The sequence below is a fragment of the Colius striatus genome, chromosome Z (genome assembly GCF_028858725.1).
Source record: "Colius striatus isolate bColStr4 chromosome Z, bColStr4.1.hap1, whole genome shotgun sequence".
NCBI lineage: Eukaryota > Metazoa > Chordata > Aves > Coliiformes > Coliidae > Colius > Colius striatus.
Window position 1 is genome coordinate 34,584,629 of NC_084790.1, and position 67,884 is coordinate 34,652,512.

The window sequence follows — 67,884 nt, forward strand, 5'->3', positions numbered from 1 at the left end:
AGGAATCCGTTGCCTGTGTGTTGATTCCCGTATCGTCAGTGGGGAGGTCTGGGGTATTGGGTTGAAGGGTCCTTCCAGCTCATGATAAGGCTTAACTTTTCTTGCAGGTGTCCACCGAGGACCTGTGGGCAATAAAACACAAGCATACCCTTCCCCCACACCAACAGATCTACTGGACCTTTCCAGGCTGGATCTCCTTTGGAATCCTTATACAGAGCCCACGGTTTAGCTGTAAGGTCCATTGTAGTGCTGAAATGGCATTCCACTGCTGTCAAGGCAAAACGATTTCTATTTAAAAAATTAAGAGTATATAAAGATATTGCTAGCTGATTATGTGAGGTGTCCAGAGAATTCCCCCTTCTTTGTTTTAAAACCGGGGCTTTCAATATAGCATATGTGTGTTTGACTATTGCCTGTCCTGTGGGATTATACAGAATATCCATCTTATGTCAAATCCTCCATTGCTGTAAAAATAGTTGTATATTTTGAGCTGTGTAACTAGGGCTGTTATTGATTTTCATTTCTTTCAGCACCCCCATGTTCACAAAACACCTCAACGAGTGACTTGGTATACACACAACTGTGTCCCAGAGGCTGCAGTGGCATGTGTCATCCCAGAAAATGAATCAACTGTTGCGTGAATCCACCATAGGCAATTAAATGATTGTATATGTGTTATGTCTGTTTGTCAAATTTCATTGGCTTCCAGGCCTCTTGGATTCACCACACTGACAGCATGGGTACCCCTGGTCTGCTGACAGTCTGGGCAAGCTCAGATGATGTCTACTGTGCAAGGTACTAGTAATATGCCTCAACATTGCTGGCAGCAGAGTTAACCACTGCCACCAAGGATTCTGCGTGTTGAAGTCACTGTTGCCTTGTACTGCATGCCCTGCTGTCTCAGGATATGCTGCCTCTGTGCATGTGCCTGGGTCCAGGGTCAAGAGGCTGCAACCCTCATGAACTTTCAGGGACTTTCCAAGACCCTGCTGGACCCTCCAGAACTTTCTAGGACCCTCCAGAGACTGTACTGGGCATGCACCTGTAAGAGAAGTGTGTATAAGAGCAGGATGAGGGGAGACACTCTTCTCTTTTTTTCGCTTCACCCCACGGGAGCAGCGGAGCTTTCAGACAAATGGACTGCCAGGGGTGGTCCACCTGGTGGTGACTATTGTGCTTTCTCTCTCTCTCTTTCTCTCTCTCTCTCTCTCTCTCTCTCTCTCTCTCTCTCCTTTCTCTTTTCATTGTGGATTGTAGGTAAAATACAGTAGTTTAGCGCGTGACTCCATTTTGAGTCTTAATTCTGTTCCTGAGAATATACAAAACCTGATCATGATAACCTGTTTGATTGAACATTACTCAGGAGTTAAGCTCAGCTGCCCCCAAGCCACCCAGAATTGTCTGAGGTCAGTTGGAAAGCAAGGCGGTTTAACTTCAGCCAAATCAAACCCAACAGGGGATCATGATATGCTCACAGAAATGTCTGCTCCTGTGTCTATATAAGACCTTCAAAAATTCTGCCCTGAATTTCTGTTGTTCTCTTGAGGTTGGCAGACCAATGAAACATGTTGTTAAAAGATCTGAACATCCTTCAATGTAAAAGGCAGATTAATTAGTTACAGTTGAGGCTGAGTTAAATATTGTCATACTGATCTTGCAGAAATATATACAGTGTGTTTGTAGTACAGACTACAAAGCACAATTAGACAGCCTGTGATAAAAGAGGAAAACAGGAGTATCATTTTTCAGTAATATATACACTGTCTTTCCAGCTACTCCAGCTAATATTAGTTTGGGTTTGGTAACCTGATGTGGGGTAATTGTCCACACATTGGAGAGCCATGCCTTCATTTTTTTCAGACTGGACTTCAATTTGCTGTTGGGTTCATGATATCAGCAATATTGTTCCAGTACTGTCTCTTCTAGATCAGGCACAGGTGTTTGTGAAAGATATCTGAAATACAAGAACTTGAGAATCTGATATCATCAAAGCATGTAAAATAAGAGGAGCTGAGGTACAGAACCATATGGCATTCTCAGGGTTTACTGTATGAATCTTTGCATATAGACTAATGGGTTGCAGTCCCACCATGCAATCTGTAGGTGTAAATTATTTAATTTTCACTGTAGTTTTTGTGTATGCTGTGCTTTGTCAGCAAACCAGGCATCTTCTTTGTGCTATTCTGTTAACTTGTCATAAAGGAACGCCTTCTCCACAGGAGATACAAGGGTATCTCCAAGGGGGTGAGTTTCCCCTAGTGTGGGAATAAAAGTTCTACAATAAACATCCCAAAAAGGTCTGTAATTGTTCCACTGCAGTTTGTACAGGAAATTCACACACAAGCTGTAAAAAGGTGACGCTTATCTCCTTACACAATACCTCCGGGGTCCTCCAACTTCCTTGAAGGCAGAAACCTGTTCTGCGAGGGGCCAAGCGATATCTGAAGATCAAGGGTGAGAAAGCCTCAGGACTTATCAGCCTTCATCTCCCAAGGCCCTAAAGACCATCACCGACTATGACCTGGAGACATCACGCAAATGAAAGGAAGAAAAGACCTAATTTACATGCAAAAGAGGGGACAGGTTGTGTCTTTGTCTAGGCAGATAATGTCATCATATGATTTTGTAACTTTGCAACAAATATAAGTGAAGCAAGTTGCCGAGTCGGGTGCGCACGTTTGTGGTGGAGAGATCCCCCGTGCGGCCGGCGCCGAATAAACATAACTTCTTTGTAACTCTTTGAGTTATAGAGTCTGTTTCCGCAAGTCGTGCCAGTCCCATGGGACTAATTTATATCTGCTAGAGATTTCCTCCAATATACCTGCTGTAAATTGGCTCTGAAGCTCCTTCTCATTGATGCTTTTCCACAGCTCTTTAAAAACCACATATGGCGGGGACACATGTTGCAGCTGTTGGTAGGATCTTAAAATCACTGGAAATGCCACAGGGTCTTCATGATTTAATGCTTCCCTAAAACATATCTCTAAACCAGATCCTTTTCCCTGGACTTCTACCAGGATGCATCAGGATGGGGAATTTTGGAGGGAGGTGGGGGGCGCGCAAGGCGAGTCAAGCTGCAGGTGCTCAGCTTCACTGTACATATGCGGGGAGGTGGGTCTATATTTGTGGGGCCTTGGATTGTAATTCATTATCTTTATCCTTTGAAGTGTGGGAAATGTTAATGTTGTTTTTGCACGATGGGGCCAAGGGAATTAAGACAAAGACTTTCTCCCATAACTATTTCTTTGTATTGTTAATTAGATGCCCCATGAGTTTTGAATTTTAAATTTTTTACAAGATAAGATTATGGAGGTATGAGTGACAAGATAAGATCGTGACAAAGAATCAGACATCCCCTGCAGGGATTGTAGGCTCCTCGGGAAGTTGTAAACCTTGGAGTACCTAAGCAATGGGAAAACAAGGGAGGGAAGTTGTGGCTGGGCTAGGGAATAAAAAGCTGAATATTGTACCTATCAGGAGTGCCTACTAGCTAGGACACTGCTCTTGCAAGAACGCTTAATAAAAGTGCTTCACTGCAGAGTCTGACCTGAGTCTTTCATGAGAAAATTTGTTTTGTTTCTTACAGCACCCCAGCTTGTTTCTCTTGGGGGACACTATGTGTTACCTCTTTCTCTTCTTGACATGGTATCTCAAAGGGTTCTGTTACCTCTCCAGCCAGAGGTTGTAAAGCAATATAAATCAATTACCATGTAAACACAACAGAGGTCAGAACTGCAAGCCCCAGCTCCTTTTTAATTTTAAATTCTTGCCCCACTTTATACCATAATGCTAAATCTATGCTCCCTTCTGCTGGGAACCATGTACAATATCTCTGAATACAGAGCAACAACTCACGCAATTGATGATCTGTTACCGAAGAGTGAGTAGCCTGGAGTAACTGCTTTAGAACTTGCATACACAACTTTTGTTCCTTAGAAAGCCCGGATGCCATGATTTAAGAGAGGAGGGGCGGGGAGAGAGAGAGAGAGAGAGAGGGAGAGATTGAAATAGAGTGGTGGCACTGACAAACTATGTGCAACAAGGAGCCTGGCAAGGAGCCGCTGATGGGTGGGTGCTGAGAGCCTGGAGCGCTGGCTCCCCTGAAAGCCCAATGGGAGAAAGAGAGAAAAGAAAACCCTTTCTGAACTTATGTATGCCTATAGCTTCTTGTAGACAGGTGCTGGTGTCTGTTACTCACCAGAGGCAGAGGAAAAAGTTTTGGTCTGGATGTCGTTCCTCCTCGGCCTATGAGCACACCACTGATTACTTCACCTCACACAGTGCACCACCTGCCCCTCTCGGGCCAGCCAGGATCAGGGTAATATAGTGAAACATATCAAACCCACTCTGATTTGCTGAAGGGGAAGCATTGCCAAAAGCGAATGCTCCTCTGCTATGTGCAAACCCCCAGTTTATTGTCAAAGTTACAGAATATCTGTTTTTGCTTTTACATCCTGCTGACCCTCAGGCTTTGCCTGTTTTCCACTCTCATGCTGCTGCTTCTCACACAACTGGGAATTCTATAACATTACCTCATTCACCAGCAATCAGTCTCACACTCTGAAGGTCAGTTTACATTTTTTGCCAATTAACAGTTATTTATTCCCACACAGAACAATTTACTGAAGAGTTGCTGTGAGAGACTGAACCGTGGGACTTTTGTCTCAAAGATTGCCTGCCCAAGTGATTGTCATGGAAACAACCACCATTATCATCTCCTTATCAGAAATAGCATCCTAAGGAATGAGGCTACAAGGCTGAGGGGCATGAGACTTGCAAAGCTTCCTGCCATGCAGCAGTGGCCAGAACAGCCCATGAAGAGCAGGACCAGGGCTGAGATAAGATGCAAGCCTCATTGGTGAGAGATAAGAGCAGTACCAAAACTTCATTGCTGTATATACATCATTTGACCTTGTTTGCATCTTAATCTTGGTCTTGGGATTGTAAAAACCTTCCCGATATCGAATAGGGACAGTTGCTTTAGACTATAAGACTATGAATAGAACAGAAAGGAAATGGAGAAACGGAGAGGATATCCATCAGTACCTGAGTGAAAGAAAAAAAAAGCTATAAAATACAGAGTATTAAAAAAACCCCTGATAGAACCAAGATAGGCCTAAAAGCAAACAAGATGTATTATAAATGGATAATAGGAAATGTGCACATATGAATGACAGAAACCTCAAAGGCAGTTAAATCCTGTTCTGTAAGAGACAGCAGAAGGTAAGTTGCTGTTCCTGATCTATGGAGGGAAAGGTTGCGTTGTGAGTTCGTTAGATGCCAATAGCTCTCCATGAGCAGAGGGCACCTGAGATGCAGATCTTTAAGGAATTTGATTAGTTAACTCTGCTGTTTGAGAAACAGTCTGGTTTTTGTGGTTGTGCTTCCTCCAAAATTTAACATGTAAAGATCTGTCATTACTTATAATGATGTTATCTTTCCCAGCTATTTAATATGTATTACAGACAAGGCCAGATCCTGCAATAGGAACTTATTTCCTCATAGTGGCATAGCAGGACAAGGAATAAAAGTGAGTTGCTCACTTGCCAGCCACTGGATGGAGTTGGTCCAAGAGTATCTTTCTGATGGCATGGGACAAAGGGCAGACGGGTGGCTATTCCGCTGCTCTCAAAACTAGCTTCTGTGTTTTCAGTTTGAACCTGTTGAGGCCTGTGGGCTGCCTCTGAAGGCTTGAGGGACCTTAACTGAGAAAAGCAAGCCTGTTGCAGGAAGCTGAAACATTGTGTCCTCTGCCGACTGAGGAAGCTTGAAAGCTATAACTGAGTTTTCAAATGATGGACCAGACCAAAACCCAGGGGGATCGTTGCAAATCCTTCCTTAAGCCATACCAGGCTTCTGATCTATCTCCAACTGCTTAATTTAATTTACTGAACTACACAACTTTTGTGGCATAGTGTCAGTCCTCTTGGCCTTGGGGTACTCAGGAAGCCTTAGTCAGGCCTGCAAAAGTAGGAGTCTGTCTTAGCATGGATCTCCTTTACAAAGTAACAGTTGGAGGTTTTTGCTGCATGCCTCTTGGCTCAGAGTCTGTGGAGATCGTTTATATTACAGGTCTAATATTTGTACCCATGCTTCACGGAGAATATTAAAATCCAACCTGAGATTTCTGCTTAAAAATGTGACTCCAGGAGCTAAGACACTTGGGAAGTGGCAGAAAATAGTACAAGTGGTGCAATGAAGCTCTAGGCAAAGCGGAGGATAAACATTATCTGTCATGTCCCAGCACCGTAGTGTCAGTTACTAGTTTTTGTCTTAGGAGGAGCGTGGTAGCTCAGAGAGAAAGCAGAGGTCTGTGGTGCAATGTGTACAGTGGAGGTGGGCACTACTCCAAACAAGCTGCAGAAAGCAGAACTATGGAGGTAAGGGGGCAGAGCTATCATAGCATGGGTTACAAGCCGCCACAGAGGGCTGGATTTGGAGTGTTCCCTGGGAACCCCTGCCAGCCTCTCAGGAAAGCTGCAGGCACAACCCATGATATAGTAAGGCTGTGAGCTAAGTGCACAACGTTGACACAATTTATATCACCCAGGCATTTCAGTCGAGGCACATCAGGAGTTCCTGCTGCCTCCTCTGAGATTCTCCCTGTCTCTATTCTGCCAGGTAACCTTCTCCTTGCACCTCTGGGTCAGAAGCAGCAGTTACCCTGCCTTCCCATGTTTGCATATAAATACAAGTACACACAAAGAAGTATGTGGGTACCAGTGATATCTGTGTTAATACAAATGTGTTATACATACAGACATGTATGGTTCATGCACCTATAGGTAGATAAGCACAGGCTTTGCCAGCCCGGAGCCAGCACCTTTCTGAGCAAACACCTTCCACTGCAAACAACAAACCAAAAATCGCATGAGGGGCCCAGCCTCTGAAAGTCGGAGGACAGAATCGTTTCCCCACCGCCCAGCAGGGCCGTGCCGTGCCGGTGGCTGACGCGGTCCCCGGCGGTAGGCGTGCGTGTCAGGCCGTGTCAGGCGGGGAGCGTTCCCCCTGCGGGAGCCGAGGCTTTTTTTTTTTTCCTTTTTCTGACAGCGTCGGCTGAAGTAAAGGCGCTGTTGTGAAAAAACTGATACATAACCCCCATCTATAGAAACGCGGGGGCAGGCCGGGACGGATTGACTTTTTCTGGGGGGGGCGAGGTGAGGTCTCACAGGGAGTATGGAACTTGCGAGAAGACCAGCCGAGCAGTATGGAACCCAATTGCGCAGTGGGGCAGTTTTGCGCACTTCAGGTCTTTGAGCACCCCGAAAAGCGCCGACAACCACCGCCCCCGCCCCGGCTGGCAGCGCGGTGGGCGGAGGGAAGCGAGAATGAGCGCCGCCCGGCACCTCCCTCCGCCCACCCTCGCCTCACTCAGCACAGCAACTCGGCGCACAAACTGAAAGTAAAATCAACAAAACCAACCAAACAAAAAAGCCCACCCCAAACCCCCTCAGACCCAACCAGAGGGAAAGGACGGCGGCGGTCAGATGGTAGCGGCTTTGACGGGTGAGTAGAGCGGTGGGCGCCCGGGCGGAGGATTCTCGGCCCTGCGGCGGGGAGCGGGCCCGAGCCGCGTGCCGGGCTGAAACTGGGGGGCGGAGGTCGGGTAAGGGGAGAAAGCATAGCAGGACAGCGAGGCCGGGCTGGAAAGAGAGGCAGCAGGGAGACCTGGTGTGAAGTTGGGGGAATTTCTGTGAGGTGGTGATTTATCCATCTTCCTTTAAGTCCGCGTGCAGACTGGCCCGCCGAGCACAGGTACCGAGTGCTGGGTGCTGCGAGTGTGAGAAGGAAGCCGTGGCCCACTTATGTCATCCAGGGGCAACTCGTACAGCACACCTGTGAGGCGCGCAGTTCGCCCTGTAAAAGAATCCCTAGAAAGGGATTACTACTCTTTCACCAGGGCAGGGGGTAGGGAATGTTCAGTGGGTCATCAAAGTCTTACTTTATACCATAAAAAGAGTAAGACGTGTGTGATTAAAGACACTGTTCTGCTCCAGGATGTGCCTTGAGTAGATATTCACCAACATAGTTGTGGACAGACTGTGTCCCCTTCCTGTCTTAGTACCCAGTTTTGGCTATAATGCAGGAGGCATAGAAGATGCAGAGGCTTTATGAAAGATACTACCTGATTTAAGAAGTGTTCAGAACTGACAGCTGTGCACTTTTGTGCCTACACAAAACATTCAAAAGCAGATATCATTTTCAGAGTAGAATTAACACAGCATGGTTTCATATGAGGTTTCATGTGAAGGGGCTTTTCTGATTCTTGAAGGGAAAGGATGAACTCATGTGGCAGTAGGATTATTTTTTTTGTTTCTAGCTGCTAGCACCACACAGGTAGTACTACAGCAGACAGTTTTGAGATTTATCTGTCATTGTCAGCTTTTCAGAACTTTCTAAGTGGGATTAGAATGGGGGGAAAGCTGGTAGATGAATGCACATGGAGATAATACAATTCCATACACCGTATTTTCATGAAAACTAATGTGAATTACAGGAGGCTCATCATTGAAAGAGATGAGTTTTAAAATAGCAGATTATTAAACATTTGTGCCTCTGTGTGTTTCTGATTACTGAGCTTTCAGAATACCATTTTCAAACTTTACTCCTCTGTGTTTAGTCATCTCTTTCTTCTCTTCCCCCTCCCCCCCCCCCTTTTTTTTTAAGAATAGTTTGGAATTTTCACCTACTCCTGTTGTCAGGAGTTGGATTTTTTCATACAGTAACATCCAGCATGCAGCAAAATAGTTTGACTCTGTGAAACCTAAAAAAAAATTGTCAGGGAAGACATTCATAGAAACATAGAAACATAGAATATTTTGAGTTGGAAGGAACTTTAAAGATCATATAGTTCCTATACTCTTGCCATGTGCATAGGGACACTGTCCACTGAATCAGGTTGCTCAAAGCTCCATCCAACCTGTCCTTGAACACTTCCAGGGATGGGATCCCCACAACCTCTCTGGGCAATCTGCAGTGTCTCACCACCCTCACAGTGAAGAAATTCCTAGTATGTAATCTGAATCTACCCTCTTTCAGTTGCTGTTTCCACTTGTCCTCTTTTCCATTAGATGACCTTGTAAAAAGCCACTCTCCAACTTTCTTGTAGGTCCCTTTAGGTACTGGAATACTGCAGTAGGGTCTCTCCAGAACATTCACTTCTCCAGGCTGAACAAACCCAACTGAACCTGTCACTTATCTGAGGGGAGGCAAACCAGCAGAGATGTAGATTACAGGGAAAGGGGAGCTTGTTAAATTCAGATGTTTTCAGGTGGTGGAGAGTGTTTGTGTGTGTGCTGTATGGTAACTTTTCCTATGCATTGCACTGGATATGCTGGTGAACACGTGTCCCAAAAGACTGCCAAATAGTAAGTTCCAAGGCCAGATAGTTTTGTGTCTCCTCCAGGAGAATTAGAAGTCTTTTATCTCTCACTTGTTTATGAGGGCTGAAAAGCAGCATAGTTTGCCATCTGAAACTCAGGAAAATGGCGGCCCTTTCCACACAGAACTGAACAAGGTTCATCAACGTCTCTCTGTGCTGACTGTAAGGATGAAAGGGTGTGTGACCATGCTTACCGACAATGCCCAAGTCCAAGAGAATAGATGCCTGGAGCTATGCATGAGAGTGATGTTTTTTGCAGGCTGCTTTCTGAATGCCTGGCTCAAAATGTGGTTCTGTCACCTACAGAAAGCTATGGGTAGACATTGGGCTAATCACTGAGCTTGAGGAGTGGTCTTTATTGATGCTGTATCCTTTTTCAACAGTGGTCACTGTGAAGAAGAAGAAGGATGGAGTAGGAAATCCCTGCAGCAAAGGCTGAAGACTTTAGACAAGCTGCCCTTCCTGATGCCTAACTCTTAACTGCTCTGGCAGGCCTAGCAGTGCAGCATGATTAAGATGAGGAGGAAGAAACTATGGGCATCTTGCTTCTGTTTTGCAGCTGCCTTTTTCCTTGTGGTGACACTCCAGGTACAGGGGCAAGATGGGGGAATGTGCATGAGATCACTCTCAAAAGTAGGCCTCAGTTTTCACAGATGAGGATGTTTTCCATACAGGTCTTTGCTTTAACAGCAGTGTTTAAAGAAACTGTCAGTAGCGTTGTCCTGGTTGTAATAGCTGACTCCAGAAATGGCATTACACAGAGAATACTTTCCTCCATAGTTCCTTGTCTCCTGGAGGAGTTTTGTAGGAGTGGCTTACCATGCCATGCCAAGCCTCAGCACATCATGCCATGTTATGCTGCCTTCATCCAGTGTTATGTTGTCTGTTCATGTGTTTGGACTCATTAGGCAGGACCCATTTCATACTAATAGATCAGGGAAACCCAAGCACATCAGTAAATGGTGATGAAAATGTATCCATCAGTCCTCATGCAAACTCCATTCTTAGCGTTGGGAAGTCCAGCAGCTGATCAGTGAAAAAATGTATGTGAGAGAAATTAATGTGGAGGCCTATTAATTTGTAGCTGATACATGTTACCCTAGATTTTTGTTAGAACAGAACAGCTTTTAGATTAATTCAGTCAGTCTTGGTTGGCAGTCATAGGACTTTAGGAGACTTCAGTCATGAAGGGCCAGGATCCATCCCAAAGATATCTTTCTGCTTGGTCTGTACTCAGTGGAGTCAGCAGGAGGACCTCTGAAGCTCTCCCAGGCCAGCTGCCTACTCCAAACTGGAGCTATTTCTTGAGGGCACTTACATTCAACAATCACTTTCAGTTCTGTTCTGCTGAACAAGACATCCATAGGTGATACAGCTGCCCTAGCATAGGAGCAATGCTAGCAAGCATTTAGGACCTTTATTGTGAGGATTTGTGACTCTACTGCACCTCCACAGCTGTGCAGGTTTGGAGCTGATGAGAGTTTCTCTGCGCCCAGCTGGGATTTTTATCTGTAGGTGTTCACTCATCAGTGACAGTTGGTACTCTGGTGCTGGAACTGCTGTAGCATATGAGCTGTTGATAAGTATATCAACCCAGGAGTTCAGAGGCAGCTACTAGAAAATCTGCTCAGGGATGGAGATGCCTTCAATTTTGCCAGGGTAAAGTCCAGAAAAAAAGAAGGAGCATATTCCTGGAGAAACCTGGACATGAGGTAGTTACAGACTTATTTCAATTACATTGCCACAGTTGTGGTTCATCAAACTATTGGATATGACTCTTTTCCCCAGCTGGTACACTCACCAGTGCAGGAGTATGTTCTGTATTTTTCTGTAGAGCTGCACTTTGCACCGCCTCCTGTGTGTGCCCTCCCAATATCCTGTGTTACACAGAGCCCATTAGTCTAACTACATTTTTTGCTACACAGTGAGAGCAAATGACACAGCAAACAGCAAAATTAATGCATGCTGTAAAGCTATAGGGGAAGAGAAATCTTTTCAAACAACTTAATACACTCTCCTGCTTTCCAGTATCCTCCTTCAGAGCAGTCTGACAATTGAAGGTGCTGTGAAAAAAACTGTCTGCTGGGTTTGAAATCCCATCATCCTTGCAGCTGCCCCTGGCATGGTTTTGTGCACTACCTGTGAAGATGTGTGCACAAAAAGCTGTTTGCATGGTAGCAGGAAGGTCTTTGCCCCTGTGAAGAGCAGGAGCTGTGTGTCCTGTGGCAATATCTGCTTGCATTTTGCTCAGCAGACTGCCCCAGGACACTTTTATGGCAGGTACTACCTGTACAAAAGACTGGTGGCTTCACAGGCATCTTTCTGGAGACTTCTGTCTCATGGCTGATGGAGAGAATACTCGATGGATTGGGAACACAAGTAGTGTTCTCCTCCATCCCTATCTTGGCAGGGAGGAATACTAAACAAATAAGGAAGCACAGCTGATTAACAAGTGGCTCAGAGACTGGTGCCACCAATACAACTTTGGGTTTTTTTATCATGGTGAAATTTTCATGATACTAGGTCTGGTGTCAGGTGGAGTTCATCTGTCTCAAAGGGAGAGAAGGATCCTTGCAAATGAGCTGCTAGGGCTCATAGAAAGGGCTTTAAACTCATTTTAAAGTGGGTAGGGGATAACATCAGGCCTGCTATGGTTGAGCCTATGGGTGGCAAGCCAATGCTGGGGGTTAATCCTACACGATCATCTTACTGGGACAGGGTATTAGAGGATAAAGGGGCCCAGGATAGTTGGTCTCTATTCAAAGATCACTTTTTCCAGGCTAAGGATCAGAGCATCCCAGCAGGTAAGAAATTAAGAAAGGGAGGCAGGAGACCCACATGGTTAAATAGGAAACTGTTGGGAACACTCAAGTGGAAGACGAGAGTCTATAGATCATGGAAGGAAGGGATGGCCATTTGGGATGAATATAAGACTCTTGTTAGAGGATGTAGGGAGGCAACTAGGAAAGCTAAAGCCTCATTGGAGTTGTATCTTGCAAGGGAGGTCAAGGACAAGAAGGGCTTCTTCAAATACATTGCAGATAAAACTAACACTAGAGGCAATGTAGGCCCACTGTTGAATGAGGCAGGTGCCCTGGTGACAGATACAGAGAAGGCAGAGTTACTGAATGCCTTCTTTGCTTCTGTCTATACTGCTGGAGACTGTCCTCAGGAGCCCCAGACTCCAGGGGAAGACAGGTTAAAGGAGGAATTTTGTTTGGTTGATGAGGACTGGGTTAAGGATCAGTTGAGCAATCTAGATGTACATAAATCCACAGACCCTGATGGGATGCACCCACGGGTGCTGAGGGAGCTGGTGGAACTCATTGCTAAACCAATCTCCATCATCTTTAGTAAGTCGTGGAGAACAAGAGAGATGCCTGAGGACTAGAGGAAAGCAAATGTCAATCCAGTCTTCAAAAAGGGCAAGAAGGAGGAGCCAGGGAACTACAGACCAGTCAGCCTCACCTCCATCCCTGGAAAGATGACGGAGTTACTTATCCTGGGTGCTATCTGCAGTTATGTAAAGGTCAAGAAGGTCGTTAGGAGCAGTCAACATGGCTTTACCAAGGGGAAGTCATGTTTGACCAACCTGATAGCCTTTGATGAAGATGTAACCAGGTGGCTAGATGGTGATAGTGTACAGGATGTGGTTTCTCTTGATTTCAGTAAAGCATTTGACACCATCTCCTGCAGCATCCTCGCAGCAAAACTGAGACTGTATGGGCTGGATGATCAGGTAGTGAGATGGATTGTTAAGTGGTTGAAGGGAAGAAGGCAGAGAGTTGTGATCAATAGGGCAGTATCTAGCTGGAGACCTGTATCTAGTGTAGTCCCTCAGGAGTCAGTGCTGGGACCAGTACTGTTCAATATTGTCCTGGTTTTGGCTAGGATAGAGTTAACTTTGATGAGGAAGTAGGAAGGGGCACAGCATGGGCAGCTGACCTGGGCTGGCCAACAGGTATTCCATACCATACTGACATCATGCCCAGTACCTAGAGGCAGGGAGCTAGTCGGGGGCGGGGCTTCGGGAGCACAGGCGGGGCTGCCGGTCGGAAGGGGTCGCGTCGGGTCCCGGGTGGTGAGCAGCCACAGCACACACCATTCCTTTTGTATATCCCCTCATTTACTGTTAAAACTGTTCCTTTTTCCCCCTGAACCTGTTTCTTCTTCTTGTTGTTCTATTAAACCGTTTATTTCAACCTACGCGGGTTTTCCCCCTTTTTCTCTGGTTCCCCTTCCCACTCCACCGGGAGGGGAGGAGTGAGCGAGCCCCCTTGTGGCTCTTTGTTCCCGGCTGGGCAAAACCACGACAAATATATTCATTAATGACCTTGATGAGGGAACAGAGAGCGCTGTCAGCAAGTTTGCTGACCATACTAAATTGGGACGAGTAGCTGACACAGCAGAAGGCTGTGCTGCCATTCAATGAGACTTAGACAGGCTGGGGAGTTGGGCAGAGAGAAATCTCATGAAATTCAACAAGGGCAAGTGTAGAGTCTTGCATCTGGGAAAGAATAATCCCATGTACCAGTACAGGCTGGGGAATTAAACTGTTAGAGAGTAGTGTAGGGGAAAGGGACCTGGGGGTCTTGGTGGACAGCAAAATGAGCATGAGCCAGCAATGTGCCCTCATGGCCAAGAAGGCCAATGGCATTATGGGGTATACTAGAAGGGCTGTGGGGAGTAGGTCGAGAGAAGTTCTCCTCCCTCTCTACTGTGCCCTCATGAGACTGCATCTGGAATATTGTGTCCAGTTGTGGGCCCCTCAGTTCAAGAAAGACAGGGAGCTGCTGGAGAGTTCAGCGCAGGGCCACCTAGGTGATGGAGTGGAGCATCTCCCTTATAATGAAAGACTGAGGGAGCTGGGGCTCATTAACTTGGAGAAGAGGAGACTCAGGGGTGACCTCATTAATGTTTACAAATATGTAGAGGGTGGGTGTCAGGAGGATGGAGCCAGGCTGTTCTCAGTGATGTCCAGTGACAGGACAAGGGCCAATGGGTACAAGCTGGAACATAAGAGGTTCCAAAGAAATACAAGGAAGAATTTCTTCACTGTGAGGGTGATGGAGCCCTGACACAGGCTTCTCAGATGGGCTGTGGAGTCTCCTTCTCTGGAGACATTCAAAACCCACCCGGCTGAGTTCCTTTGTGACCTACTCTAGGTGGTCCTGCTCTGGTGGGGGTTTGATTTGGTGGGGGTAGATGATTTTTCGAGGTCTGTTCCAACCCTTAAGATTCTGTGATTCTGTGACCAGTGTTAGAGGCTTCTGAGGTGGGCAGCTTTTAAGTCTCCTCACAGGGTTTCAGATATGTAAATGATGGTTCATACTGTTAGGTCTTTTACTTCTCTGCATACAGATGTGATTTTTGTCTTCTACATAGCCATGAAGTTGCCTTCAAGACCTGTATGCACCTGGTTTATTCAGTCAGAGGTTTAAAAAGTAGCAGACGTGGCCACACAGAGACATGAAAACTTCATGAGTATTTTTACATCTAGTCTTCCAGAGGAAACCTGGCTGCTCAGCCACAATACTGTCTTACGTTTTTTCCAGGGAGAAAGCAGAAGCTGTGATGTTAAATTATGTATGATATGGACATATCTCCAACCGCCAGGATAGTGACTGCAGTCAGTGAAATTCATCCACTTTGTCAGAAGCTTCATATGCAGATTTAGTGCTTTAGTGATTAAGTTCTGATTTGTCGAGCAGATGTCCTGGCTAATGTGGTATGTATGTTTATTTTCCTGAAGGTTATCACTGAACTGGGTAATTCAGAGAATAAGGTTGCAGTTACCTCCAGTTTACGCAGTGACCTGTTGAAGCCTATGGAAAGAGATGCTTTTCAATTTAAGAGGCAGAATCTTCACAGCAGCTTCAAGACAGAGTCTGATGTAAATTACTATCCCGTCCTACTCTGGTGGTCTCCAGTGACTAGAGAGACGGGGAGTTGGAGTCAGTGTGGAGAGGATGTTTGCTTGTTTACTGTCAACAAGACCTACCAGCACAGTCGGATGACAAGAGCATTTCTGTTCTATGGTAAGGATGTTTCTTTTTGAAGGGCTAACCTTCCCTCTTTTCCTTTTCCTACCCTGTTATTTTCCTTTAGGGGTTAAATATTCTAGGTAGTAATCACTGAAAACAAGAAACTTTTGTGGCTCATTGTGATTAATTTTACATTGTGCTGAATACTATCATTAGAGATCCAGAGATGCGTGTTCTCTGTAGAAGTACTCTGAAAAGTGATTGTACATGTCTTTGGGATGACTGTTGCTTTGTCTTCTGCTGCTTTCCAATTGTATGTGCTCACTGTTTATTTATTATTATTTATTATTTCCTGTACTTGCCAAGTCATGAAAAGATAACCTGAGATCAAGTCAGCTTTTTCCAGTCTTCTGTCTTGTCACCCCTAGCAAAGGTTCTGCAAGGCCTTTGTTGCACTTGTGCAAGTCTTTTGTCTTAAAATAATGCCCTCACTGTGCAATTCCTCAGCTTCATGGGCTGAGAGACTGCCAACAGACTGTAAATGCAAAAGGAGTGAAAGAAACCTAATGATTCCACACAGGGAGCAGCAGCTAGTGTAGTCTTCTGAGCTACTTCGGCTCTGCTGCCTCAGAAACTTCCCACTAAATGTCCTGTAAAGAGAGTCTGCAAAAAAGATAAATTATGCATCTTTTAAAAATAGGCCTTATTTTGTTAGTTTTCTTCTTCTCCATATGGTTGCTTTTCAGAGAAAAAGTGAATTTTAGGTGCACATTTTCCATCACTGGTAGGTTCAACTCCTTTGTAAAAAAAATAAGTTGTAGTCCTGAATCTCATTCACTTAGGATAAAGGTGAGCTGGAAATGCAAAGGGCCTTTTTCTTGGTTGTTGACAGTAAACCAGAAACTTGTGACTGGTCTTTTCAGTGCTCCAAGTAGGTCAGCCTTGTCAGTGGATAATGTATGGGTCAGGCATGTGAATAAAAGTATAACAGCAAAGGAATGAGACACTGACCCATTAAAGGCAAGGAAAGCTCAGTTTATGTCATGTAAAAGCTGTCAAGTCTGGTGCTTTTGGTCTGTGGAAGTAATTCTGTTTGTTTCAGCATTCAAAGGACTATTACTGTTCATTTGTAGCAGGCTTATTTATTTTTAAAGGACTGTTTATACCGGACAAAAGACTCTCCCTGTAGGTTTTTTTTTCTTCTTCTAGTGGTACTAGTTATGAACTGTGTAGAGATAAGTGTCAAAATATGCAAATATTGTTATATGCCTTATGCCCTGTCCCCAACTCAGTGAGCTAGTCAAGAAATGAGTGATCCAAAGCTTAGAAAAAATGTTATTCAAAAATATATGTGACAGATGTTTCTAGCAGAACTGCTTCACTAGGAACAGCTTATTTTCTGCAGATTATCTTCACTTACTATCCTGGTCAATGGAAACCCCTAGGTGTAGGCAGTGACTTTGTCAACTGTCATCATCTCCCAGTTGGAAGTGAGATGTGGCATCTACTTACTGGATTTTGTCTTTGCTTTGGGAGAGATTCCCAGCTCCACCTTTGAAGTGTCACATACTTCACAAGAGTTTTGTGTGTAGCGTGAGCTACCAATGCAACTGAGTCAGCATAAGCTGGATCTGGTGCCGTGCTCTCAGAGCCTCAGGGATGTTATTGCTAATGGAGGAGTTACGTCCAGCTTTTCTGTGCTGGAGTCCTGAGCCTTTGGAATATGAATACTGAATGAAAGATAGCTCCTAAGATGCAGAACTTCTCCTGACAGCCTCTGTTGTTCTTTTCTGCAGTTTGCCATGCACATAAGAGTTCATAATTAATAGTTTGAAAGTTGAAATTGCTCATAATTGTACTTTCTTTATCCACCCACCATAAGGTCCTTTATCTCCCCCGTCTCACAGGCTAGGGAACATTTAACTTGAACCCTTGAAAGCTTTTTTTCTTCTTGCTGGACTGAGAGTGATTGTTATGTTAGAATCAGTCATTCTGATGTGCTCTGAACTATAGTGCATTTTTCTTTTTGCCTAATTCTCTCCTTGTTTTGTAGGTTTTACATTTTGCATTTTTGTGTCTCTATCATCCCTTCCCGTGTCTCAATCTTTCCTCTATTTTCCTTCCCTTGCCCCTGCAATACTACCTTAAGGAGAGAGCACTCTTGTGAGAGACAGAGTTGAAATGCTGTACTTCCAATCCACAGCATTTAATTCTTTTCTGTACGCACAGCTGCTTCTCTGCTGGGCATTGCTTGGAGCAAAGTGTTTTCAAAACCAAATAGCCCCTATAGGCTTCCCTGTGAGAATGTGATTCACTTTCAGATTTCATCACCTTTTTGTCTAACCATGACACATCATAAACAGAGGCAGGAAATAGTGATTTTCGGTGAATGGCATGGCCCTTCGTCCTTTCAGTATTGAGGGCTTAGGACCACCTTTCCATTAAAACAGAAGATTATATACTTGGTGGACCTAAAAAAGCCCAGCTGACCTCTTGAAGGATCTTGCTCTATCGGAAGCTTTTATGTTAGTGGCAGCTAACATCTATTTTCACTGCAGCGGTGAAGTCTGACGTCGGTTTTATAAGGTAATCCTTGGAGCTATCTTGGTAGGTCCGTGCAGCCCCAAAGACCACTAGGCATTTTTTTTTCCTGCTTTATATGTTATTTTACAGACCAAAATCCTGTGTTAGGCTTTTGCTACCTCTCTCTTTTTTCCCCCATCAGTGTTTTGAGGTCAAGGGTAGAACAGCAATGGAAAAGTTTGAAATATGACTGAGATGGTAGAATAGCTGGTCTGAAGAAAAGTGATTTATGGTGATTTCTAAACTAGCTGTTCATGGTTTGTTTCAGTTTATGAACCTCTCTTGCTTCACGATACCAGTTACAAGTTTTGTATATTTGGTGCTTGTACTTAAGTAAAAAGACAATGAGGAAGTATCTTGTCAGAGATTTATCAGCTCTGCATTTAATCTGCACTAGAGCTAGTCATGCAAGTGAAGTACAGTGGTACTGAAGGGAGAGCAAAGGTCAGATTCATGAGGTGGAATTTTGAATTTAGTTTAGCATAGACCAGTCTTTGAGAAACAGCTTCTGGATTTGTCCTAAAGTTTCTATCACCTCTTTTTCCTGGAGGTGCAAGTGGCAGCAATGGTCTGTTTTTAGAGTTTAAACATGGTTTGTCTTCTACTATTTGAGGATCTGTTTTCTACTAAGAGCTACTTCATGAATCTGATAGGCAGCTATGGTACATCTTTTCTTATTTCTCTCTTTGATAAGTCCTTACAGTACAATGTCTTTCCAAGACTTGAAGTATTTGTTGTAATTTAAAATTCTTATTGAGCCTTAGAAATGAGAAGACTTCAGACTGATGTAACCTGAAAGGAAACCATTTCTAATGCAAACTACTGATCCTAATTCTCTGGATTCTTGTGCCACCAAATTAAGTTTTCTCTGTCAGAACACTTCTCTGTCTTTGCATGAATTGCCATCTTTGCAATACTGTCTTATAGTGTCATAAGTGTGATGGCTGTAGAGCTAATATGCCATTAGAACTTGACTTCCATGTCACTGTAGTTAGTAAAAGTGTTGCCTGATAGACAGGGGCAGGCTAAACACTTCTGCTTTTGTCTAGGTACTGACTTCAGTATAGACAGCCTACCCCTCCCTCGTAAAGACTATCATGATTGGGCCCTTTTCCATGAGGAGTCACCAAAAAACAACTACAAACTCTTCCACAAACCGACCATCACTTTATTCAACCACACTGCAACTTTCAGCCGCCATTCCCACCTACCGCTGACCACTCAGTACCTTGAGGATATAGAGGTCCTGAAGTCATTGAGGTACATGATTCCACTGCAAATGAAGAACAGCCTGAGGAAGAGGCTTGCACCGCTTGTATATGTGCAGTCTGATTGCAACTCTCCCTCTGATCGGGACAGCTACGTGCGTGAACTGATGTGCCACATCGAAGTAGACTCTTATGGAGAATGTCTGCACAACAGACACCTTCCTCCACATCTCAGAAATCCAACTGCCATGGATGATGAGGAATTCCATAAAATACTGGCACAGTACAAGTTCATTCTTGCTTTTGAAAATGCCGTCTGTGAAGATTATATCACTGAAAAACTCTGGCGGCCACTGAAGTTGGGAGTGGTACCAGTGTACTTTGGGTCTCCCACCATTGTAGACTGGCTTCCTAGTAACAAGAGTGCAATCCTGGTATCCAGTTTTTCACATCCTCAGGAGCTGGCACACTATATCAAAACTCTGGATACAAACGATCAAGAATATGAATCCTACCTGCAATGGAAATTGAGAGGGGACATTTCCAACCCAAGGCTGCTTACAGTGATGAAGGAACGCAAGTGGGGAGTACAGGATATCACCCAAGACAATTACATCGACACCTTTGAGTGCATGGTGTGTAACAGAGTGTGGGAAAACATCAGAAGGAGAGAAAAGGTATGTGTAACTTTGTCCTTGTGTCTCAGAGAGGCTTTAAAATGGCACTAGGGTCAGATTTGTCCCAGGAAGTTTGGTTACCAGATTTTTGGTCAGCCTAAAACCACTAGTATTGCAATGTGTTTGGGTTGTCCTTACGTCAAAAGGTGTTGGCAGGTGTGCGTGTGTGAACAGAGCATGTGTTCTTCACACTGCTCTAGCTCTGGAGCTCATAGGTATTGACAGTGGAGCTGGTGGTCATTTCAGCAGAAGGTGTGAATTGTTCAGGAAGTTTTTATCAGGACACAGAGAGTAGCCTAATTCGTTGACTTGCTTTAGATGACTTGAAACATTTGAAAACAGGTTGCCCAGAGAGGTTGTGGGATCTGTATCCTCGGAGGTGTTTTTAAGACTCAAGTCAATGCTGCCCTAGGCAGTTAGATATGATTAGACCTGTTTGGAAAAGGGAACTGGACTAGATGATCACTGGAAGACCCTCCTATTTAAATACTTTGGGACTGTCAGGGTCTAAGTGTGTGTGGGTACATTCAAGCCTGTAATGACAACATGCCATTGTCTCTGGCCATATTTTGCAATTAAACATTGAAACATGGATGTTTAAGCCAGATTGTGTGTTTGTGAGAGAACTGGATCTGTTCTTCCCAGCTGAACCCTCTTGAAATGATGCTGACAGAGATGCTCTAGAAATGGCTCTATTACCAGGAAGCCAACACTCAGGGCCCAGCAGTCGTGCAAGTGTGCCAGCCTGGACACCAGAAGGCCATTTCAGAGCCACAGTGAGCTGTTCAGTCTCCTGACAATACCAGCTATGGTGGATTTGGCTGGTATAAGCAGAGCTTTACTTGTAATTAGAGTGAAGCTAAAAGCTCTCCCTACGTATGTTTCTGAGTTAGTAGGTTTCTAGGTTTAAGTACTAAGAGTCAGTGGCCATTTTTTAAACTCTCCACAAGCTCAGTTATTGACATGAATGAAAAAAACACTTTATGTGTCCAGTAATGGAACTGGACAATAGCTCTATTATCCTAAAGCTATCCTATATCCGTTACACCATATTTTAGCTGGTCATCTCTGATCAGTATGCTATTTGGTCAAACAATAGAAGGGAGAGGAAGAAAGCATTTGAAGCTACTAAAGTGAGTTGATGAGACAGGAGCACAAACTGGAAAGCATTATATGTAATCAGACTGTTTTTGTTTGGATCTAGTGCAAAGCTAGACGATGTCTGCTCTTTGAATGAGGAATACAACCATGGAAAGGTATAGAACGTGCTAGATGCAGATATTCCTTCCCCATGCTTTTGTGGCTCTGTAAGTCAAGAAGATTACGGAGACCAGTTTGTGCTCCTAGTCAGATTCATAGCTTGTTTTTTCTCCTTAAAAAAACCCTTAATTAAGTGTGTGCATATTTAAGATGTAAACAGAATATAATGACAGAATTATAAATCCCTCGTATAGAATTTCAGATTGGGTGGGCTGGTGCTGCTCATTGGCAGCCAGACCTGATCTGAGACTCAGGCTGTTGTCAGCATGACTGCCTTGTCCTGGATACTGTGGGGAGAGCTTTCCCTCTGACTGCCACAGGAGAGGGCTAGAACCTGTAGTGGGAAGTAAAATGTCCCTAACATGCTTTGATAGTTTACTTGATGGCATAGCACCTTTCTCCTCTATTTGCCAGGGTCTCTGAATAACCCCCTTTATTTCTCTCCATTGACAGGGATTGCTGCCTCAGAGATGGGAGGCTCAGGTTAACCATCTGAGCTGCCCCAAACCAGAGGCATTCCAGTTCTCATCTTCAAATTCTGACTGGACTTCTCTCCAAGAAATGTGGATACCAACCTTCGAGCAATCCAAGAAAGAAGCCTGGGCTCTGAGGCACCTGGTGGAAAGGAACAGGAATTTCACAGCTCAGGAATTTTGGATGCTTGTATTCCAAGAATAAACACAATGATCTATAAAACTGAGTGAGCTCCTCAGAGGAGTCTGTGGAATTTTCTTTTGTAAGTTGACCTTACCATACAGAGCACTGGAACGGGATGCCCATATGGGTTGTGGAGTCTCCTCTGCAGACATTCAAAACCCACCTGAACAAGTTTCTATATGACCTACTCTAGGTGGTCCTGCTCTGGCAGGGGGTTTGGACTGGGTGATTTTTTGAGATTACTTCCAACCCTTAAGATTCTGTGGTTGGTAGTCACAGGAAGTAGACCCAGGAGACTGGACTGAGTATGTTCAGTGCTGAAGGGCTACTAAAGAGTGCTAAACAATAGAATCACCCTGCCAGGTGACACATGTACATATATATATTTATATATATAAGTTTAGAATGATTCTTTGTAATTGTCATTAGTTCAGATGTTTGAGCATTAAGGCACAAATTGTCAGGGTTCTCAAACCCCAGTTTTAAGCACATTGCTAATTCTCATGAAGCAGATGGATCTGCCTCCATCTTTAGATACATACCTGTATTTGTGGCCTCAAGACACCCTTTTCCCCAGTCCAGGACCCTCTTTTGCTGCATTGGTAGCCACAAGCTGAAGGGCAGCTGATGGCACTGCACTGGTACAGTTTGCTTTGGAGGTAGAGAGAAAACTTGGGATGATGTCTGTGACTAGATGTTTATTATAAATTTTCTTGGCATCAGCAGATTTAGCAGGGACTTGGCAGACTTTGTGTCCTGATAGCGAGTGCCAATGTAAAGTGCATTAGTGCTTGGCATGAGGAAACACCATCTGTTAGTGTCCAGGGAGAGACTGAATAAAAAATATGCTGGCTCAGATTTACCCATGATCTTTGCTAAAAATAAGCAGAGCACATGAATATCTCCACTCCCCAGAAACAGAGCTGGCCTCAAGCTGACTTACCTTCTTGCCTTTTTGATGATGAGCTAGTATTTTTATGTCATTGTATAAACATGGAATTGTGTGCTTGAAAGGAGAGGGATAAAACCAAGAGTCCATTGGTGCTGAACAATAGGCACAAGGAAAGGTAGGCAAGCAGTCTCTCTTCTTTTAACACAGAAACCTGCTAATTACTTTATCTGCACAAATAAAACTTGGTGGTCTTGGTCATATCTTGTCAAAGGACACACCTTTGTGTGGTATAGAGACTGTTGCAGTTTTCTTTCTAAGTTCTTCCAGGCTGAGTCTACAGGGGAGCCAACTTGCACAGGACGAGCAAAATGGCATTATCTGGGTGGAGCCATTCAGATGAGGAACAGTCATTCATATACATGCCCATGTATGATGACAAAGGCAAATGTAAGCACTAACATAGTTATTTACATTGTCTCCTTGCTGATCTGATGATTTCTATGCAGTTTTTCCTTGTAGCAGTTTATTTTAAGATTGCTGTCAAGCATTTGGCTTCCTTATGATTGCCAAGCCACAAGTAGGGATCTGAACAGCATTTAGACTGGGAAATTCAACTGCAACATTTACTTTCCTTGGAAGAAGTTTCCTCACCAGTAATTTCCTCGCCAATCAGCTGGTGATCTTTAAATTCCTTTTAAATCTAGTAAGAGAAAGAGCCCTTTTGTGGCCACAAACCTAGAGTATCGGTCATTTTTCTGTGAGCGTATACATAGTGTTATAATGCAAAACAGTCCCACTGAAATCTCTCACCACCAGTGTTTTGCCAGTGGCACAGAGCATCTGTCAGACACATCTTCGTCCCTTTCCCCAGTTGTCTACAGTGCAAATGGTAACTAAGCTCCACAGATGAAGTCCTTTGGGAAAGTGGAATTAATACCAAGCTTAGAAACTTTCCTAAGTCAGGATTGAGTGCTGGACATAAGCCCCACGATGTTTGCAATGGAACCTGCAAATAGAATACACCCTTTGCCATGAATCTCTGTTTTTCCTCCCAGGATGGCACAAAATATCTGCAGCATGAAGGTTGGTTTTTTGGTTTTTTTTTTTTTTTTTGTATGCTGTTCTGCTGACTCCTTTGGCAAAAATCTCAAGCCATGTTGTTTAAAGACCTCTGGGGTTCCACAACTGAAAATTTTTTTTTCCTTTATTGCTGTAGGAAGATTTGTCAGATCCTGAGCTTCCTGAGCAATCTAGTGGGTAGATATTACTCAAAGATAGGACGCATTTTTAGCTGAGTTTGTGGTGTGTTATTACCCCTTGTTTTACATTGGTGGAGAAAGAACAAAAGGAAGACTGAAGTAACTGGTTTACAAGCTACGTTTGGAAATTTAAAGTGGTAATCAACATGTGTTTTAGAAGTAATGTTTTCATCCACTGCTGTACAGAATAGAAAGGTGAGTGTACTGGGCAGTTGTCTGAAGGTGTGCTGTGGTATAATTGTCACTCAGCCTCACAAGAACCTCTCACAATGCAACCTTTCTAGAGTGTAAGCATTAAGCTATTGGCTCCCACAGGCTAGTTCAGAACAGCCTAAATTTGGCCTCTTGAGAGGCTTGGGAGACTTATGGCAAGGATTTGCCCAGGCTAATTGAGTGTAAGAAACACTGACCATCATAAATTTAAAGTTGATCTCTTTTCTCCCCCTACTGCTCTGAGGAGGAATAAGCAGGAGCAGCTGAGTGGTCTCTGTCTGTCCTTGGTTTTTTTGGTTTTTTGTGGTGGTTTTTTGTTTGTTTGGTTTGTTTTTTTGTGTTTAGTTGATTTTTTTTTTTTTAATTTTGGTTTAAGCTGATTTGCTATCTTTGTGCCATTTACAGGTTTGTAATTCTAGCTGACAGATAAATCCAATTTGTTTGAAGGGCTTTTGTACAACCTAGATGGCTCAGACCTTTCCTTTTTGGTTTCTTTTTGCATTAGAAAGGTGACAGCAAAACAGCTAAGAAAAGCTCTGTATTTTCAAGAAGAAGAGCCGATTCAGTCTTGTGTAGTGGTCGAGCTGTCCTGATATCCTCTGTTGCAGAATATGACACAAGGTTTCTTCTGGGCTTGCATTTATTCTGCAGAACCCATACCCATCAGCTTCCCCAGGAGTTCCCCAGGAATACACTAATGGTCTCTGAGCCTTCGATGGCATTTGCATCTGAAAGACAAAACCTGAGGACTGGACTGCCTCTTCAGAAGAAGCTTGCATTCAGCTTGGATTTAGAGAAAGAGGTGAACACAGTCCTCATTCTCCCTGTCCCCAAAGATCAGGACTGGGGCATGGACAAATGGGAGAAGGGATTGCATTTACCCCTCTTACTACACACTTCTGGCCTCTCCACTTTCAGCCTCCACCTTTCACCAGCTCCCTTGATGTATTTGTGTCCCATGTGCCTCCTGTCCTTTGTGGGATCTGGCCATGTAGCAGTGATACCTGGGATCAGACTGCAGGGAAACAGCTAAGGTATGTGTGAGAAGGAGCTGGGAGAAGCCTCATCTAGGGCATCCTCTCTCATGGCCTCAAATCCCCATCTGGCCTGTGCGGAGCCATGGTGCTGACCATGACCAGTGTTCCAGACTTCTGTCTCAATCTTGATCTGAGTTGTCGCTGTGGACCTGCTGGGTCGCCATTGGGCTGTGGCTGAGCCTGCCCTTCATCACCACCGATGCCCTGCAGGCCCTGCCTGTGGTGTAGCATCCCTGCCACCCTGGCAGGGTTGCTGCCTGATCAGCTCCAGTCTTGGTGGATTTTTTGTGCCCCAGACAGGGGCCCTTCCAGACACTGTTGCTGCTGGGAAAAGGCCCTGTCAAAAACTGGGCCTGCTATCATGAGGCTTCCTCCAACTGTCTAAGAGTTGCTTCATCTCTTGGTGAGCTGGTCCACAGCAGATGCCTGTTGGTTCATCCCCTAACTGTTACTACAGGCCTGCAACAGCCTCATCCTGCCCCAGGTCAGACTACTGTGTAGTTGGGCCTGTCCTTTGCCTACTGTGCTCTACCTCCTCTTTGCCTTACCTCAGGACTCCACTGATGGGGGCTCTCCTGCCACACTACTTTGATCCCAAATATGCACAGACTTCAGGTTTGGTTTCCAGGCTTTTGGTTTGGTTTTGGCTCTTTGTTTGCTTTTCAAAAATCTTAACTTTGGGTCTAGCCAACACACTTGTCTCATTTCCTTTGGGAGGGCCTGGTGGGGTGGGGGTGTTAACACAGGTGGGAGCATATCATATGAAATCACTGTGCTGGGCATTTATTAGAGGAACAATGGAGAAAATGAACAGCAAGCCAATGACTGGGAAAGAAATTAGAGAAAAGAAATATAAGGAGGACTTTGACTGTCATTTCATGGCAAGACAAGCCTCAATCCTCTGCTGTGCCTTGTGGGTTTCAGAGGTCAAATCCAAGCTTTCTTCCCTCATTCAGCATTGTACAAAGAAATAAAGCCACGTGCTTTATTGTGGCAGGTATTAAAGCACACAAAAGATCTCCATGCGGGCAATGCACATTTGCAAAGCATGTGATGCTATGTTTTGTCATCAGCCTGGTGTTAGCCTCATGTGAAATAGAATGAGGGTGACTGTGTGCTTCAGCAGAAAGGCGTGTTGCTACTGTGTATGCATGAGGTGAAGGGTGGGGAGCTTTCCTACAGCCAACATATGGTAGGGCTACGTTCTGTACAGCTCTATGGAGACCGTTCAAAAACCAGACTGAGGTTAACGCCAAGATCTGTCTGTGTAATTAGTGGAAAGAGAGAGCTCTTCTGAATTACCATTGACTGGGCCACTCTCTCCAGCAGCAGGAAGAATGAACAGAAAGGTAGTGTGGGATGGTGTGGATGTGTAGCTGTGTCCTGTTGGCCGACATGCCCCCCTAAGTGTCTTTAAACCACTGTTATTGAACTCTCTTTTGCAGACCTTTTGTGTGTCTTCTAAATTCAAGGTTAATGAATTAATTATTAAAAACCTGCAGCCATTTGCTGATCTCTTAACTCTCTGGCCTTGGAAAAAGATATGGCGTAGAGACAGCTATTTTGCATCTAAGCAATCAAATGTCTCAAAAGCAGTCTTGTCAAATATATACACATGTATTCTTACCAGAAGACTGCTAAGGTTGCAAATTAAAACAGAATGAAGTATACTTTTTAAAAACAGGGATTTTACCCTGAAATATTATGAGAAGTTAGGGCACCACTGAGCCCATAATGCCCAGTTCATTTAGCACCCCAAACACCAGTCCTTTCCCAAAACCTCACACACACATGGATTAGTTATCTTCTCCTCCCACTTCCTTTCAGTTACTATCCACCCTGAATCTGGAGTGAGGTAAAAATCTGGGAAAAGCACCAGTAAAAGAGACTTATCCAGAGGCTTTATGCTTCTGTCCAGGTGCAAGGGAAACAAATGCCTACCGTGTGGGCATTTGACTTGCCAGTCTGGTAATCTTCTATATACAAAAAAACCCCACTAAATGGGAAAAGGCTGCGTGTTGCTTTCTGATGGCTTCAGGCAGAAAGCAACCTTCCTGGGCTCTGGGTCCCTTGAGTATGCCAGTCTGTGGTCCCATGGCTCCCCAGGCTAGGAGGAGTAAGCAGGGCAGTAGGCTCTGCACACAGCAGATTTGGGGAAGCCTAAGTGAAGCCACCTCTGCTTGATAAGCTTTGACGCAGGCTACAAAGCTGCTCGGTAGCTTCATCAGTCACCCTTTCAATGCTGTGTGTTGCATGCAGAGAAGCCATTTCCTTTTGGCCCACCAGCACGTCTTCTGTCTGGATGGTGGGGTGTCCTTGGGCTGCTGGTGGACACTGGCTGCTGCAGTCCTCAAGGAAGGGCAGGATTTGAGGCAGTTTGAAGTGCAGCAGCTGCAACCTGGAGATGGAAGTGACAGTATGTCACTAATAATCCAGCAAACCTTCTAGGTTCATGAAGCTTGGAAGGTACTTGTATTTTTTTTCCCCCTTTGGTGTCAAGCTTTCTGAATGTTTTGGTGTATGCACTTTGCAGTTTTGGGTATTTCTTGAACATGGGTAGAATACCTCTTTATAGCTATGAGGAAATGCTTTCATACTGCACCATGCTGTCCCAGCTATTGGTGCATTGACAAAAACATGGCACAAACAGTTTACAGCAAGACCTGTAATGAAACCAAGAGACTTATCCACCAGGATATGGTTCCCCTGGAGGAGTCACAGGCTCACTACAGATCTATTTTCCCCAGGATCATGTGTGCCTCTGTAACTGTGTCACAAAACTCTCACTTTGCATAAATTAAACTTTAGATGAAGTGTAAATTATTAATGCACTAAAATGTGCTGCTAACAGTTCTTTACATTTAAAGCTATTATTCACTGTTCCTGACTGATGCATTTGGTTGTTTGCCATTTTCCCAGAGTCAGCAAAAACGCATCCTTTTTTAATCCGTTCCCTGTGTTTTGTGCAAAGGCCACAGAAACCCAAGAGGATACATTCCAAGGCTGGGAGCAGTACATGCACAAAAACCCATAATAATGGAAGCAGGTTCAAATTCTGATCAGAAAATATGCCTTTTTTGCCTAAACAGACTTAATATTGGAATTAAAGAAAAGCTCTTTGTCTTATGTCTGGGAGGTCAGAATTGGACTGTCTGGCCTGATGACCAGAGTCAAAGCCTACAGCCAAAATGTGACCAGGAATCCAGGCAGCAGGCAGTGGCCACAGGGACAATATCTTGACGCTCACTGCAGAAGCTTGGTATGACAGAGAGATTGTACTCTTGATTTGGTTGGAAAGGCTTGCTCTGGCTTCAAAATAATCTCTGCCACAGAGAAGCTAGTCCCAGATCCTTAGGCTGCTGAGGCATGCGGAACAGGCTTCTTGCCTGCTGGGCTCTGCTCTTTCAACATGATGTGAAGGCTTGAAATATTATCTGGGGCAGCTGGATCAAGTCCAAAGGAGAGGGAGACTCAGTTTCCTTGCTATGACATTCTAGTTTGATACTGCTCTCCTTCCCAGCCCCTCCTCAGACTTCTGGCTTGTGGCTGGAGTACTGAAAGACAGACCTCTTGTGGCCTGCACAAGAAGGTCACTGAGAGTTATTAAGGTCATAACTGCTGTTAAATGCATCACCTAGAGCTATGTTTATAGCATGAAGGAAACAAACAGATACAGGCACTCTTGAGCAAGAACTCACCTTTTTGGGTACTACCTTACATGAAGATGATGGAAGGTGATGTCCACACAATTTGTTATCATTATTAAATTTTTAAGAATCCATGCTGCTACTATTCCAGCATCCCCTCTCCCACGCGTTCTAAAAGGTAGCATGCCTGACACCAGGGCTCTGGTTGAGTGAAAAATTAGTTTCTTGGGCACCCTGAGGTCCTGATGAGGACAAAAGGGAGATGTTCAGAGCTCTGTAGGAGCAGCAAAGGTGATTTGGGCACTATGGAAAGCTATAAGGCTACAGATATGTTCACACTTATGGGGAAGATACAGATACAGCAGATACAGCTGCTTTCAAGTCAGCCTGAAGTCTATGTATGACTCCTTATCTGCTCACTCTTTTAGGCACTATTTTACCTTTAAAGTCCATTCCAGTATCAGCAGAGAGAAGCCAGAGACTGTACTGCATCTGTTTACACCTCTTCATGAGCTGCTATGTGAAGCTACTCATACTCAAGAGAAAAGCCACTGAAAGAGGATTCTCATTTGCATAGAAGGGGGTCAGCCTCCTGAGGGCATTTCCCCTGTCCATGGCCAAAGCTACTACTAAGGTGCCAGGGGAGATTATCCTTGACAGCACTTCCTTCCTGGCTCTCTGTAGACTCAAGCAGATATCCTGTTGGAGTATCCCTTGCTAGAGACATCTTTGGAACAGGGATGAATTCAGCACCTGAAATGGAAACATCTAAATACTATACCACTTTGAAAGTCTGATATTGAGACCTTGAATTGCTTTGTAAGGGGATCAAATAGTAAATTTCCTGCATATGATTTTTTTTGTTGCTGTTGTTTTTTCTCTTTTTTTTTTTCTTGGTCCAGATATGTCGGTGCTTCACAGGATCAAAGGTGTTACAGCATTTCCTCAGAGGGAGTTGCTGGCAGCATCGGGGTCAAATGTCAGCCCTCTGACAATTAATTCTCTTTTATCTCTGTCACCTGTGGCTCTGTGCAGAAGTGAATCAGACTGTCACAGCACATGTAGGATTTTGCAGCATTTTTCCTGTGGAATGTAAGTGTTGAGTCTACCAAGGGGAAGAACAGATGAATCAGGAGCAAGTGCCAGGCTGCTAATGGAGAGAAAAGGAGAGGCACAAATAAGTCTTCCCCAAAAGCCACTGAGCCCATGATCATGGGCAATGCTCCCTATCTCCCCAGGCACCACTTTCTGCTGGAGGCCTTGGAGACTTGACCCACTACCCACTCACTTCAAATGCTTTGATTCAGGGACATGTCTCACAAGATTGCAGCTTGCTTGGCCTCCTTGCTCCAGGTGTGAGCTCTGTTTGGTGAAAACCTTGATTTGCTCACTGGCATCACAGCTCCTGAGTGTCAGAGAGGCTCAGGCACCACACAATGAGCAATAGTGGTGTGATGGAGCAGGGCCACACTCTCTGCTGCAGGATGGGGACAGATGTGTCCCCTGGGATGTGACAGAGAGACCTCCTGTCCTCTGAAGAGTCCCTGTGATCTGCCCTGATGTGGTCTGGGAGAGCAGCTGTAGTATGTGAAGGTTGTCCGAAGTGCATGGGTGGAGGTAGACTTAATTTTGGGAGATATGGGGTCTGTCCTTTCGTCTGCCACAGGCGGTGGGGGTCACTGTGGGTACCCAAAATACTGTTCTCTCCGTGGGCATCCCAGTGACCTAGACAGTAGTGGGACTGGCTGTGAGGTTGTCCCAGATAATCATTAACAGATGAGGCAACATAACCTTGAGAGATGAGGTGATTGACTCAGCCCGGCAAATGCATTTATCAGTCAATACATCCTGTGTCGATTTGCCTAAATTCACATCCATGATGCCTCAGTCAGCCGCATCCTCAGAAATGGGATCGATATTTAACTCCCATCTGTACCCACCCCACCTCAACCCGCCTCTTTGAGCAGCTGACAAAACCCCTCCGGGGAGCTCACCAGGCCAGCTACTGCGGAGTGGCGGCGGGACCACCCGCTCTGCGGCTGTCATCTCCCACCGGGCCACTGGCTGCCACTGCAAGGCAGGGCACGGTTGCCCCGCCGCCACTCGCCCGCCTGCACGCGGCTTGTTTTTTCCCTGTGGCATCGATTGTTTTGGCATCTCACATCCCTCTTGGAAGGAGTGAATCTGCCCTAGAACAGGGTGTGAGCCCTGCATCTTGTTCTGTGGTAAAGAGAGGGGAACTAGGCTCTGACTTGGGTAGTACCTCGGGTGAGCACTTGGGCAGGAAAACCAACACACAGGTCCCTCGTGTGAGGAACAGCTTACAACATGACCACTTGTGGTACCTGCTCTGGCAGTCCTTTGTACCAGGATGTCCTTCCTGCCATGAAGCACAAGTATTCTTGAGTATACTTTGAAGGAGGTACTCAAGCCTCTGTTTTCAATTTTTCCATGACATGTAGTCATGGGAATGATGTGCTCAAATATTTAGGGGGATGAGAAGTCAATTAAGTGTTCAGAGTTCTGGGCTGCAGAGGTTGAACTTCAGAGATATCCCATTGGCAAAGAGCCCAGGTAAATGTGGGCACGAGTTAGAGGCTATTATTGTGCTGTGCTTATAGACTGCTCTCTCTTCAAGACAGTTTTTGTACTACAAAGCAGAAAATGCTGTGGTATCAGATTCAAGAAACCCTGCATTGTTATCACATGAATAGTTTCATATTTTATTTAAAAACTCACACCAAAGAGCATGCTATTTTAATATTATTATAAAAGCAGGATACGAAGAATGCTGTTCCCCAACATTGCTCCTGGAGCTGACCTCAGTCAAGATAGGGCTTCCATGACAGGAGCCTTACTTTGCCTTGGGTGCCTCTGGTGCATCCTTGCAACACAGCCAGACTTGACACCAATCTTTAGACTGGGTTCAGAAGATGGTTTTTGCTTCAGGACACATTTGTGGAAAGGTACTGGTGTTCCTTCTGTTGTGCTTTGTGCAATGGAATGTAATCTGTTTTTAGGACCACTCAAAGCTATAATTTCTCTTGCATCCAGGACACCAGCTTGTGGCTGTATAACCAGCCTGTGCCTTATTAGGTTTCAAAGGCTTTTTGAGCCATATGGAGTGTATGTGGTATCCTATCTGTGACAGAATTCTGCTCTGCATTGCCTGACACAACAGGGCAATTTCAGGCAATGCTGGTAGCAGCCAAGATCCCATAAACATGGCCCTCCCCTTATCATCCTTTAAAAAGCACTCTGCTCCAAGAAATAGCAAATAATGATAATAGCCACTTCCACTCCACTACAGGTTCTTTGAGATGCCTGCACAGTAAGCTATCTGCAAAATTACAATGTCAGTGACAGCAGGAAAGCACAAAAGGAGGAAAAGGAAAAGGTCAATTCCACACAGTGCTATTAATACATGTCCTTGTGAGAAGGGATGGAAGGATGACCCAGGAAATTACAGGCCCGTCAGTTTGACTTCAGTGCCCAGGAAACTGATGGAGAAGATCATCCTAAGTTCTATTATGCAGCACATATAGGACAATCAGGTGATCAGGCCCAGTCAGCATGGGTTTATGAAGGGCATGTCCTGTTTAACAAACCTCCGTCTGTGACAGGGTGACTTGCTTGTTGAATGAAGGCAAGACTGTGGATGTTGTCTGCCTTGACATTAGTAAGGCATTTGATACTGTTTCCTACAGCGTTCTCTTAGAGAAATTGATTGTTCTTGCCTTGGATGGGCATACACTTTCCTGGGTGAAAAACTGGTTAGATGGTTGGGTCCAAAGACTCATTGTCAATGGAGTTAAATACAGTTGGCAGCTGGTTACGAGTGGTGTCCCCCAGTGCTCAATACTGGGGCCACTCCTGTGTAACATCTTTATTAATGATCTGGATGAGGGGATAGAGTGCACCCTTATTAAGTTTGCAGATGACACCAAGCTGGGTGAAAGTGTTGATTTACTGTAGGGAAGTTCTACAGAGAGAACTAGATAGACTGGATTAATGGGCCAAAGCCAATGCTATCAGTTTCAATAAGGCCAAGTGCCGGCTACTCACTTGGGCCACAACAACTCCAGCAGCACTACAGACTTGGGGAGCAGTGGCTGGAAAGCTGTCAGGCAGAGAGAGACCTGGGAGTGTTAATTGATAGCAGCTCAACATGAGCCAGCAGTGTGCCAGGTGGCCAAGAACGCCAATGGCATCCCGGCCTGGACCAGGAACAGTGTTAGCAGGAGGAGGGAGGTGATCATTCCCCTGTACTTGGCTTTGATGAGGCCACATCTCTAATACTATGTTCAGTTTTGGGCCCTTCTCTACAAGAAGGACATTGAGGTACTGGAGAGGATACAGAGGTGGACTACCAAGCTAGTAAAGGATTTGGAGCACATCTCATAATGAGGAATGGCTGAGGGATCTGGGGCTGTTTACCCTGGGAAAAAGAAGGCTCAAGGGAGACCTTATCGCTGTCTACAACTACCTGAAAGGAAGCTGTAGCAAGGCACGGTTTGGTCTGTTCTCCCTAGTGATAAGCAATGGAACAAAAGGAAATGGTCTCAAGTTGAGACAGGGGAGGTTCAGGCTGGGTATTAGGAGGAATTTCTTTACTGAAAGAGTTGTCAGGCAATGGAACAGGCTGCCCAGGAAGGTGGTGGAGTTACTGTCCCTGGAGATGTTTAAGAGACGGGTGGATGTTACACTTAGGGAAGTGGTCTAGTGGTTGATAGGGCTGGGACAAAGGCTGGGCTCGATGATCTTAAAAGTCTCTTCCAGCTGAAATGATTCCATGATTCTATTGCATCAGTATCACAGAATCACAGAATGGTAGGGGTTGGAAGGGACCTCTAGAGATCATTCAGTCCAACTCCCCTACTAAAGCAGGTTCACCTAGACAAGGTCACACAGGGAAGTGTCCAGGCAGGTTTGGAAACCTCCAGATGAGACACCACACTCTCCCTGGGCAGCTTTTCCTCATAAGAAAGATGCTCCAGTCTCCTGATCATCTTGGTGGCCCTGCACTGGACTGTCTCTAGAAGTTCCCTGTCCCTCTTGAGGTGGGGAGTCCAGAACTGGACAGTCACATTTATACATAATGACCTTATTGTTGACAAAACTCCCAGTTTTGCCTTCCCACACTCAATTCAGCCATTGGATGCTGAGATTGCTTGTCTGTCACTGTCATCTGCATGCTTCTGCCTAGCAATTACACTTCTGCCTCTCTGGTATGTCAACACCACATGTGACAAAAATGCCTGCTATGTATAACAGCTTCCTCATTTGAATTTTTTTATTTGTTACGTAAAAGAGGTAAAAACCCAGTACAGTGATCCCTCAGCAAAAAAAAAAAAAGGAAACACAAGAAGTTGCATGACAAAATGCTACTAACAGGTGGGCAATTAGAACAGTAAAAACTTAGAGAGTTTGCCTCCTCATTTGTTTGCTGACAAGCAAACATAAAATCATTCAAAGAGAATTACCAAAGGTGACTGAAGCACTCTTAATGAGGTTGACAATGCCTAGAATAAACCAGAATCAGAGGTGGGGAAGAGCTTTCTGTAATGGCCTCTCATGGACTTGGGTAATATAGCACTAAGGTTTGGCGACCCACATGTCAAAAACATGTGGGCATGGGACTGCGTTTGCAGCCATCCTCTCTTCTGCAGAAGGTTAGGATTTGTTGCTGCCATGCAGATGGACCTGGGTCCCCAGTTGGGATAGTTGTGTGGTACTGTGTTCTCTGTGCTTGGGCTTTGTCATGCCAAAAATCAGGCAGGAGGTCAAGAAAAGCATGGCTGCTGGAGAAAGCAAATCTGCCTGCTCCTAGTGTTCCATAAACTGGCAGAGCACCTGCTCTGGGTGTGCAAAGTAGTGATGACATGAGTGGAGAAGTGGCTGTCCCCTCCTCCTGCAGCAGAGACCTGCTGGGTAACACTGGGAGGACAGGAGGCTGCAGAGAAAACCTGCCATAAACGTCATGGCTGGCTTGGGCAGGTAGACTGAATCTCGTTTGGCCTGACCACCACAAAACAATCACCAGAAATGTAATGCTAAGTGGAAGGGAGACTTCACATGGACACAGATCCTGAAAAAAAGAGGCAAACTATGACTTTGAACTGTGTTTTCTTAATATACATCTTTAACACGTTCTCCAGGCAATCTCTGTTATGTTTAACATGATTTTAGCTGCAGGTGATGTTCCTCATGACAAAGAAGTTGAGTATCTGTGACAAAACCAGAATCAATGCAAGAAAACTGAATTAGATGAAAAAAGAAGGAAGGGGAAGCTGGATTAAACTTCTTTTTTTCCCCCTCCAGAAGATCTGTGTTGACTAATAGATGAGCCTTTCTGCCTGAGAACTTGAATGTGTCAGTTTAGTAAAGGGTAGTCCTGGCAAGAGGGGAAATTAATTTATGATGACGATTTAAAACATCACGTTTAATCATGATTTAAATAAAACACCAGGGATATTCAATTTAAATTACTGCTTTCATTTTTCTATGTGTGGGCTTTCAGGGTTTTTTTGTCCTCAAAGAAAATCTGATTCTTATTTGCAGACAAAATCCACTTTTTTTTGTTTGTTTGTTTGAGCTGGGGATACACTCAAGACTCACAGCTATTCTTCACTTAATCACACGGTTTAAAATGTTTATCCGAATGAACAATTTTCACTTTATTTATGATGCTGAAGGCTTATGAAGACTCATTTGTGTTTCCTAGTTCTTTCTTGTGATCTCAGTTAAACAGCTTCTGAGGGAGAACTGGGAATCAGTTAGCCACTAAACAGCATTTCAGCTAGGGTTTTGTATGTGTGGAGTGAGGTGTCTAATTTCTTTTTTCCTTCATAATTACATAGCAGTACTATATGCATGCTGCAAAAGAAAAGGTTTATGAAAATTTGTCCAACCTTTAAAACTGAGCGATTTATTAAACACAAGTAATGTGATCCTAAGCCAGTGATTTGAATTTAGCTCCTGGTCATATTGTCTCTCAAGACTTTTTCTGGTAATCAATCACATTTCACATCTTGTTTATATTTGTGGATTAGAAGAGGAAAAATAAACTTTTCGTCGCTCCTTTTACCTTCCAGTTCTCAGCTCTGAGTGGTGAAATAAGTGCTCCAGAATGAGTAAAATATTCTCTCTGCACCTTTAATTACTTTCCCAGTCTGACTGCACATTTTCAAAACACCCTCTGCCTCTGGGCTCAGGTAAGGATTTCCACTGGTTTAGATTTTCACTTCCTCTTCAAACAAAAGTGCTGTTTTGTTTTGGTTTTTTTTAACTAGACCCATCTAATTTTATTTAAGCCATTTTTAATACATTTAAGTTAGTAAAGAAAAATTAGTTACATTTTCATGTACATAAATGAAGAAAAAGGTAAGCAGACAATTTGCTTTCTATCTGCTGGTGCAAAGATTGGTGTTCCCTCTAACTGATCTCTGCCAGAGAGGAGGATATGTTTTTCCTTCAAGTTGTTGAGAGACCTAAGCACGTTCAGACTGATGTGGCCTAAAAGCCTGATTTTTTAATTAACATTTGATATGTCTAAGAAAGGATCAGTAGAGAAATGGAAAATACAACCCAGAAAATAAGAGTACCTGCAATTCTGTCTGGTTGGCATGTGCCAGGAGACAGCATGGGCAAAATGTGCCAGCCTGCATTCAATGCTAGCAGTTTGAAAGCCTAGAAGTGTCTGGCTCTGTGGTTAATAAGATGTCAACAAGTTCCCATGACCACATGACATTCAGCAGGAACTCTGGTGTGAACCTGCAGTTCTGCTGCCTGAAAAGTTCATAATCCATCTTGCAAACAGCAAAAGTGTCACATCGCTGCTGAAACTACCAACTAGTCTGTCACTTATGTTCCTGAGAAGATGACAAAAGTCTACAATCAAGAGTATGGTCACAGAGCGAAACCCAATGTATTGAGAAATTATAAATTTGGTTTTGTAAAACTGTGTATTGCCCTATTTGACTCATGGGGCTTAGCAGAACATCCTACAGAGACATGTCCATGAACAGACAGTGACGGTCTTGTCCCTCTTGTCTCCAAGAAAGACATGTTGTATGAAGAGAACAGAAAGAAAACGGCAATTAAAATGATTATGGAGAAGCTACTCTCAAGAACACTAAAAAAGCTGAGTTTTTTAGTGTGAGTCTGGGCTCAAGGTTATGAGACAGGAATCTACAAAATTAGTGAAGTGGAGGACAAGCTTAAATCATCTAATCCTGCAACACTGCAGCTGAGAGGATAGGTTTTAAACAGAAAAGAAACTGTTTCCATACAGAGGGAAAGCAAATTTTTGGAACTTGCTGGTGTGGGAGGTTGTGACAGCAGACTGACTCACAGAGGAATTGGGCAAACTGATTGTTCTGGTTTAGCAAGGAGCAGCTTTTGCTTGGTAACACGGGGAGCAGGCTGCAGTGAAGACCCAGTAAAGAGTTGTGGACTCTCCCCTGGCTCGTCGGCTCCTGGGTTCAGACCCACCTCCGGCCCGGCTGGGGCAATCTGGCGCCTCTGTGATCACTATTTAGAGGACAGGAATTTGAAGTGCTGGCGGGAGGTGTAAGAGTGATACAAGATGAAGGTGACCACGTGGACCCTTCAGCCAGAGAAGGAGGAGGGAAGGAGAAGCAATAGACCCGAGACCCCTCTGCAAGCCGTAGCGACAATGCAGGCTGTGCCCCTGCAACCTATGGAGACCCATGGCAGGACTGAGAGCCACCAGCAGCTCTGTGTGAGTGAGCCTGGACGGGCGAGGGACTGTGTGGGGCTGTGCTGGAGAGCTTGTGCGCCGCAGAGCAGCCCCACACGAGAGGCAGAGAGGAGCTGCAGCCTTTGGGATAAATGCACATCGGAGCAGCCCGTGCAGGGCTGCCCTGTGTGTGAGTTACCCCACGGACTTGCAGGGAGGACTGGTGCAGAGCCCACCTGTCCTGAGGAGGGACAAAAGCTATCAGGGAAAAGACTGACTGAAACCCCCACTCCCTGCCCTCCCGAGCCGTTCTTGGGGGGAGGGGGTAAAAACCCCGGGATCAGGGCTCTGAGCCCGAGAGGAGGGATGTGGCAAGAAGGTGTTCTTAAAAGGGCTGGTCGGACTCTTCATTGTGGTACTACTCTGAGTTGTTTTATCTTGGTTATGTTTTGGGTTTTGGGGTTATGTTTTAGTTGATGTTGCATTAAATGATGTTCTGTTTTCTTCCCCAAGCCGAGTGGCCTGGTCTGTTTTGTCCTGAACCTTAAGCGGCAATTAAGCTCTCCCTGCCCTTAGGCAATTCTCAGCCTTTTCAGTACTTGAGGCTAATCGTGGTCTTTTGTTCCCTGATGGGCCTAAACCACAACACTGATGTAAGCACATGAGCTTGTTTCTTCTCTGTAAGCAGCATTTTCTACTGCCACTGCTGAGAACAGCATACTGGCCAAGAGAACTGCTATGCATCAGTGGCAGAGCATTTCTTATGCTGTTGTATCCAAGTCTGCCCCCTCTAGCTTTCACATTTACCTCTAATGTCCTTACTCCTCCTCTAGCAGGCAACCTCCTCCTTTTAGCAACCATGTGATGGACAGCATAAGATGGGATGGAGAAAGATCACATGTGACACGTCTTTTGGAGAAGATCCTGTATGGTGCTTAGCTGGATGGGGTCTCTCCTGTCTGTCCTGTAGCTCTTCCAGCCCCAGCTTGGTGTCTGACACTGCAGGCGTCTCAGATCATGTGCACCACAAATAGATGCAGAGATGGAGCAAGGCCTGCAGAAAAGTGCAAATGAGTAGGAGCTGGTTGGTCCCACTCAGCCTAGGAGGCAATGAAGGTCCACTTTACTCCCAGACTTTTCTTAAATAAATCCTTTTGACTACAGGGCTGACCCAGACAAAGGGTTGAGTTATTAAGAAAAAAAGTAAGTGAGGATGAAACAAAACAGAGGAGAAAAGGAGGCTCTGGTCTCAAATGCGTGAGATGTCTACCTCATAAATTCAGCATCAGCTTCCTTTGGTCTCCAAACCAAGTCTGCTCTAATGCTATTTGCAGATATAGATTACTGTCTTTTTCATTACTGTTATCAAATGATGCATTTGTGGTGCTGCTCCAGAGCCCTCTCTGCCCTGGTAAGTGGATTATACATCCTGGTGCCAGCACTACTTGAGTTATACTTTTAACACTAAAAATAAAAATTAAATAATTAAATAACTCACAGACTTCTAGATCTTTTCCCTCTCTCTTTTTCAAAGATCTAATTAAGATATTTATATCCCAATAGTCAGAAGGGACCTGACCCCTGCTTTGTTAGCAAAATGTGACAAAAGGCACTTTGCTAAGCACTGGCAATCACTGCTGTTACCAGCTAAACTTCTGGGAAATTGTGTCGCTGTTTCTTCCTGCTGCTCAAGGCTGAGCCAAAGCCCATCTAGATGAACATCCCCTGGGGTGAGCCAGCTGGCTGCCTCATGTTACCGCAGTGTTTTGCATTCCCCCATACCAGCACAGTGTATGAAGAATTTCTTCTCTCAGCTGTGTGGCTGCTGGAGTGGAAATGAGAGGGTCGTTTGTACCTCTCCCTGGTGCACATCCAGCTGCAGATCTCCTGTGTTTCCAAGCACAGGTGGCATGTTTTATGCCCGTATTTGGCAAGCCCACCGTGCTGGCAGCTGTGATGCTCAGAGATGCCTCAAGAAGTGATGCATTTCTTTCAGAGTTCTGGAGCAATGTCTTCTATTTTGCTTGGTACAAGCTGGCTTTAGCAAACCTGATTAGGGCTTCTAAAGGAACATTTCTCTCACTCTAAGGTTAACCTCACCATTGCCTGGTAGTGGGCTGACATGGGTAGTGGTTTGAATGCTCTTGAGCCTTCAAATATGTTGAGTAACATATGTTTTTCTCTACCAGAAAAGTACCAGAAGGACCTCAGGTATTTCTGAGGTGCTTTATCACAGCTGAATCTGTCAGTTTATTCCCCCTCTTACTGCTTAAACTCTAAGGATTTGGAAATAAGCTGCTTCGTTCTGAATTTATGCAGTATCATCTGGAATGAGAGAGCACCTTGGCCATAACCTCAGGTGCAATCATGAGCACAAGCCACTACAGAACTCCCCAGGTTCATTCCGACAGTATCTCTTCAAACAGCACAGGTGATCTTCAGCTGCTGGGGCTATGGGAGCTGCAAGAAAGAAATTTAACTTGCCTGCTCTCTGTCTGAAGTTCTGAAAACAGTCTTGAGCTGTGGCCTCTTCACCCACCTGTGCTTACTCTGCTCTAGTTAGGCACATGTCCAAGGTGACACTAGCATCATGTGCATTGCAGCCTTAGTTAAAATGTTACTAACCACCAGTGGAGCAAAGATGAAAAGGTTTAGAGAGATCAGAGGTGGTATATAAAAATAACACCAGAAGAAAAAAGCAGGCTCTGCAATGTGCTCTTACAATAACAGAAGTATTAACCTCAAGGAATTAAATAAAAGGTGGAAACATGAGCTACAATTGATTTTTGGTTTTTTAACATTAAAAAGAGAAAGAGAATAAAATGCTTGACAGCTGCTGAGTCAGGTCTATTGCACCCAGCATATCAGATTTGTACTAAAGAGATAATGTGTGAGAAGTCAAGCAATTCTCTGGGTGCTGCATAAAGACCTGCAGGAGTGATTGGTCTGGGAACAACTCAGCACCATGGTAATGAAACCTTCCCAGTCAGTGAAAAACTATCTTGACTTAAGATGGTTTTGGATCGGTCCCTATCACTGCACTGAAGGAGTTGATCCACTTCATTTGCTACACATTAAATGTGAAATCTACAAAACTGTCAAGACATTTTTCTGTCTTGCTCCTATTAATGTTGATGTGGGCTCATGACCCAATGTTCTTCAGCAGGCTTTAAAATCTTGGCCTTCTTGATCCTTACAGAGATTGAGGAGAAGGCAGAGGAGAGAGAATGCTCCAGATTCAGTAGGTAAAAACCCATGTTGCCTAACTGAAGTCAATGGAGTGTACCATTCAAGCTTTGGTCCATGAAGCATGCAATAAATGGCTTGATGGACTGCCAAAACTTTACAGTCACTGAAAAGGATCTTCAGGTCAGAAAATGCAGAGCACAGAAATATTTGTGTCGTATTAACAGGCCTGACTTGCTCCTGGGGTGTCACCTCAAGTTTTTTGTCATTTAACATGTTGATCTGGTGGCCAGGGTGAATGTGGAAACATAAAATCAAATGTAACACATTAAAGATCAGTCAGAAATAACAACAGGCACATATATGTACCCTGAGAAGACATTGGGAAATATGAGAACAGATTGCCTTTGATTTTAAGAGCTGGGAACTCTGTTTATTTGGGGGGAAGAATGACATCATTGTCTAGCTATGTCAGTGAGAAATGTTTTATGTGAAGGGACATCATTACAGCAAAAGTCAGCTGCCTACCCCACAATGGTTAGAAAGACACAGTGTCAGCTTGTCTTTGCTGAGACCAGGAGTTAAGCGTACTTGGAGAGTAGTCAAGTTGGATCTCTTTTGCTCGTGCAGCTCAGGTGTGGGTTGACTGGTAAAGCTCTGGGTCTGCCAGCCAGCCAACATTCTGAGGCAAAGGCTCCATGCAGAAAGGAGCTGAAGATCGTGGCTTAGCTCACCCTGTAGCTCATGTTTCTCCAGGAGCAATGTGAATACTATGTGCTCTTTCTACAACCAACGAAGGTCTACAATGACTGAGAGAAAAGACCAATTTGTTTGGGAAGAACCTGGCCACAATTTCAACCTTTTTCAGAGGTTTCTGCTTCTGTTTAGCAAAGTATGTCGTAGGCCAGATACCTTATACTGAAGAGACTGAATTTTCATGACTTCATGTGTCAGGCAACAGTAATTTTTAAGGTAGTCTGAGGCATTTGCATAGCAGGACATGATAGCCCGCTTCAGGCTTTTTCTATGCCTCATGCCACTGACTATTATTTATAGTGGTCACTGATGGGATTTGTTAGCCCTGTCACTGCCTCAGCATGCCCCTTCATGGATTACAGGTTCTCTCTTGGGTAACTGCCTCTTGGCTTTACTTAATTCTTGTTTGTGAAGACCCAAGGAGGGACCTTAGCTCTCTAAATTGAGAGAACTTGGGTTTAGTCAGTTAGCTACCAGTAGCTTAATGCACTACATTAAAAAAAAAGAGAAAAAAGGAAGTGTATGAGCATAAAGGTGCACGAAAGTGGAAGTGTATAATGTTGGAGTCTTGAGCTAACCAGATAGCTCACAGTATCTTTGTAAGGAAGCTTCTTTCTCCTATTTGCCATTCCTCTCCTGAGTAATTAAAAAAACACTGATATCTGCTGTGGCAGTAACTGATATGTCAGTGTTATTAGTTCTTATTACAGGGTGTTTGCTTGGCTGCCAATTCAAATAAGTACAGCTTCACCAATGTCATTTGAATGTCTCTGACTTAGAACAGCTGAGAATCATTTTTACTAGTTGCAATAAATAACTACCCAGACAAGCTGGCTTGGATCCAAAGTGCAGTGCAAAATTTTATGCAAGTTGTTGGAAGGAAATTATTCTGCAGGCTCCAGGCACTCCTCTGGGACAGAAAAATTAATGAGCAGCACTTAAGTTTATCAGAATTTAAAAGAAAAATGTCCTCCAGCAGTCTCTAGTAATTCCTCTTAGTTGTATTAATCTTCAGAGACTGGTGCAGATTTCAATTATGAAGACAAAATTTAGATGAGAAAAAAATATAATCAGAGGTTTACCAGAAAATAACCATTTCTACTTTGTAGAAAAAGTAACTTCTCTCTTGAGCATGTCTGAGAGATACTTTACCATATCCCATGGCAATGGCTAGTTAACTTCCATTTTGTGATGATACTTAAGCCTATTTTCATTCTTTCATAACCTTTCCTGACTTTTAGGCTCCCACAGTACTCTTATTTGCTTTGTTGATATGACCTAATTTCATATATACTCTCTTCTATTGCATGGGTTGAAATTAACTCTTAACGTCTCTCTGCTAGGTTAAATGTAGTGAGCTTGTTGTGCATTCTGTAGATCTCAGTTTATTTTTGTGGATCCTTTCTCCTTTGTTGAAGTTGTTCTTCAGCCATTTCCTCAACTCCATGTCCACTGAGATGCTTACAAGCAATAGAGAGCTGATAATTCATTGTATTTACTGATGAAATGATCAATAATTCAGACCTTTTAACTATCAGGATCCAATGTTTGCTTAGGCAGCTGTTGTTTATCCCTCAAGTCTTCTACTTTGCTACCTTCACACATTCCATCAAGTCTTCTGTCACTTAAAACGCTCAAGCTTTTTCCTGACTTGTCATGAGACCATGTTTCTTCCTGGCTTTTGAGACAAAGCAGTCTGAAATTTGCAAAGGAAAGAGCAGATAAGGAGGAAAAGAGTCCTTTTGGCCAGAAATTAGGATGAAACTCCTGCTAGCACCCCATCACCACCTGTTCCTTGTTGAGCTAGGACACCATGCTGAAGGAAGGAATACTTTTATCCAGAGCACTCAGCTGCATGCGAACATCTGCCTCAAATAAATAGATTCTCTAAGTTGATATTGTGCTTCTGCAACTTGCCACGTGTTGAAAGTGTCTCCAATTTTCAAACACCATAAACATGTTTCATGGGTCAGGTCTGTTACTAAAAGTAGTGTGTGATCTGCGTCTATCACGGAGAATCGCAGAATCTTAAGGTTGGAAGGGACCTCGAAAAATCATCCAGTCCAACCTCCCTGCCATAGCAGGACCACCTAGAGTAGGTCACACAGGAACTCATCTAGGTGGGTTTTGAAAGTCTCCAGAAAAGGAGACTCCACAATCCATCTGGGCAGCCTGTTCCAGGGCTCCATCACCCTCACAGTGAAGAAAATTTTCCTTGTATTTCTTTGGAACCTCTGATGTTCCAGCTGGTACTCACTGCCCCTTGTCCTGTCACTGGACATCACTGAGAACAGCCTGGCTCCATCCTCCTGACATCCACCCTCTACATATTTGCAAACATTAATGAGGACACCCCTGAGTCTCCTCTTCTCCAAGTTAATGAGTCCCAGCTCCCTCAGCCTTTCATCATAAGAGAGATGCTCTACTCCCTTCATCATCTTTGTGGCCCTGCGCTGAACTCTCTCCAGTAGCTCCCTGTCCTTCTTGAACCGAGGGGCCCACAACTGGACACCATATTCCAGATGCAGTCTCATGAGGGCAGAGTAGATGTCCTGGTTTGAGCCAGGATAGAGTTAATTCCCGTGAGGAACCAGGAAAGGGCACAGCCTGAAGAGCTGACCCAGGCTGGGTAGCAAGTATTCGATACCATCCTAACCGTCATGCCCAGGGTATAGGTGGGGGCTGGCCAGAATAAGTTCTTCCGGGGGGGCCGACCCTCGGTCGCCGGTCTGGAGCGGTCGCTCACGTCAGGTCCCGGGTGGTGAGCAACTGCATCACTCACCAGTTTTCTTTGTAATATCACCTTGTCTTTGTTATAGTTGTTCCTCTTCAATTTTCCCCAGTAAACTGTTCTTATTTCAACTTACGCGGGCTCTTTTACTTTTTTTTTCTCCCTCTCCGATCCCCTCCGCATTCCGCCAGGAGGGGGAGAAGTCGCGGTTTTCTTCCCCTTTGCTCCGGTTGGGCAAAACCACGACAGTAGAGGAGGAGGAGAACTTCTCTTGACCTACTAACCACCTCCCTTCTAATACACCCCAGGATGCCATTGGCCTTCTTGGCCATAAGGGCACATTGCTGGCTCATGTTCATCCTGCTGTCCACCAAGACCCCCCAGCTCCCTTTCCCCTGCACTCTCTAACAGTTTAATTCCCCAGCCTGTACTGGTACAGGGGGTTGTTCTTTACTAGATGCAAGACTCTACAGTTGCCCTTGTTTCATTAGATTTCTGTCTGCCCAACTCTCCAGCCTGTCCAGGTCTCATTGAATGGCAGCACAGCCACTCTCCTCAGTTTAGTATCATCAGTAAACTTGCTGACAGTGCCCTCTGTTCCCTCATCAAGGTCATTAATGACTATATTGAACAGTACTGGTCCCAGCACTGACCCCAAAGGGACACAGGCCTCCAATGCGAAGGATGACTCATGTACCTTTCCCATGCAAAATACGCAAATAGCTGTTCAACAGTGGAAAAGATTGTCTGAGAAGAAGAGTTGTGTCTGTGGTATTAGGAATGGGAGGAAGGCTGGAGCACTGGATAGCATGAAACAAAGGTGAGAGCTATAGATCTGATGTAAAATCCTCATGTATTTTACAATTCAGTGAGACTTTGGTCTTGTTTGGTTACTACAGAGGACTGACCAGCATGGGACACTGAAGAAAAATGTTCCAAATTAAACAAAAGGTGTACATTTCCCTTTGCAGTAACCTAACCGCTGAGAGCACTGTGTGGACTTTCCGACTTAAGTCTGCTAGGTTTAATTGACTTAGGACAAGAATCAAGTTAAACAAATTAATGCCCAATTAAACTAAACTGAGGTCATAGGGATTTAGTTGAATTTAACAAATCCCTTTTTAAAGTTATTCTGAATTAATTTCCTTAAATGTTCCTATGCCAACAAAGAACAAATGGTTGTCTGCAAAGAGATATTTCTTTGGTTAACATTATGGGATTAACATAAAGCAAAATACTGATTTGTGGTTCATTCCCTGTGCATGAGCCGCTCTCGTGCTGGCTTAAGTATAATAATTTCATTTCATCATCTCTGGAGCAAATGTTGTCATGGAGTGGACTATCAGGAGCGAAGGTTCACCAGAACAGATCCTGGAGCAGAAAAAGTACTGAATGCTGCAGAAAAATCTGTTCCAAACTGACAGTCTAAATTTAATTTCTTAATGTGTTGAATGGCAGTCCTTTGTTACCTTTGCAACTCAATAGCACAGAAAACTGCTGTCTACTGCTTCTGGCCACTTAAATGCTATTACCTCGTCTCCTTTTTTTTTTTTTTGGTTAAAGTGCTATGACTTGAAACAGATAAGAAAAAAGGTAAGGCAGTGATTTAAATTCCAAAGCAGTAGTAACAGTGCATTCAGGCTGGCTGTGATATATGGAATTGAAAATCTATAAATACATCAGGCTGATGCCAGCTAAATCAAAGCCAGGTTTACTTCTAATACCAGTAATCTTTGGAGTGATCTTGTTCTTTTTGTCCACTCGCAGCCCCTATCCTGTGTAACAGAAATGTGCATGTTCCTTTTAATGCAGTTTCAGCTGAAAATACAACTACATGTATAATTTTAGTGATGCTAATTCTTTAAATAAAATCCAGACTAGTAAAACTGAACAAACTGAATGAGAAATTGCATACCCAGACACGACCATGAAGATGAAGAGAGAGATGGGCCCATTCTCCTTGCTTTGGAGCAGAGGGACATTTTCAGGCCTATTTCATCATGAAAGGAAGGTTATGCAGCAACAGTGCATGTGTCCCAGCAGTCCAGCTCAGGTGGAGAAAGGAAAGATCTCAGTGGTGACTGCATTCTTCAGTTCTAGCAGAGAGACAAAGAAGTCTCTGCCCACTGTCCAGCTGAGGAGAGGGATGTGTTAGGTGTAACTGAGCCCACACAGGACACACATTGAAAAATACGCTTCATTATTTCCATTGCTCAAGAAACATGTTGGTTTTCCAGGAGTAGACAACCAGACATTCCCAGATTTGTCTAGGTTGTGGGCAAACATGGAAATATTATTTGCCAGTAGTTATTTCCAATCAGTCTCTGCTTCTCCTCCACCAGGGAGGACATCAACTCTTTTCTTTGAGCAGTTCACTGCCTGCTCCACTCTAGAAAGAAAGCAGTTGTGCAGGGACAAGGAACCAAGATACCAGTCACCTTCAGAAAACCTGCATTTTACTGTCTTCAGAGGAGAAAATGATTCCCTACCTTTGAAGCCTCAAAATGCAATACTGCAATGGCAAGAGGCTGGGGTGAGACAGCAGGTTGGGACCTCTACAGCAATGTGCTAAGGGGAAGGGATGCTGTGGAGATCAGTCAAGGCTGTGGAAGGCACACAAACATTTATCAACCGATATCCCATGTGAAGGACATCTGCATCTTGCCCACTCCCAGACATGTCACTTATGTCTTTGCAGATACCAGTCTGCCCCTCTGGCCTCCTCTTTATCCCCAGAGTGTGCTGCTGAGCATTCTGCACACTCTGCAAGATCAGTACAAAGCATGCCTTGCCTCCAGAAACTGAAGGATATGAGTAACAGCAATTTGCATAACAGTGCTGTTTCATTCTGGAGCTTTTCTGCCTCTTTTTGGCTTTTGTGCAGCTGATGAATTTTTTAGTAAACTATTGACTGTCTTAAGAAAACTGCTTTGACTGCATGTGTCCACTAAGTTGCTCTGGTGACATTCAAGAACAAAAGCAATTTAGAAAGAGAGGAAAACCATAATAGGCTCTTAGGAAGTCTAGGAATATTCTCAGTGCAGGACTTGCATTGAGATCAGGACATTGCACAATGAATAAATTGTGGCTGACATTTGATCAGTGACTCATTGCCCAAGTATTTGGAGAGGAAGTATTGATCCCAATGTGCTGGAAAATCCCAAAAGCTTTGATTTAAACCAACAAAACCAAACAAATGTTAATGTAGCCTTTGGGGAAAAAAATAAAGAAGAAGAAGACACTTAGGTTCATTTGTCATGGCTACTGGGAGTTTCTTGACATTCATTCTGGACTGTCATTCCAAGCTTGCAAATATTTCCCTTTTTTTCTTGTTTTCTCATTGTTTTTCCTACAGAAAAGCAAAACTGTCAGACTAGAAGGATATTCTCTCTTTTGTCTGACAGTGGCACTGTTGCTTGAAATTTAGATGTATGTTAACTGAGACTGCCCTTGACGTTAGATATCATTTAAGTACGTAAGAATAATAACAGGGTGTGAAGTTACAGAGATTATAATAAACCAGCTTATTATAAAAAAGGTATTACGTTATTGTCTTAGAAATTGATGTCTGCTGGAAAGTCAAGGTATCTTTGAAACTAAAAGGCAGTTTTGAACCCTGCCAGTTGCCCATATTTACACTGTCCTCATGCAGAGGGGTGCTGGTCTGGATGCACTGTAGTGCTGATAAATCAAGCATGGGATTGATACTGTAAGTGATAAGCTATATAGATGTGGATATAATGATCCTTACTTTCGATTTTTTGAGGAGTCTGTTTTTTCCCCAAGTACTGTGTCACTCTGCAGGAGAAAAACCATCTCTCTGCTTTGTCTGAGGTACAAGGGAACTCAGATGATGTTCTCCTGTTTTCTGTCTCCCTTTAGAAAGATTTGGGCTGGATGACCAGATAGCTTCCATACATGATGTGTTCCTTGTAGACATGTTCTGGCTGATCAGGGATTCAGTTTTGAATAGCACCTAAACCTTTTTGTGGTCTTCTTCCACTGCCCTATTATTCTCACCCTCCAGTGGAAAGTTCTCATGTTCTGTACAGGTATGTGTGAGAGGTTCCAGCTGGCTTTTATGCAGCAGCCTTTTTTTTTTTTTTTTTTTTTTTGTCTGTATCACACATAGCCCTTTGTGTTCATCTCATGCCAGAGAGAAAAGTTTTGAACAGGCGCCATATTTATCTGACTTCTGATCCCATCCTGCTATGTTTCTGTGATTACTGAAGAAGATATTTTTCTACAGAAAAACTGGGTAGCTTTGGGAAGCAATGAAGTTAAATGATACACAGATGAAGCTAGTACTAAGCTCATGGAGGTAGGGTTAAGACAAATGACATGCTTTTTCTTCCTTCAGCTAGGGACTTCAAAACTTTGCATGCCACAGGAGACCTCTGTCACTCTTTAACTTTAGCATGACTGCTGTCTGTACTATGCCACTTGTTATGTCTCTTGAGGGGTGCTGCACTAAGGTGGAGCCTTTCAGGATAGATCTTCAGTGTGTACCACCCAGACCAGTATTGCCTCTCTCTTATCCAGAAAGCTCTGTGTTTTATGCAGCTCTTAGAGCTGAAATAGTGCAGACATTTCATTTTTTCACATATTAACATTTGAAATCAACAGCTGAATCATAGAAAACAGGCCCTAGATCAACAAGGATACTTCTGGGGAATGTGGTTTTGCACTGGCCACAGGTGTTTTTTCTGACCACTAAGAAGTGCTTTTTCTGCTTGCCATTTTTAGTACTTGCAGTTATTTGAAAACCACCTCACAGCTGGCAAGAAAGGGAAATCTTGGCATTTCAGAAAGAGAGCTGAGGAATGTGAATAGGTTGGAATGATACAACAGTGCTGTCTGCTAAAGAGTGGCATGGCACTTAATCAGCTTTGAAGTGCTGTGTGCTGTTTTGGGGAAATTAATTTGAGAAATTAAATGTCACTCTTCTGAAAGAAAGAAAGAAGAATGTTTAATTTAAAAGGTGAGGCTTCAGTGCTCACGCCTTGTCCAGAAATAGCTTTGAGATGAATGAAATACTTGTTGAGATCTAAGGTCTGTGCTGAAGCAGTGGGCTGCTCCTGTTCAGCGTATTACCTTGTGTTTCCTCCTGTCTGCGCTGTGGGAATGCAGGCTGCCAGCGCCAGGCAGGGAACAGCCAGGCTCACTGGGTCAGTCTCTAGCAGTCAGACAGCTCTGCATACAGAGGCAGCTTTCCACTGCTATGGTGAGTGATTGCACTGTGTCCTCTCTTTCCATACAGGAGCTGGTGGCTGTGAAGGATTCAACACTCAGGTTTGAGTACTTGACACCAGCTCTGCTTAAGTGGCTGGCAAATTTTAGTCTTCATGACTCAAGCATCCCCTGCTTTACACTTTTCTCTTTTAGTGTAGTATTTCAGCTAGACTGCTTTGTTCTCCCTCAATTTCTGCTCCAAAAGTAGCTCAAGGTGAGCCAGAGACTAATGGCCCCAGCTGATTGCCACTGTATGCACAGGTGGCTGTGTCAGTGGGACGTGGCTGCATGGGGAGTGGTAGAGCAGTCACTCAGAATATGAAATCCAGCCTTGCTCTTTCTCCTCTCTCCCGAGTTGGATAGTGGAGGAGAGGTGAGACAACAGCCATTATATCAACTCTTTTACCAACTGTACCAAACTTTCTGTAGGCTAGGCTGTGCCAAGGCAAGGGCAGAGCACAAAGATGCCTCAGTATGCTGGAGGCATGGGCTGCGCGGGTGCAGTATCCCAAACCCCTGTCTCCAGGATGTGTAGGAAGACCATGCATGGATATCTTGCTGTGTAGGTGTGTCTGGCTCTTTGCCTAGCAATCATCTCTCCTTTCAGGAAGATGGTTACACACCAGGGTAGAAATGCTGAGGCTTGAACTCATATAGACCCACAGAAAGGAAGTGCTTTTGCACGTGGGCAGTGAATTTTCACAGCTGACATCATTAGGATAAAGGCTTTGTGTGACAGTGAATCACCCAGCCCCCTTCCATCAGAACAAAGGTTGGCATTTTAACACACAACCATTTTTCCTTGGCTCCTCTTCAATGCTTTTCAGACTGGGGAACATAATTTAGTAAGTTTGGAATGTTACTGGGACAGTAAAAAAACCCCAAACATCTCCTTGTCTCTGCAGGTGAGAAACAAAGAGGAAGCAAGAAGTTAATCTAGAGTCCAAGAGAAAGTAAGTCCAGTCCAAAATATCCAGCAGAGAACAAACAAAAATGATGACCTACTTGAAGAGGTCCTCTCTCCAGCACAAAATGCTCAGACAACACTAAGTTGGAGTTTCATGGAAAATACTCTCTTCCTGTTTTCTTGCAGACTTTCTTGGTATTTTTTTCCTTTCCTCTTTTATTTTAACTCAATCAAAGGCATCTGTCTTTTGGATGAATTGCAGGTTAGAGGTGCTCTACCCAAATAGATAGGAATTAGATATCTTGTCTGGACTAGACATAAGTCTACAGATGGTTGAAGTGAGGTACAGGGATTCCTTCCCCACACAATAACCTAGTTCAGGGTCCTTAGAAGGAGAGGGAACTAGTAGAAATGTAGAGATGAAGCTCACAAAATGCATCCTCTAGAAAGAAACAATTCAGTAAATGAAATTATTATTGACAGTGTTATTTTTTACTTATGGTGCATATTTATGAAGTAACAGAATTTACTCCTTTTTGTTAATGGAACAGAAGCAAATTCTTCAAAACTTTTTGAAGTCTTAGCCTTGCTTAGATGAAGAAATAGTGGTCATCAGAATGTATGTCTGGGCTGCTTTCCTGGGAAACCTAAGGTGATAAATGAGCTTGCTGGATAAAGGTTAATTGCTAGCTGCAGAGTAATAAAATGTTATTTTGATGAAATGGTAGATGAGTAAATCTAGAGCAAGCATAGCAAACCAGAACTGAGCATTTGACAGTGTTATTATCTTCTGGCTTTATTGTCTGCTTTTAACTTTGGGAGGAGACAGTTTAAGACATTTGAAAGATAAAAGAGAATCCACTAGTTGACTGATTTATGATACAGAGTTTGCCTGTGCAGAAACAAGTTTTTCACAATGGAAAATCTTTGCAGTCATATCTGAAGTATCCCTGCAAACAAGCCACATTAGCCCGTTATCTTCATGGTTCCACAGGTAGATAAATGGCAGCATCTTCTGAGTTTTTCACTTCTGCATAACAGGTGTTGAGGAGGTGTTTCCATGAATAAAGTTTGCTCCTGAAATTTCACTTAATTTCTACTGTGTTATGTTCACCAGGCCTCATCCTAGTTTGCCATTGCAAGCATTTTAAAAGCAGTAATGTCAATTGCAGCTGATCATTCTGCATTTTCTGTTTTCTCAGAATGTGGAGAGTGGTGAAAGATAGCTTGCTGCAAATGCAGAAGTCCCATCCTATCTCATTGAGCGAGCACTATGAGACAGATGACTTTGCCAGCCTAGGTGATCTGATAAACTTTGATACTGAAATGATACTCCCAAAGAGATGTTTCTGAGAAACTCTTTCAGGTTGGTTTCTTATTCTCAAAAAATAACATGTTTTTCTCCTCAAAATTTTTTTAAAGACTGCCAGCACAGTGCTGTTCAGTGAGGACATTGCTAACATAAGGCTGTGAAATCTCCTCTGACACTGACTCATACAAGATGTAGATGGTGGAAAAACCCAAAGGTGCAGAATACCCAGAAAAGAGGTGCAGCTGGTGCATTTAAGTCCCAACGCTTTCTCTGAGTACAGCAGTATGCAAGACTTCTCTGAAGTATTCTCATAGACCGTAAAGAAGATCAGAGGTGTTGAAAGCACCTGCCTTTTTGTGTTTTCTGCCATCAATGCTAGCTGGTTGGCCTTCAGTGTCCTCCCCAAAATGTGGTTCAATGTTAGAGAGACATAAAATTCCTGCTAGTACAGATGATGAAATTTCTGTTGTTTCTCTGTCCTGTGGTCCATCAGAGGATATATTCCTTCCCTTCACAAGAGTGCTGTCCAATGCTGTGCCAGGGTTTCCATGCCCTGTCCTCCTTTGGAGTGCTGCTGCTCCTTGCCTTGGGCCACAGTGAGACCTGTCTGGTGGCTGATGGAGGCCCATCTTGTGTGAGAAACAAATAGACACAGACTGGGAGAAAACTCTCCCAAGTAGCATCCAAGCACAGGCATGGCAAGGCAACAGTATGTCATCCTTACAACAGCAAAAGAGCCAGTACCTGCTGGACTTGATTCATCTGGATTTCTCTGCAGTCTAGTTCTATGGGACAAGGCAAGAGAAGCATAGGAATACCCCTGCCTGGTACTTTTCTCTGTATTAGGCATATCGCAGAAATAACTACTTTGCTGCCTATGAGAAAAGCCCCTTTGTGAATTACCAGCTATCCAATGTGCAATTTGTTCATTTCAGCTTCTCTGCAGCTTTCCATTTTTTCCCAGTGCTACTATCAGATGCTTACAGAGAAACATTTAACTGTTGCTGCATTCCCATGGTGATGGAGCACTGATACAGGCTGCCCAGGGACGATGTGGAGTCTCCTGTCTGGAGGTTTCCAAACCTGCCTGGATGCATTCCTGTGTGACCTGACCCAGGTGAACCTGGTTGAGCAGGGGTTTGGACTGGATGGTCTCTAGAGGTCCCTTCCAAGCCCGAACATTTCATGATTCTCTGATTATATTAGAAAGAAAAAACTGTTTTTCATCCTGTTGCATGCATGGCTATCTCTTTAAAGTGTGTAATCATAGATCAGATGAATTAGGGCCTCCTACAACTCTAGCTAAGAATCCTTGGACCTCCCAAGGTGCTATTTGGAAGCTAAATTTAGCACAAGCTCAGGTCCATTTTTAGCACTTTGGAATATGTTCATTAGCTTGAAAAAGTTAAGTTCACTTGTCTAAATCCTAGACTAGACAAGTTCTTAGCCTTATGTTGCTCAGAAAGGACTTGATCCCAGTTGGTGCACATGGGCACAGAACAATAGTAGTGTCCATTTGTAGGGTAGCTGGAGGAGTCTATGCAGCTCCTTTGTTCTGGATAAGTTAAGTTGTCAAGCAGTAGGCCAGGCCCACAGGCAGTTTAACTGCAGCAATACTGACAGCATGGTACTGACAGACAGAGCTAATCATATCTAAACGTTTATTAAAGGAAGTCTTGTGATATGTTCAGTAAATGTCCACTTATGCCACATGCTTTGGCCGTTTTTCTGAACACACAATCCTGTTCTGGCTCTGCAAGCTGATCCAAAATGGGACGAAAGATAATTTGATGATTACAAGCACACAGGATGAGGATCCTTTGATCTTGCTTGCATTAGAACAGATAGAATAAAAGAGAGTTAGGATGGCTAAGCCCACAGTTGCTCCTCAACTCCTGCTGTCATTTTTGTGTTCCTGGTTTATATGAGTATATATACAAAAACTATGTGAGTCTCCTGACAGTAGTGCAGCAATGTTAAAACCTCTGGTACCGCTGGTGAAAGACTTGATCCCAGTATAAAGTGATGTAAGAGCATAATTTAAAATAAGAAACACTAAACTGTTTGGGATCCTCTGGAAAGTTCCGTCTGCACTTCATTTTTTCCTCTCCCCCCTGCCATTTGGAGATCAGCATGTGTTAACTTATTCCTGATGAAAATCTGAATCTTGGCTTTGAAGGCTGCTGATTGCAAGATAGAAGAAACATTTTGTCCCATTTCTTCTTGAAATCACAGATTTCTCATTTGGAATATCATCATTACACACCCAAAGTAGGAGGTAGTGCTAAGAAAACCCTGGAGATTTTTTATGTCCCACTTTCTGCCTCTCACACGAACAGAGATTCCTCTCTCCTGACTTTATGCCTTCAATCGTATTGTAGAGGGAGAAATAAAAGGCTGCTTCCCTCTGGTCTAGTTCTGACAGACACTTTTTTTTTTTTTTCCTCAGAAGGGCTAAAGAGGACTGGAGAAGGGCTCTGTGACTGATGTGACTGCTGTGCACAAAAGGAGAGGAACCTGGCTGAGAGGCAGGAAGAAAATATTATGACATCCTCCAAAATGGTAAAAGCCTAGTTTAACCAGGAAAAGATTATTCTGAACCTGGTCTTCTAAAGTAGAATTTGCATGTACTTGAACAAAGGGGAGGCTTGGCACGTGAAAACTAGCTATAGAGTTATCACTAGTGCATCTCTTCTGTCTGTGTTGGCAGTTATTTCCTTGTCTTCTCTGTACCTGTCTGGCCTAGACAGGTCCTTAATTACCTTAATTATTTTGTCACTTAGTACTTGGGTTAGAGACACTCAGGATTAAGTAGTTTGTAGCCAACAAGTTCTGTTAAATAAGTTCTTGGTTATTACATTACAAATCTAGTCCTGCAATGTAGTCTGCTCAATATAGTGCCAGAAAGTAGATACTGCATCTAAGTTTGCCTGAGATTTCTATACATGGCTGTGCATTGGAATGGCAATATGGCTTGAAAAGGACATACACAAATCTATGTGTGTATCATGTGCATGGATGATGACTGAGGTCAGAAACAAATAAGTCAAGAGATCACTCTAAGAAAAGGTGTCGTGGTTTTGCCCAGCCGGGAACAAAGAGCCACGAGGGGGCTCGCTCACTCCTCCCCTCCCGGTGGAGCGGGAAGGGGAACCAGAGAAAAAGGGGGAAAACCCGTGTAGGTTGAAATAAGAACGGTTTAATAGAACAACAATAAGAAGAAACAGGTTCAGGGGGAAAAAGGAACAGTTTTAACAGTAAATGAGGGGATACACAAAAGGAATGGCGCGTGCCGTGGCTGCTCACCACCCGGGACCCGACGCGACCCCTTCCGACGGGCAGCCCTGCCTGTGCTCCCGAAGCCCCGCCCCCGACTAGCTCCCTGCCTCTAGGTACTGGGCATGATGTCAGTATGGTATGGAATACCTGTTGGCCAGCCCAGGTCAGCTGCTCATGCTGTGCCCCTTCCTACTTCCTCATCAAAGTTAACTCTACCCTAGCCAAAACCAGGACATTCCACCCCTTATTCTATACCATCTACATCATGCCTAGTTTCACAATATACAACATCTGAGCACCACATTTCCTCTCCCTGAAAAAATAGGGGCACACACAGAGAAGTATATCATTCCCTCAGTTTATAGGCCACCCCCCTAACATTCCCGTTAAGTCCATTTAGCCGTTTATTCCATAACTTCAGGTCTTATTCATCATAAATCTTTCACAGCAGGGCAGATGGGGTGTGTGTGGGGGATAGGTCACTGCATGCAGTATCAGGATTTTGCAGTTGGTCTATTAGGTGTGTCTTACCTGTAAGTTGAAAGCACTGATCTTGAGGACGTCACTGGGCAACAATTCACATTTCACCATTCTGTATCTTGCTCGTCCATGTCCATCTTTCGGTGATCTGGGTGGTCCTTACTGTAGTGTCAGTGATATCACAGAAAGCAACTATGGTAATGACGACATACAACAAGAAGGTTATTTAACAACTAACATAATACAATTTGATTTGTGGAATTCACAGGCTATTCTCACCCAAAATCAATTTTCCTTGAGGTACACACTGGGTTTTCCCATCCTTGCACATCACCCACCAAGTGTACCCAGGTCCCTGAGCAAAAACAATCCCACGAATGGGTTTACCTTTACCCAAGGTAGGACTCACTCATACTGCTTTCCCTAACAGATCTTTTACGTGCACTACAGGGACTTTATCCCCTTCTACAGTATGTAAAAGTTCCGATTGGGCAGGGCCAGCTCTGTTCACAGATCCTCTGGAGTCGACTAGCCAGGTGGCCTTTTCTAAATTTGTGTCCCAATGTTTGAATGTCCCACCCCCCATTGCTCTCAGTGTGGTCTTCAATAGTCCATTGTGTCATTCAATTTTTCCCGAGGCTGGTACATGATAGGGGATGTGATAAACCCATCCAATGCCATGCTCTTTGGCCCAGGCATCTATGAGGTTTTTCCGGAAATGTGTCTCATTGTCTGATTCAATTCTTTCTGGAGTGCCATGTCATCAGAGGATTTTCTTTTCAAGGCCCTGGATGGTGCTCCGGGCGGTGGCATGAGACACAGGATACGTTTCCAACCAGCTGGTGGTCGCCTCCACCATTGTGAGCACATGACGTTTGCCTTGGTGAGTCTGTGGCAGTGTGATATAATCAATCTGCCAGGCCTCTCCGTATTTATATTTCTGCCATCATCCTCCATACCATATGGGCTTCCACCGTTTGGCTTGTCTGATTGTAGCACACCTCTCACACTCATGGACAACCTGTGCAATGGCATCCAAGGTTAAATCCACCCCTCGATCATGAGCCCATTTATAGGTAGCATCTCTGCCGTGATGACCTGAGGTGTCATGGGCCCACCGAGCTAAAAATAACTCCCCCTTGTGTTGCCAGTCTAAATCTATCTGAGCTGCTCCAATCTTTGCAGCCTTGTCCACTTGCTGGTTATGCAGATGTTCTTCAGTGGCCCTGTTCTTAGGTATATGGGCATCTACATGGCGCACTTTCACAACCAGCTTCTCCAGCCGAGCAGCAATGTCTTGCCATATTGGGGCAGCCCAGATGGGTTTGCCCCATCGTTGCCAGTTGTTCTGCTTCCATTGCTGTAACCACCCCCACACAGCATTTGCTGCCATCCACGAGTCAGTGTAGAGATAAAGCCTTGGCCAGTTTTCTCATTTAGCAATGTCTAAAGCCATCTGGATGGCTTTTACCTCTGCAAACTGGCTCGATTCACCCTCTCCTTCTGCAGCTTCTGAAACTTTGCGTAGGGGGCTCCACACAGCTGCCTTCCACCTCCGATGCTTCCCCACAAGATGACAGGACCCATCAGTGAACAGGGCATACCGCTTCTCATCTTCTGGAAGTTCCTCATATGATGGGGCCTCTTCAGCACGGGTTGCCTCCTTTTCTGGTGATATTTCACTGTCTTCACACTCTGGCCAGTTCGTGATCAATTCCAGAATTCCAGGGCGGCTAGAACTTCCTACACGAGCTCGTTGTGTGATCAATGCGATCCACTTACTCCATGTAGCATCAGTTGCATGATGTGTGGAGGAGGCCCTCCCTTTGAACATTCAGCCCAGCACTGGCAGTCGGGGTGCTAGGAGAAGTTGCGTTTCTGTGGAGATCACTTCTGACGCAGCTTGAACCCCTTCATATGCTGCCAGTATCTCCTTCTCAGTTGGAGTGTATCAGGCCTTGGATCCTCTGTATCCCCGACTCCAGAATCCAAGGGGTCGGCCTCGACCCTCCCCAGGTGCTCTCTGCCGAAGACTCCAAGTAGGGCCATTCTCCCCAGCTGCGGTGTAGAGCACATTTTTAACATCTGGTCCTGCCCGGACTGGCCCAAGTGCCATTGCATGAACAATCTCCTGTTTCATTTGTTCAAAACTTTGTTGCTGTTCAGGACCCCATTCAAAATCATTTTTCTTCCGTGTCACGTGGTAGAGAGGGCGCACAATCATACTGTAATTTGCAATATGCATCCTCCAAAAACCCACAACACCTAGGAAAGCTTGTGTTTCCTTTTTGCTAGTTGGGGGAGACATGGCTGCAATTTTGTTGATCACATCTATTGGGATATGGCGACGTCCATCCTGCCATTTTACTCCTAAAAACTGGATCTCCTGCACAGGCCCTCTGACCTTACTTCGTTTAATGGCAAAACCAGCCTTCAGAAGAATTTGAATTATCTTCTTTCCCTTCTCAAGAACTTCCTCTGCTGAGTCACCCCACACAACAATGTCATCAATGTATTGCAGGTGTTCTGGGGCCTCACCCTTCTCCAGCGTGGCCTGGATCAGTCCATGGCAGATGGTGGGGCTGTGTTTCCACCCCTGGGGCAGTCGGTTCCAGGTATACTGAACCCCTCTCCAAGTGAAAGCGAACTGGGACCCGCACTCTACTGCCAAAGGAATTGAGAAGAATGCATTGGCAATATCAATGGTGGCATACCATTTGGCTGCCTTGGACTCCAGTTCATATCGGAGTTCCAGCATGTCCGGCACAGCTGCGCTCAGCGGCGGCGTGACTTCATTCAGGCCACGATAGTCCACTGTCATCCTTCACTCTCCACTAGACTTTCACACTGGCCATATGGAGCTGTTAAAGGGTGAGTGAGTTTTGCTGATCACCCCTTGGCTCTCCAGTTGGCAAATCAACTTATGAATGGGAATCACTGAATCTCTGCTGGTGTGATATTGCCGCCGGTGCACTGTTGTGGTCGCAATTGGCACCTGTTGCTCCTCAACCTTCAGCAAACCCACAACAGAAGGGTCCTCTGAGGGGCCAGCCATGTTGGATAGTTGTTCAATTTCCTCTGTCTCCACTGCAGCCACACCAAAGGCCCACCGGTACACTTTTGGGTCCTTAAAATACCCTCTCTTAAGGTAGTCTATGCCCAGGATAACACGGAGCTTCTGGGCCTGTCACAATGGGATGTTTGTGCCACTCATTCCCAGTTAAACTCGCTTTAGCTTCTAACAAGGTTAGCTGTTGAGATCCCCCTGTCACTCCAGAAGTACACATGGATTCTGTACCTTTACAGCTTGATGGCATCAGAGTGCATTGTGCTCCAGTATCCACTAAAGCCTTGTACTCTTGTGGGTTTGATGTGCCAGGCCACCGGATCCACACTGTCCAATAAATTCGGTTGTCCCTCTCCTCCACCTGGCTGGAGGCAGGGCCTCCCTAGTACTGGCCATGGCAGTCATTGGATACTTTTTGTAGAAAAGAGCTAGAAGTCCCCTCGAGGGGACTAGAATAGAGCTCAACCCTTCTATTCTGTCTAGGGAGTTGCTCACTGGAAACTGGAGCAGCATCTTTCCAAGAGAAATTGCTCCTTGTAGCGGTTTTTCCCCGTAGCTGCCGTGCCCGTGCCCTTAAGGCCGAAGTAGGTTGCCCATGCCACTTGTTCATGTTCTCTCCCTGGTCCCGCAGTTAAGACCACAAAGCACCTCGTGGTGTCTGCCCTCTATATTCCCTCTCTTGAACAGAGGGACATCTACTAATAGCTGAAGTATGGACTCGGGCAGGTGGAGTGTGGGACATATCTTCCTTGAATTGGTGGAACTCTTTTGACATTTTATCTACAGCCGAGACAACAGCCTGTAGGGAGGAAGACAGACTTTCTTCATATTGCCGAAGTTGAACACCCATTTCCCCCACTGTTTTCCCCTCGCCTTCTTTCCAGGAGATGACTGCCAATGAATTAGCATAAGATGATGGTGCACTCTGCAGAAATCTTCGCCACATAGACTGTGTGCACTGGACCTCATCTGGGTCTGTTGGTAACTGCTCATTATAAATCATTTCCCGCACAGCTAACTCCCTCAGGTACTGGATACCTTTGTCCACTGTGGTCCACTTGCCTGGGTGGCATATGATATCTTCTTTGAAGGGGTATCTTTCCCTCACACCAGACAAAAGTCTTCTCCAGAGGCTGAGGACTTCTGTCTTCCTTCCAATCGCCTTGTCAATGGCGCCATCCCGGGACAGAGAGCCCAGCTGCCTGGCTTCCCTGCCCTCCAAGTCCAAGCTGTGGGCCCCATTCTCCCAGCATCGGAGCAGCCAGGCAACAAGGTGCTCGCTTGGGTGGCGACTGTAATCTTTTCGCACTTCTTGCAGTTCGCTCAGGGACAAGGATCGGGTGATTAGCTCTGGCTCTGGCTCTGACTCTTCCTCCCGTTCCCGTGATGACACTGGTTCATCTTCATCCCTCACAAGGCGAACTGATTTTTTTATGTGTTTCTTTTTCTGGACAGGAGCAACTGACACTGCCACAGGTTGATCCTCTGATTCAGGATCACTGTCTGCTGTTGGAGTTAGGGCAGCAACAGCATCAGTTGCCTCAGTTTGAACAGCCACAGTGGTTGCTAGGGTGGCATTCCTAATCTGTACAAGTAAAAAACTCTTCCAATACCTGTTCATATTCTTCTGTATATCAATCCCTCCATAGCTGCCCAACCTCATAACAGTCTGGAAAACACATTTCACAACTCTACCCAAGAAAAACATCCTACCTAGAGGACAGAGCAATAAAACCACAATGGTTGGGACATCCCAAGGGCATTCTGAATTGTCAAAAGCTATTGCAGTTAACTTGAATGAGTAAGGGAGGATGGAAAAAATGGAAAAATTACGTCCCTCCATTTTTCCCATGAACTGAGTGTCATTACTGTCACTACATTCTGAAAATAAAATGTCCAAGTTGCAGAAATGCCAACCAAGTCATGTACAAGTATTGGCCTAGCTCCATACCCAGTGATACAACCATACCATGAGCCAATAACAACCAAAGGACATAAACACTATCAGAGAGAATACATAGTGCATATGACAAATTATGGGCCAACAGCATTTAAGCAAATACATCAACATTGTGACCATTGTTTCAGCCTACTGGGTCTTATTTCAACCCTGCAGGCCCCACATTGGGCGTCAAATAAAGTCGTGGTTTTGCCCAGCCGGGAACAAAGAGCCACGAGGGTGCTCGCTCACTCCTCCCCTCCCGGTGGAGCGGGAAGGGGAACCAGAGAAAAAGGGGGAAGACCCGCGTAGGTTGAAATAAGAGCGGTTTAATAGAACAACAATAAGAATGAACAGGTTCAGGGGGAAAAAGGAACAGTTTTAACAGTACACGAGGGGAATATACAAAAGGAATGGCGCGTGCCGCGGCTGCTCACCACCCGGGACCCGACGCGACCCCTTCCGACCGGCAGCCCCGCCTGTGCTCCCGAAGCCCCGCCCCCGACTAGCTCCCTGCCTCTAGGTACTGGGCATGATGTCAGCATGGTATGGAATACCTGTTGGCCAGCCCAGGTCAGCTGCCCATGCTGTGCCCCTTCCTACTTCCTCATCAAAGTTAACTCTATCCTAGCCAAAACCGGGCCAACAGGGTTTTGCATACCAATCTTGTTTTTTTTCCCCATCCTTTCCAGTGTTCTCAAGGTGTCAGAAAGTGCTTCCTCTGACACATCTGACAATCTCCATTTTTTAACAACAACTATGACTGGTGCTTACTAGCAGGAATTTTTGGAGAATGATGAAGTGCAGAACAAAGCAGAAGTGAAAGACCAGCTCCTCAGGTCTTTTTTCTAGCCAAGTGTTGCCTCTGAAAAGAGTAAGGGGTCAGGTGTTTTGAAAATTTCTTCACCTCATTAGAAGATCCATCTGTGACCAAATATCTGTCCTCCTTCCTCACTGAACTTCTCCAAGCAAGTCCTGTCCTTATTTTGCTAAGTCCCAAATTAAAGTGCAAGAAGGGGAATTTATTAATGTGTGAGAGAGGTATATGGGTTTGTAAGAGTCAGTGTACAGCAGAGTTTCCAAGAGGTAGCAGTACAAAGCATTACTGAGTAGTTTTGAAAACCTGACAGTAGAGCTTATGATGCTTGCCCATAAAGCAGTGCTTTGCTGGTGCAAACCATAACTGGGAAAAAGAAAAAAAAAGAAAAGCTTGGCTGATAGGTGAGGTGTGGCACAAAGCTTATGCAGCCACAAGGCTGCACACTACTTTTTCAAGAGGTAGAGCTGACACTCTAGCCTCCATCCTGCAGTTAGGATTAGGGTACTAGTCCACCTTTTATACAGGAGGAACTCATCATCAGGAGAATCTAAGATGTTTTTAAAAGGGCCATTATTTTCTGATTTTTATAGGTTAAGACACTGGGAGAAAGTGAACTAAATTGCCACAGGTCAGTCAGAAGTTTAGTGACAGAGCCTAAATCAGACATTGTTCTTACTGGTAGATCAGCACTAGGTTAATCAGGTTTTTATAGAGCCATGTTATTTGCTAATCTAAATGTGTCCACGCTAGAGGGTGCTGCACTGCTTTTCTAAAGTGATTTCCTGTATATCTTTTATTTAAGCAAGTGCTGAACTCACAGAAGACTTTCTTGTGCTTGACAGAGTCTAAAGAGTAGGACCTGTTCTTACATAACTGCATGTGGGAATACACTTTCATTTTGGAGAATTAAGCTCATAAGAAGGAAAATAAACTCTTCTTTAGATCAGTGCATCTGCCAGCACGTTTTCCAAGGTAACACTGTACATAATTATAAATACAGATAACCGCTTTTCTTCACAAAGCCAGTGAAAAGAATTGCAAAGAAAAATACATAGTTTTAACAGAAGAGATGGAATAGAGGTGTAAAGTATTTTTTTAAAAAAACTTTCAATTGAACTGTCGAGAATCAACATTATATGGTCTAATACATAGGTATGATAGATTGTTTTATCAAACTCAAATTTACTAGACACAGTCTAACTGACTTTTAAATATAAAGATATTTGGAAGTATGTTTGCAGATTTTTCAAATAACTCCTTATTTCCCAGTAAATCTAAGAAAATTAACTTTAATGAAATTAACAAAACCCTCTCAATCTGAAAACAATGTCAGAAAAATTTATTTAGCTCAGGGCCTGTGAGAACAGGCTGGCTACAACAGCAGGAGGAATGACATTTCTAATCACTCATGGGATTGGATGATAGACTGCTCTCTGTTACAAAGGAATAAATCCAGAAAAAAGTTGTTGAGTATCATGGTGGCATTCATTTAAGATTATAGATTCAATATCATGCTGATGAAGGTGTGAGCTTCTGTCCTTAATGAGAAACATGCTTACACACATATGCACAGATGTGCATGTGTACACAGAGAGCGTGAACATCAGCACGTCTGCATTCTTTGTAATGATTTTTTTGGCCTGAGAGTGGGAAACTAATTTTGTCATTGGGAAGGAAAGAGTTCAGAATAGCTATTATAGAAGGAGTTAAAGGATAATTTTCTCAATGGACAACTCAACAGGTCCTAAATCAAATACCAGTGAGAGAATTCAGCCCATGTAGAATTGAAATGAACATAAGTTACTATTTTTCCTATGCTCTCTTCTGTATCACAAGTACTTTACTCTAGGTTTTGCCAAATTAGTGCCTGTATTGTGTTTTTATATATCAAGCTGCAGGTACTTGTGAGAAATGAGACATTCTCTGTATGCAGATCTGGCAAATGCACAATTTTAAGCTGCTCTCATCAAACCACGTCTTCTCTCTGAACTTAGGTGTGTAACATGCACAGGCATAATTTCTAAAAATCTGTGTGCAGGAATGTAATTTGCATAACATCTCTCACAAAGATTGTGGGAATGCTGGATTACTCTGGTAATAAATTTATGACTGACATGAAAAGGAAGGTTGTCAATAATTGAATTAATCTGCTGCTAGACACTTTTCAGTGTATTCTGCTGTAGTCACTGTTATGTGTCCTTTCAAAATGACTGCATGGCAGTAGAACTTGTGATGTGTGAGCCTGAAAAGGCAATGTGGCTCGTAAAGTATGGTTGATTAATGCTTCCAGCTTCCCTCAGAAAGGAAATGTCTAGAATTGGAGGGAAGAGAGTTACAAATTAGAAAGCTCTTCAGCCAACCAGTGCTGCATTTGACTGTGCCCAATGTGGAGCTTTCCACCAACTGTCTCCAATTTCTGTGTTGAATCCCATCTCTCTGAAATTTCAGACCAATGTGGCACCCCTAGTTTCCTTTCCCTCTGACTTTGGGAGGACTCCCACTCCATCCGTTCCATAGCACCCTTTGCTAATGACAATAACTCTACCCTCGTACATCTGATGCTGGTGGTGATTTATAGCTGCCATAAAATAACAACCTTTCATGTTTGGATGGAATCGGTAAACAAACTTATTAAAGTCAGAGGTGATAGCTTTATCAGAAACCCTGGTAAGTTCTTCTGAAACACAGAGCAGGCTGTTGGGTCCAGGGAGGTAATTCCAGGTGCATGAACAAGGTGTCATCTACTTTTGCCTCCAACTTTGCCTGTCTGATGAGTTACTCCAGGTGGCTTCTCAATGACCACAACAACCTCCTACCTGCTTCAACAGCAGTCATATAAGAGAACATATTTTGAATGCTTATTCCAGTGACATACTCTGCACACACCATGGCTCAGGGTGCAAGGCTGATAAGGGCTCCATTAGAGGAGAGGTATCCCCCTACCTGGGGAAGGTAGGAACGATGTTCTCCCTGCAAAGAGGAGCTTGGCAAGGCAGACCACAGTGACCTCTTTTTGATCCTTGCTCTGTGGGCACCGTCAGCTTTGGAAGGCAGAATATGTCTGTTCAGGGCTCTGAAGTGCCCCTTGCTATTTCAGCATCTTTGCAGAGTGGTGATATTTCATCCTACAGAGTGCAGGTAAAGCCAGCCAGGCACAAAACATGGTGTATCCTTCCGCTGCAGCAGCATAAAATGCACTGGATACCAAATTTTCTCTGTGCCCTCTGCATTTTCCACTCCTGCTCATGGATGTACATTTCACTGATGTCAGGGGATATGACAGAGCCACTGTTTGAAATTCAGGCATGCAAACTGTCAGTCATGATTTACATTCAAGGAATTATTGATTGAAGAAGATAATACTGGAATTTCATTGCATTTGCAGACAGCTGGGATGCTCTGCACATCATGAGCCTTGTGAGTGTCTCAGGTCCTGGGAAAATTGCTTCACATCAAGGGGGTCAGAGGGGCAATGCTTCTATTACTGCTTTCCTCTCCACTGTCACTTGCAAGGTGACACCTGAGGGCTAGGCTAGCCTGAGATCCAGCCTAATAGCAGTCCAATCAACTGGTATCTGGTACTGAAGCAGTGAGAAGATGACTAATATATTTCAACTGTTCCAAAATGGAGTGCACAAGTTGGAGCCATGGCCTTGTTGCCTCCTCTACCCGTATTGAAAAAGTATCTTTGGACATGCGGACAGGTGGAGACTGCAAAACCCCAAAGAAACACTTTCTGTTTCATTCACATAAACTTTCTAACAGCTGCAATTTCTTTGAAGATCTCCAGTAACTTTTGTCTGAAGGTCAACAGGAAATTCTTCATGCTGAAGTCAAAGAAACATTCATGTTCCTCTCTGGCTCCTCAACACATATGAGTTTGGTGCATATTTTTCTTCAGTCAGTACAGAGAAAGAGGAGGGCTTTTTCTCTTTTTTTGACTTTAATAACTTAGTGTTTAGATAAGGTGCTTTAGCTGGTACCCAGGCCATTGCACACATATACTCCCTTGAGAGGTGCTCTTCACATATTCCTTACCACATTATTTGTAGGGAGTGAAGTCCCAATGCCTTAACTAGAAGACAAGAATACATTCTCATCCTTTACCATAGAGAAGGGATAAGCTCATTTGTAGTCTGGGAAGAGCATTTGGTGGGCAAGACCTCACTCATGCTTCTTCAGGCTGGCTTTCAAGCCAGAACTCCTAAAACTGCGTATTTAAGTGAGCATGAAATGCTTATTTCCTCTCCAACATTGTTTGAATTACAACTCCGTGTGGCACCTCTTTTCTCTAAGGCTTGTCTGCAGAGCATTGTCACCCAATAGAGCAGCTAGCTGATGGCATCAGACCTTTAACCTGAGAAACAGCAATGTCTGGTGATGCTTGTGTTTCAAAAGCTGGTGGACCATGTGGGTGGGCTGCTTTATTTGCATGTGGCACTGTTTATATTTTCTTGTGTTAAAAACCTAGGAAACTGCATAAAAATGTATATAAATTGCAGCACATGTTGCCAAGAGAATATTAGAACTAAAAGTAGAGTGCTTGGGAGTTAGGTAATGCCAAAACCACTTGAACTCCCTCGTGTGTACACACTGTGAGACAGTCTCCAGTTACAGGATCACATTACTCCTGTTTCCACAGGACAGACAATAGTAAGTGCTGTAAGCTGGAGGAAAGCTTGATTCCATGTGTGTCCTGCTACTGTGACAGGGGCTAAAATGCAAACCAGCAAAGCATGAGGAAAAGGGTAGAGTTTGGAAACTGTGTAAGCAGGAAAATCAGCTGGTTAAGATGAAACACTTTCAAAGTGTGTGGCAGTGTTTTGTATAAATGTGTTGGTTGCAGGCTGCATCTGCCTTCATACTATCCTCATGTGCTCTAATCTGCCCTTGGGACTTTGTGCTGAAAATAGTAATTATGACAGGCAATAAGATTATCCAGCATGAGAGAAAAGGAAGGGAACGAGAAAGAGCTGCAGAGACAAAACCTGTTCTGCTTTCTTTTTCATACTGGTGTTCTGGAGGAGTGGGAAAGGGAAAGGATTTCATAACACTGAATTGCGGAGTGACAAGTCAGCAGTTCTACTAGGTTTCTCCACATTGGCGCGGAATATCAAACTGCATGCACTCAGGTACTTTGCAAATCTTTTATAGTTTATTCCAGGGAGCACAACCTACTGTTCCTAGGTGTGTGCAGAAGTCTGCTGCATAGTAACACTTTGTTATTATAGTAAAGGAAAAAAATCTTTGTCCAAAAAAGGGAAGAAAAAAAAAGAAAACAAAAGCAGAAAAAAGAGAGAAGAGTGTAAATACAGCCTGAATGAACATTCCCCTTCTCAGAACTTCATTCATAATGGAAATAATATGTTTATTAATATCAAATTAACTTCAAAAAGAAATGGAGGACTGAAGTTAAATGATTGTCCACTAGAAAAATGGCATAGGAACAGAATAGACGGAAAGTGTCCTCAAGGTCAGCTTTAGGACATCTGTTGTTCATAACATGTGCCTATGTATAAATATAAAATTACTTGGATGAGGGTGTTGAAAACCTAAGCAATATCCAGCTCTGATTTTCATTTGTTCACTCTGGAGTAATTCCACAGACGTTAGTGGAGAAGGTCCAGATTTACCCTGCTTAAAAAATGGAGACCTGAATCTGACTAGAGAGGGCCAAGTTTACAGATGATACAGAAACTGGAGGATGAACAAATAACAAGAAACAGTGTAACCACATTCCAAGGGATTTGAATTATACTGAGATTTGGAGCCAGCAGATGGCAAATGCATTTCATTGTAAAAAATGATGAAATAGTGAGGATAAATCTAGGGAATAATTGCTACATACAGCAAGTGCCTCATCAGAACTAGAGAACTAGAGAAGAGATTATGGAAAAATGGTTGAGGCCTTCAGCCTGTTACACACCTATGGTAAATAAAAAGGAGGTTAAGTGCTTAGTAAAGAGATAGGATACTAAAGAAGATGCACAATAATCATATTGGCTGAGGCACTTGGCAGGCAATTGTCTCTGGTTCTTATCATCAGTGTACAGAAAAGCTATCTGATCATTTCCCTCTGAGAAGGCTTGGCATTGATGAGAGTAGTGCAAGTTAGGAGAAAGGATACCTTGGTGTGGCCTTGTCTCCATTCTTTCTTCCAGTACATCACCCACTTGGTCAGGTGTAAAAGGAGGACATCTCAGTGACACAGAAGCATCATATAGCCTCACAGAAGAGACTGCAAACAGTAAGGTCTCCCCAGAGAAGAGTGCTTTAGGCTGGTAAGTGTGTCAGCATTTCAGAAAATCTACATATTCCATCTAGGACCTGTATGTTGGTTCAGCCTTGTGACATATTTGGAATAATCAGCATGAGAAAAAAAATGTTTGAGAGGAGAATGTCTACCTCTATCCATACATTGATGCTCATTGCTGGCACCATTCTCAGTCCTAGAGTGAGTAGAAACAAGAGAAACCTTTTCTGAAAACCTATGGGTGCTGTCATGAAACAGAATATTTTTGAGGATCCATGTTACTTATAAAGGGCAGATATTGCACCTTCCCTAGTCATAGAAAATGCATGTACATTAATTAACTTACTTTACAGAACCTTATAAAAATTAGAGATGTAAGTAAGCTGTTATTAGATGGCTAATCTTCTCTTCCTCAGAGAAGT

The 67,884-nt window shown here is 44.1% G+C and overlaps 1 protein-coding gene across 1 annotated transcript; it reads left to right on the forward strand.

The window, feature by feature from the left end:
• The first annotated feature begins 7,367 nt into the window (after positions 1-7,367).
• FUT10 (fucosyltransferase 10) lies at positions 7,368-21,794 on the forward strand. The gene is made up of 5 exons (XM_062018442.1): positions 7,368-7,506; positions 9,766-9,970; positions 15,135-15,420; positions 18,999-19,834; positions 21,548-21,794. Exons 2-5 carry the CDS (start codon positions 9,890-9,892, stop codon positions 21,770-21,772), a joined length of 1,428 nt encoding a protein of 475 aa, XP_061874426.1. The 5' UTR covers positions 7,368-7,506; positions 9,766-9,889; the 3' UTR covers positions 21,773-21,794.
• The last annotated feature ends 46,090 nt before the right edge of the window (positions 21,795-67,884 follow it).

Coding starts and splice junctions, on each gene's coding strand:
- FUT10 (XM_062018442.1), top strand. CDS start 9,890: ATGATTAAGATGAGGAGGAAGAAACTATGGGCATCTTGCTTCTGTTTT. Junction 9,971..15,134: donor TCCTTGTGGTGACACTCCAG/GTACAGGGGCAA, acceptor ATTTTCCTGAAG/GTTATCACTGAACTGGGTAA. Junction 15,421..18,998: donor AAGAGCATTTCTGTTCTATG/GTAAGGATGTTT, acceptor GCTTTTGTCTAG/GTACTGACTTCAGTATAGAC.